Source organism: Panicum virgatum, chromosome 6N (assembly GCF_016808335.1).
Source record: "Panicum virgatum strain AP13 chromosome 6N, P.virgatum_v5, whole genome shotgun sequence".
NCBI lineage: Eukaryota > Viridiplantae > Streptophyta > Magnoliopsida > Poales > Poaceae > Panicum > Panicum virgatum.
The window spans coordinates 22546183-22618271 of NC_053150.1; the positions used below are offsets into that span (position 1 = coordinate 22546183).

General features: G+C 48.1%; 1 protein-coding gene and 1 long non-coding RNA gene across 6 annotated transcripts; one reads left to right on the top strand and one right to left on the bottom strand.

Annotated features, from left to right (window-relative positions):
• Positions 1-902: 902 nt before the first annotated feature.
• Positions 903-1748, bottom strand: LOC120680018. The gene is made up of 2 exons (XR_005677431.1): positions 1299-1748; positions 903-1201 (listed from the first exon to the last, which is right to left on the bottom strand). It is a non-coding gene; the product is annotated as an uncharacterized LOC120680018 (long non-coding RNA).
• Positions 1749-3073: 1325 nt separating this feature from the next.
• Positions 3074-32391, top strand: LOC120679262 (DNA damage-binding protein cmr1-like). Of its 5 annotated transcripts, none has more exons than XM_039960809.1 (6): positions 3074-3801; positions 4259-4665; positions 4902-4988; positions 20280-20383; positions 31755-31873; positions 32040-32391. In XM_039960809.1, the coding sequence occupies exons 1-5, from the start codon at positions 3127-3129 to the stop codon at positions 31829-31831; spliced, it is 1350 nt and encodes a 449-aa protein (XP_039816743.1). In that variant the 5' UTR covers positions 3074-3126; the 3' UTR covers positions 31832-31873; positions 32040-32391. The 5 variants fall into 5 exon arrangements, with proteins under 5 accessions (XP_039816743.1, XP_039816745.1, XP_039816742.1 ...); XM_039960811.1 differs by having other exon boundaries at positions 32045-32391; XM_039960808.1 differs by lacking the exon at positions 20280-20383.
• The last annotated feature ends 39698 nt before the right edge of the window (positions 32392-72089 follow it).

Consider the following 72089-nt stretch of genomic DNA (forward strand, 5'->3'; position numbering starts at 1 on the left):
CTTCTTTTTTTCAATGACATGATACTTGCTTAAACCTTCCATTTTCTCAATTCCGGAGATAAACATGCGACTCGCTCAAATCATTTAGATTATATGAAATCTGCTAAAAACTTGGAACTTTCTATTTGCTGAGTGCTGACCTCGAAGACTCGAAACGAAGTCTGCTAATTCACGAGCGCGAGTCGGTATGGAACCTAGCGGTTGATTTCCAACAAGCATTAACTCTTTCTTTTCATCGAATCACCCGCGCACGTACGGACCATTCGCGTTTTCTTTCGCTGATAGGGAAATGCACCTGTGCCATCATGGTTTCATTTGAGCACATCGGTGCTCGTGAACTAGCAGACCTCCCGGCTCGGCTCTGCTAATCAGTGCGGGCCGGCCTGCCTGGAGGGTTAGAGCAGGGCTAATGGTTTCACCAGTTGCCGGCTAAATGGAAGTGCCAAGCCCATAAAACAGCCCGCACATATAAGAGCAAGATTAATAGAGTCGCCGGCTCACGGGCGCCTCGCGCGCACGCGAGCGGTCTCGGGGGTGGTCGCGGGCCCCATAAGTTTTCAATGCTCTATGCAGGACAGCAGCAAACGTGGAAGCCTTGGAGCGGACCGACGTGGAAGCCTTGGAGCGGACCGACGTGGAAGCCGGCTGGGCATTGCGCCCGCTTTTCGTCAGCACTTGACGAGACGGCTGCACTCCTCTTTCCTATTCTTTCTCTCCCACGTCAAACGTTGCTGACATGTCTTTCCCATTCGACTGCTGATGTAGTGCTATAATACTTGCTCTAATAGGTTGGCTATTAGACTGGCTGAGAAGAGAGTAGTAATAATGATAGAGTATTAATACTTGCATATGCATACGATCAGCTGTGGTATACATCTTTGTAGCCATTCATCAAGCAACAAAATAAGATCATCCAGTCTCACACTAGCCATACCAAAAGCATAGTTCGTTAACTTCTTAATAACAGGTTATGTTGAAACAAACATTGCACACATAACCTGATGGCATATGGTACCATGACACCAATACTTAAGCATTACAGAAGTCTTATGAATAAAACATGAAGCCAAACAAGGTTTCTGGCATACAAGCCATTGATTAATGATCTAAACGACGACTAAACGACGACAAAGGCACAATAAAGGTTGGATCCTTGGTAGAGCAGAGCAGCCAACGCATTTCCATCCAGTCAGGAGCAGCACTGCAAGTTAAGAAGAACTAAAATATGAGTACAGGAATCCAGTATGGAGTGGAGGAGGGTGCCATGGATTGCTGTGGATATGAAGGGAACCAAGCACCAGAGGCAAACATGGAAGGGGTGGTGGGTGCCATGGATTGTTGTTTCGCCGTTGGGGAACCAAGCACCAGAGGCAACCAAGCACCCGTTGGGGAAGGAACGGACTGAACCCCTGGGGAAGGAACGGACTGAGCCCCAAGCGACGGGATCTCCATTGGCGCCGGTGCGGAGGTCCTCTTGGATGGCCAAGGCATCTCGCAGGGAAGAGGGCCGGCGGTGGTTCAGTTACCTAGGGTTTGGAGAGGCGATTGGGGATGAACCGGATTGGGGATTTGAGGATTAAATCGAAGGGAGATCGATTTGGCGCGCAGGAGACTGTTTTGGTGGGAGGATCAGTGTAGATTGGAGCAAGGGAGGCAGGGAGGAGCAGGGGATCGGGAGGAGGAAGAACTCGCCTGTTAAATCACCATCAGCAGGCGGAGAGCGGAAGACTGAGTCTCGGTTCCGGCGCCTGGGTCGAGCGACTCACGAAAGGCCAGCTTGTTTCTCTCTCTCGTTTTCTCTCCCCTCCACGTCGATTTTTTCTTACGTGGCATGCTGTTTCGCCGGCTGACTCGGCATCATTATACTTGCTCATACAGGTGCTCGATTTCAGACATGTACGTGCATAGCTTATTTCAGATAACTATAAAATAAACTTTTTAGCATAATTTGTTGGATGATAATTTCTCGGCACATCTTCTGTGATGTGCATAATTTTTACCGATAACTTTTATAGAATAATTTTTAGGGTCCCCAATTTTTAACATAACTTTCACGAGTTGTACAATTTTTACTCGTAACTCTTTCAGCCTACATGCTGAAGGAAAATTCTAAACATAACTTCCATGCAAATGTTATCAGAAAAATTTTCTCACACAATTTTGATGCATAAGTTCGGCATGCGTGTGTAAAGATTACAACTTCTCAATATAACTTTTAAGCATACTTTGTACAAAATATTTATCAGAAGAACATCTCGGAAACACAACGTAATGAAGGTAAAAAAGATCGAAAACAGAAAAAAGAGAATACTAGGTATCACAAAATGTAAAGGAAAAAATTAGAAAGGAATGAAAAAAAGAAAGTAATTGATACCGAGGTACATCACTTTGGTGTGTGCTGATATTAATTAACTCTATTAATAATAGAGTTTGAAATTAAATACATAGAAGTTTGTGTTGAGACCCTCACTTAAATATGCAATTGGTATAAGCATATAGATTCGAACGAAACGATATGGTTTCTTTATATCCTATACGCACACGAATCGCGATTACGTAGCTTGTTCCTTATAAAAATCTGTCAACACCCGATTGTAATTGGATTTGAGGGAAGATGCTTCATGCCGAAAAGAAAAGACAGAAGGGATAGAAAAGCAGTTGTACGGCCCTATTTAAATTCATAAAGTCAAAATACAAAATTTTTATAAATTGCTTGCATGGTGTATTAAATATAGTCGAAAAATAAATCGCATTACACAAATGGACTGTAAATCATAAGACGAATATAATGAGCCTAATTAGGACGTGATTAGACACTAAATTACTACAGTAATACTACAATAAACATGTTTTAATGATGGATTAATTAGACTCATTAGATTCGTCTCGTAGTTTACAGACGAGATCGGTAATTAGTTTTGTGATTAATCTACATTTAATATTTCAAATGTTAAAAATTTCCTTTCAAAAATCTAAAAATGCAAAATGCATCTAAACCAGCATCCGGATCGATCGCTGCAATGTTTGCTAACGCTAGCTTGATGGATTGGATTTGGTCGAAACCACCCACGGCCATTTGGCCTCCCTTTCAAACCCAGTTGTCTGCTTTCCCCTTCCCCACCCGAAATGGCGGAAACCCCCGCCGCCACGACGGAGTACGAGCGCCGGCGGCAGGAGAATATCGTCCGCAACAAGGCCATCCTCGCCCAGCTCCGCCGCGACGCTGCCGACGTCTCCGCCCTCTTCGCCACCCCCGCCCGCCCCAAGAAGCAGCCCCGGCCGACCCCGCCCGCCCCCGCCGGCCCCCCACGCCGCTCCGGCCGCACGCGCCTCCAGCCGCTGCTGCCGTCCTCCGCCGCTGCGCTCCCTTCCGCACGCCTCAAGCCCCGGCCCTCCCACTTCCCCATCGCCGACGTGTTCGTCGCCAAGGCCGTGACTGACGCCTCGGCGCCGCTCACCTCCTCCATCCTCGCCGCGTCCTGGCCGCCCGAGGGTGGGTTTCGCGCGGCGAGCGAGGGGTTCGACCCCGGCGAGGAGCTGGTGCTGAGACCGGGGAATGTGAGGAAGCTGGCGACGACCGTGATTGCAGTGGCGCGGGTGCTGCCGCTGGCGGACCGCACGGTGGTCGCCGCAGGGACAATGCAGGGGCATCTCGTGTTCTGGGACGCGGATGGCCCCGCGCTGGAGCCTCGACTGTGCCAACCATACGGTACCCGCGGTGCTTCCGACGGCGTGTTCATGTACCACCCGCACACAGGATCCGTTGCGGGGATTACGGCTCACCCCTCTGCTCCAAGGAAGGTGATGCCGACTTCCTCCATTCCACTAGCATGGTTGGTTATGTGTAGCGGCGCTTGCTCTGTCCATGTTTGTAGCATGACCACGCTATTACCTGAAATGTAGTGGCGCAGTGCTAACTGTGTGTTCTTTTGTGTTGTTTGTCTTAAGTAATCCTGATACAACGAAATAGTGAAGATGAAAGCATGTTGTGCTTATGTGATTTTAATGTCTGAAAGTGATGTCGCAATATTATAATCAGTAATTTTCCTGGTAATTTTGAAGTACATTTGAAATCCATATGCTACTTTATGTAGTCATATATTTAATGAGTTGAATTGGGAGGACTGCTGACCCACTTTTCATGTGTATATTGGGATGCTCTTCTTTAGCAGTAAAGATTAGTTTCTTTTCTTTTGGTTCTCATGTTATTCAGCATTGTTTGCCACTGTGCCTTCATATTGACTATTTTGTCTTCCAGATATACAGCTGTACCCATGATGGTGACGTTTGTCTCATGGACGTGGAGAAGGAGATTTTCAATGCAATATATCTGTGCGACTATCCTGCATTCTCCCTTTGCCAAGCACCAGATAATGCCACTTGTTTGTATTTTGGTGAAGGGAATGGGCAGCTTAAGGCTTTCGATGAGAGAGTGGGTAAAGTCTCAAGCAAGTGGCTAATGCATCATGATTGCATTGGCTCCATAGACTTTAATCCAGAGAACCCAAATATACTTGCAACTAGTTCATTGGACAGTACGGCTTGTTTATGGGATTTAAGAAACATGAAAGTGCTGAAACCAGAGAGCTTGAAGGTTGTCAAACATGAACATAGTGTGCGTTCAGCTTATTTCTCACCAAGCGGGAGCTTTCTTGCGACAACAAGGTTTTACTTTTCATAAAGTTCATTCAATCTCCATATAATGCATCTGTGGGATGTGATTTGTGATTCAATTATCTCCGGCTGGACGTATTTGTCCACCACATTACTGCTAGAATGTCATTCAAATGGTCATGTGGCATATGATTCATTTTTTGTGTGCTTCCTTTGATAGAATCGTGGTTTACCCATTGTCCTAGCATAACTACATACAGATATCTAACAAACTCTCATCTGTGCAGTCATTTTAATACTGTTGGAATTTTAAGTGTCCGCAACTTCAACAATTCATGCTTTCAACAGCATTCTTGTCCTTCAACAACATTCAGGTATGACATCGCAGTTTACTTGTTTCTTTATCTGGAAATACTCCATTCGTTCCAAATTATAATTCTTTTTTGGCTTTTCTAGATAAACAGTACTTCCTATGTATCTGGATATGGCATATATCTAGATGCATAGCAAATGTCATGTGTCTAAAAAAAAGCCAAAATGATCTATAATTTCATTAATTTGTGTTAGAGTGTGTTGATATGAGTCATTAGTGGGTCATTAGTATTGGCTGTTTGGGCCTAATGGGCTGCGCCGCTCAGGGCTATGCGCCCTGGTCCAGCGTGCGTCGGCACCCCTGGTGCCATAGGGTTTTGTGTTGATTGTGTTGTAATAGGCAAGGATCTCCTAGATTGGATGTTTCCCTTTAAACCCTAGCTGATCCTTGCCTATATAATGTAACCTTCTGTTCATTGGAATACAATCTACAATTTCCCATACCAATACTTTCCTTCATGGTATCATGAGTCCCGGTATCCATCCCGCCTCACCTTCCGCAACCCTAGGCGTGCGCCGCCCTGGCTGCACCCCTCCTTCCCTCTACGGCAGACCTTCAGCTCGCCATGGCCGGTATCACCGAGCTTCCCGGCGCGACCCCCGTCGCCGCCTCTCCCAGCGAGACCGATGCCGACGCCTCCAAACGCACTGCTGCAGAGCACGCCGCGGAGGCCGAGCGCCTGAAGGCTGAGCATGCCGCTGCCCTCGAGCGCGCCACGAAGGCTGAGGAGGAGGCCGCCGCTGCAGTACGCGACGCTGATCGCGCACGCGCCGCCCTTGACCGCGCAGCAAAGGAGCGCGCCGCCGCTGAGGAGTCGTCTCGCGGCGACGACCCCTCTGGAGATGACGCCAGCCACGCCTCCAAGCCCTATGCCGGCAGTCAGGATCTCCAGGACGCCCTCCTCCACGAGGCTGCGGCCATCATGAATTTGCACGTCCAAGCCGTCGGCATATAGAACATTCGCGGCCTCGTTCCCATCTTCCTCGACTTCTCGGCGGACAACTACTCGCGCTAGCGCGAGTCCTTCCTCCTCACCCTCGGCAAGTTCTCTTTGCAGGATCACATCCTGTATGATGTTCCTGCCCCTGCCATCCCTGACTGGATCCGCATGGACTGCGTGATGTTGTCATGGATCCATGGCACCGTCTCCACCGACATTGCTGATGCCCTAGATTGCGGCTGCACCGCGCGCGCCGCCTGGCTCGCCGTCCAGGACCAGTTCCTCGGGAACAAGGAGCATCGCGCACTCTACCTCGATGCTGACTTCCGCGACTTCAGTCAAGGCGACCTCACCATCAATGATTACTGCTCCCAGTTCAAGAAGGCCGAGAAGCTCTATGATCTTGGTGAGAACATCACGGATCGCACTCTCGTCCTCAACATTCTCAAGCGTGGTCGGCCCTTCCCCACCTACGTTGACGCCAAGGTCGAGCTGCTCATGGAGGAGCTCTCCCTCAAGCATCGCTCCGCCGCCCCCGCTACTGCCCTAGTGGCGGCTGCCGCGGCTGCTCCCGCCCCTGTTCCCTCGGCTCCCTCTACGGCGACATCTGGAGTCGGCGGCAAGCAGCAGCAGCGCCGCGGCAAGCGCAGCGGCCAGAAGAACAAGACCAGCGGTTCCAGTACCTCTTCAGCCGCCGGCCAGAAGACTTCTGGCGCTCCCCAGGGCTGGCCATCCTTCTACAATCCCTGGATGGGGACTATACAGATGTGGCCAGGCCCTCGTCCACCTCTGGCGCCCAACCCGTCAGCACCGCAGCAGCCACAACACCAGCAGCCCCATGCGCTGGACGCGCAGCAGCACTAGCAAGTGCCTGTGGTGCCCTACCAGCAGGCCGCCGGCACTGCACAGTGGGCTTCTCCCGCGCCCGGGTTCTACAACCCGCTGGTGGGGTCCCCCACCTGGGATCAGCGCTCCCTCGCCTCTGCCTTTAGCACTATGACGGTGAATCCGCCCTCCAGCGGCGAATGGTACTTCAACTCCGAGGCTTCTTCTCACATGGCTTCCGACGCCGGTATCCTCTCTCGCTCAACCACTCGGTCTTCCTTTCCTTCCTCAATTATTGTCGGTAACGGGTCCCTTGTTCCCGTCACTTCCACTGGTTATACTGCCCTGCCAGGTTCCATCCAGCTTCACAATGTTCTTGTTTCGCCTGGGCTCATTAAGAACATAATTTCTGTACGCCAGTTTACTACTGACAATAATTGTTCTGTTGAATTTGATCCCTCTGGTTGTTCTCTGAAGGATCTTTCGTCCAGGAACGAGATCATCAGGTGCAATAGCTCTGGCCCGCTATATCCCATGAGGTTCCCCCCAGCTACATCCTTCGTCGTCGGTACCCCGCAGTCGCTTTGGCATCGCCGTCTCGGTCACCCTGGTCATGAGGCTTTGGCTAAGCTTGCGCCCCACTTCTCGTCATCTACTCAAGATATTAGTTCCACAGTGTGTCATTTGTGTCAGCTTGGTCGTCATGTTCACCTTTCCCTGTATCAACATCTAGAGCTACTCATAATTTTGATCTTATTCATTGTGATATGTGGACCTCCCCTGTTGCGAGTATCACTGGTTACAAATATTACTTAGCAGTTCTTGATGATTGTCGCGGGCTTTCGGGGGTACCCACAGCCGGGTGGTGGAATGCACCCGCCTATCTCCCGAGGGGGAGTACTCGGGGAAGTGATAAGCTATTAGGCCGATCTAGCTTCGGGGCAAGAACGCAAGAACACACGGATTTTAGAGTGGTTCGGGCCGCCGGAGCGTAATACCCTACGTCCACTATGTGGTGTATTGCACTAGGTATGAATGAGTCTATCCTCTGCCCAGCCCGGGCTTCTCCTGGGCCTGAGTCCTTTTCTAACGGGCGTCTCCCTTTTATAGAGCAAAGGAGGACGCGTACACAGGCGTTGGACCCCGACAGGTGGGCCCAACAAGGATGTATATTTTACTATAAAAAAGACACTAATGGTGCTATAGTGGTTGAGAATCTCTTCCCGGATACGCTTCATTGCACTGTAGACTCTCTGACCGAAGGGAGTCTTCAATTGTCCCATCGGCGAGGCGCCTGTTGAGACAGTGTAGGTTGCGGCGTAGACTGTTGGGTCTACCGCGTAGGCGTTATGATACTCCGTTGCCGAGCTGTCGTGTCTGCCTGGCGTAGCAGACAGACGAGTGTGGCGTGGGTGACACCAGCGGCTGCACTGTGCGCCTTGGTAACGCGCGGTCAACAGTACAGCCTGGCAAAAGTCACCTCGGGCTCTACAGTAGAGCGCACTTTCGTTTACCGCGTTGAATGTGGTAGGTGGGCGAGCCTTCTCGGGGAAGCGTCGCGGCCGCGCGCGCGTGCCGCCTCCTGCGGACACGTGGCGGCTCCGGACCCCCCCCGGGTGGGGTGCCTGTTTCCTCCCCGCTGAGGGATCCGGATAGCATGTGGGGGTCCGGGACCCCGTGGGAGGTCCGGGGCCCCCGGCCGTTTTGCCCTGAGGGCTTCCTTCCTCGGGACACGTGGCGACACCGGACCTGCCCCGAACGGGAAGCGGGTTCGGTGCCGTTGGTCTGGTGAAATGGAGCCGGAGCCCAGGGGTCCAGCTGCTCAGCTCTTTAGGGCGTAGTTACTGATAACTACCCGAGTCTTGACACGGCAAGAGGGGGTATCCCAGTTCTGAGGTACCGACAATGATTGTTCTCATTATCTGTGGACGTTTCCTCTACGCCTTAAGTCTGACACTTATCCTACATTGACTAATTTCTTTGCCTACGTGTCTACTCAGTTTGGCGCCACCGTCAAGGGAGTCCAGTGCGATAACGACCGCGAGTTTGACAACTTTAGTGCCCGCACGTTCTTCCTCACCCGTGGCATGCACCTCCTCATGTCCTGCCTGTATACCTCGTCCCAGAATTGTAAGGCTGAGCGGATCATTCGTTGCCTTCTTCTCCAGGCCGGTTTGCCACCATCCTACCGGGTCGAGGGCCTTCATGCCGCCACCTACCTCCTCAACCGCCTACCCACCAAGACGCTCTAGCTCTCTATTCCACTTATGTCTTCTCGGCAAGCCTCCATCATATTAGCACTTACGCGTTTTTGGTTGCCGTAGCTATCCTAACCTGTCAGCCACAACACCTCATCAGCTAGCTCCTCGTTCCGTATCCTGTATCTTCCTCGGATATTCATAACACCATAAGGGGTACCGGTGTTTTGATCCTGTTACCAACTGTTGGCGGCCAAAATTGGCAACTACCGAGGACCGACCGGTCAGACCGGTCTGGTCCTGTGTAATCCGAATCAGGTTAGATTTGGTTTGTAGAGTCCGTTTGTAACCCGATTTGGAAGGGGTACGTCCTTCCCGGCCTATAAATATAAAGGCCACGGCCGATTGAGGTCCTTCTACCCAATCGAATCAATCAATTTACTATTTTCCTGCTTTTCTCAAATCCTAGCTTTTCTAAGGGCGTCTTGACGAAAGGAATCGGGTGCTCGTAGCCTAAAAGGGGGAGGGGGTGAATTAGGCAAACTAAAAACTTTAACCTCAAGCTCCAACTATTTGCACATAAATTAAACTAAAGCATACTATCTAGATGTGCAACTAGTGTTCTTCTAGTGTGAAAACCCTCATCCCAAAAGAGTTATGCAATCTATAGCCAATCCTATCAAGATTCTACTCTAGAAAGTAAAGGCACACAAAGATTGCAATAAGTAAATGCGGAAGCTAAAAGAGAGATGAGAGAAAGCAAACTTTTGTAACACGAGGATTTATCCTGTGGTTCGGTTAGCCACAAAGGCACACTTACATCCACGTTGTTGAAGCACTCAAAAAGAGTATTGCTTCTCGGCCACCAAGTCTCTTCCGTGAACACAATCACGGTCACCTTGGCCCCGGGTTCCACTAAGGAACTTCTCCACCAAGGAAGGGGGTCTCCACATCCCCCGTACAAAGCTTGTCGTCGGCACTCCACACCAAGCCGGAGAGTCGAAGACGTGCCGGCGAGTCACCAAGACTCTAAGGATGGCCGGCTCACCGAGTACATGTTGTGGTTCTCTCCTAGAACTAAGGCACAAGGCACACAACCTTGCTCACTCACTCACTCAAGAGCTAATCTAGCACTAACACTCACTAAGCATGTGCTAAACCTAAGAATGTGATCAATTTGCTCTTTGGATGGCTTGGAGTTGTTTTTCAATGTGTATGAGGTGTCTCTGGTCACCGGCAACTCCAAAATGGCCGGGGGAAGTTATATATATAGCCCACAAATTTGAGTTAGCCATTTGTAGCCGTTGGGGCTATTTCTGCGTAAGGGTCGGATAAACACACCGAAGGACTCGGATGATCCGGTCACTAATAGCCAGAATTATCCGTTACACCTTTCTGACAAGCACTGCAGCTCAAATAAGGTAAGGTCGGATGATCCGAAGGTAGTGTCGAATTATCCTATGCTAAAGAAACTTTCTGGAGTAAAAAACATGCTCTCTGAACAATACTCTGGTGCATTAGTCCGACGCTTTTTATACACGGGTCGGATTATCCGACCTCACACAAAATCAGCTCCATGGTGCTTCGTAGTTTGATCATTACTCTCAGCTCCGAACTCCGTTTTTGATGATCTTGTACTCTTTGGAAAGCTTATGAAATTCTCTACAAGAATATCCAGGAGTCCGTCTCATTTGATCAAGTTTTGGGCATCGGAATATCCGAATACCGTCGGATCATCCGGTCGCACACAGAAATCAGCTTCATGGTGCTTCGTATTTTGATCATTACTCTCAGCTCCGAATTCCGTTTTCGATGATCTTATACTCTTTGGAAAGCTTATGAAATTCTCTACAAGAATATCTAGGAGTCCATCTCATTTGATCAAGTTTTGGGCGTCGGAATTATTAGAGTATATTTGGGTCGGATCATCCGGTCGCACACAGAAATCAGGTTCATCATGTTTTGATCATAACTTTTTGCTCCGAACTCCGATTTTGATGATCTTGGACTCTATGGAAATCTTATGAAATTGTCTACAAGAATGTTCAGAAGTCCATATCATTAGATCAAGTTTTGGGCACTGATTCAATGCATCAGTTTAACCGGTGCTACTATTTCATGTGAAACTCAACCAATTCAGCATTTATTTGAATTCTTTCTTTGATCCTTGTTTTGCTAGGGCTTTGTATTCATCCTTGGGACCTAATATGATTCACTCGATAAACTTTGTTAGTCCCATGATTATGTTGTCAATCGATCACCAAAATCACTCGAAATGGCCTAAATGGGGCCATGTTCGTTACACTTGAGTGGCCTGCCGATCTCAAGACAACCCTAGATCTGCGAGCTCCGACGGGGTCCCTCCCGAGCTCGTGGCTTTAGGTCTTCGCGAAACTGCTCTACGCTTGACTGGTCTGACCGGTCGCCAGGGTTCTTCGTCAGGTTGCGATCGTTGCGATCTTGTGCATTCTAGCGCTTGTGTGTTGACCAATTTAGCGTCAACATACTTTTTGGCGACTCCGCTGAGGACAGATGTGCATCCATCAGTTACAATGACCGGTGACAAGGTTAACCCCTCCAAGATAGATTCCACTCCTCTCGAAGTCAAGTATGAGGACATACCTGAGAGCCGCAATCTATTCGAGGCCCAGCTCAAGGAGCAGGAGGCCACGAAGAGATTGCTTGCATATTATGGGAAGACTCGGCAAGACGTCCTCGAGAAGGTGAAGTTTGTCATGCCTACGTTCACCCCATCTACTACGGCTACAGCTGCTGCTTCATCTGCTTCTACTACAAGCGATGTAAGCTTTTCATTCAATTCCATTAAGCGGTTTGCGGAAGTCTTTTTGGGTAGATTCGAACAGTCGCAGAAACTCACACAAGATTTACTTATCGACTTGAATCTACAAAATAGGGGTAAGAAACCTACTAACGATTATCCTAGTCAAACCCCTGATCCTAGTTTTTCGGCCGCACCTTCAGAGAATTATCAGTATGGTATGCCACCGAATTTCTTCCTGGGACAGACGCCATAGCCGGGTACAGTTCGGCCGTCCAGGGCCGAACCGATCAGATCGGTCCAGCCGACCGGTCAGACCGGTGCCTCGGCGGCTGGACCGGTCAGACCGGTCACTCAGACCGGTGCCATGGTGCTCGGTTCCGCGTCACAGCCACAACTCGCGCCTCTTCCTACTTCGGCTGCCCCTAGCCTAGAAGAGGAATTGGCGGAGTTTGTGCCGCTGTATACTACCAAGTCATATGGTGAACCCCTGTTTGCTCCACCGTTGCCCAAAGATGTTTGGGATGATTGGCTCAAGTAAAATCCGCAATATGCCACACAAACGATGTCCACTACTGATCCGGTGACACATCGTTTAGGCCAAACATCTACTGGCAACTATGAGGCCGATCTTCTTAGGATGAGAGAGAATCTGGCCAGCATGTTCAAGTCTAAACTTGGTTTAGACGTGGGTAGAAGTCGGCTTTACCAAAGGTCGTATGTTGATGCTTTCGATTTGATTCCTTACCCCGTTGGTTGGCGTGTTCCCGATTTTGTTAAATTTAGCGGTGATGATAACCGATCCACTTGGGAGCATATCAGCCAATATATCACTCAACTTGGGGAAGCCCAGTTCTAGCAAGTCTTTGCGCGTTCGTCTGTTTTCTTTGTCTTTGACTGTAACGGTTTTCTCTTGGTTTTTGTCGTTAGCCCCTAATTAAATTCATTCGTGGGACGAATTAGAGCAAAAGTTTCATGATCATTTTTATAGCGGGGATAATACAACTAAGCTAATAGATTTGACATTGGTTAGACATGGTAGAGATGAGTCTATCCATGAGTACTTTAAGAGATTTAAAGATATTAAAAACCGATGCTTCAATTTGACTCTTTCTGAAAAAGACGTGGCCGATTTAGCTCTTGCGGGTTTGCGTTCTAACTATAGAGAGAAGCTTGATGGTTCAAGTTTTTACTCTTTAAATCAGTTTCAGGTAAGAGCTTTAAGCCAAGAGGCAAATATAAAAAAGAAAAAGATGTCTACAAGTCCCATCGTTCAAATACACATATTTGTTGGGGGAATGGCCCAATCGATGTTGTAAATGGGCCTCATGTGATGGCCCAAGAGCCTGTTTGTAAATATTGTATTCGTCAAGGGGCCGGGAAAAAATTGCCGCCTCCTCCCTTCTATATATACGGCTGACCCAAGGGGTCAAAGGGGGGGCTCTCTCGAGCACTTCACTCATTGGTTCCATTCGGATGTCTTCGGTACTCTCTCTGCTGCTTGGCGGACGCACATCCCCAACAGTTTGGCGCCCACCGTGTGTTTGGCACGAAGTCAAAACCCGCGAACACCACATACTTCGTGCTGAACTGACGGCAAGCCTTCGGCCAACAGGAGCGCCGCTTCGCCAAATTTTGCCCACGACACGTGGTCTTCGGCGGCTGCACTAGCTTCGGCAACTTGGCCTTCGGCCCACGCGCGAAGAAGACCGTGGCATGACAACCTTCGACGGCTCGACCCAGCAAGGCCGTAGCCCGTAGCTTCGGCACAGCTTCGGTGTGAAAAGAGGCGAACGGCGTCACAACTTCGCGCCCCGACATCCTCTTCAGACCACGAGGCGGAGAGAGCCTCCTTCGGCCATGTGCAGAACGCGCCTCCGCTCGGGCATCCTCTTCGGATCGGTGGCATCCTCTTCGACCAAGCTAAAGAGCGCAGAACACGCACCCCTTCAGCTCACGGAGCGAAGAGCCTCTTCTTTGGCCCACGACGCGGCAACTCTTTGGCCTGCCGCGCCCGCACACGACAGGAAGCTTCGGATTCGGCAGCAAGCCTTCGATTTGGCTTCGGTGCACGAGCTTCGGTGGAACAGCTTGCTTCCTCTTCGTCGAACTTGAACGAGGGCTTTCGGATGCCTGACGACGCACATGCTTTCGCCATAAAATGAACAACACTTTGTCTTCGCATTTTATTACTTGTGCGGATATTATTACTCTCGCTTCAACTGCAGCTGCAGCTCGGCCTGGCAACTTCGTCAGCCCGCGACTACTTTAGCATGATTACCACACCAAGCTAGCACGCCTTCGGCCTGACCTAGCGTATGGGGCTTCGGTGCACCAGAAGCCTCAACTTCGGCCCCGGGCGACACAAGCCAGGCTTCGGAACCTGGCGAAGGTGCCACATGCTCGGCCTTCGACCAGCTTCGGCGAGAGGCCCGCTCACGCCTTCGGCCCACACCTCGGCCCGCGGCCCAGTATCACCTTGGGGCATCACTTCGGCCGGCCTGCTTCGACACAGCCTGCTTCGACGTGTGGTCAGGTGTCACCTCTCGACCCGCAACATCGGCTTCGGGCCCAGGCGAAGAGCCCACCCGCTCGGCCTCTCAGCCACGGCGCCCAACCGGACCCCAGCTCCGGCACCACACGCCCGGTCCAGGTACACCAATTCTGCAAAAATGCTAAAGGCTGTTGGAATCGAACCTGGTACTGGAAGTTCCAGAGGTAGCTTCGCCAACCAACTCAACTACTTCGCTTTATTGGTGCACGTGGCTTCACCCTACCTTTTAAAAGCACTAGGTTGTCACCATAATTATACTTCTTTGCATATGCGAGAAGAGCTGCAAAGTCAAGGTGCGAGTTGATTTTTGCCGAGTAGCGAGGAGTGGCTTTTGCCTTTGATAATTTAATACCTTCGGCACAGGAAAAGTTGCTTCGGTGGGATTTTTGCCGTGGGCCTAACCAACTCATTTTCTCTCTATATCGATTCGTCGGTTTTATTTGTTTACAACTTCAGCTCCGAAACAGAATAAATACATGCTGCTTCAGCCCAGAGCGGAGCCTTCGGCTCAGCACCGCGCCACCGAGTTCAGAACGGAGACAGTGGCTTCGGCCCAAGGTGGCGCCTTTGGCCCAGCGCGGTGCGCCACAGGCCGAAGAGGCATGTGCCTAGCGTCGGGCCACACCGCGTGAGCAGGCGGGCAGGCGCCACCAGCAATGGCCTGAAGGTGCCGAGGCCACCTCGTCGTCCCAGCCCGAAGGGCAACAGGCTTCGGCCGCCGAAGCCACCTCTTCGGCCCAGCCCGAAGGAGCTGGCCCGTGGCGCGGCCACCTTCGGCCATGCGAAGACCAACTTCCTCGGTGTCGTGGTGCTGCAAACCACGGCCGGGTGGCGGAAGGCACCCGCCCTAGCCCAGAGGGTGTGTACTCAGGGGGTAGCTAGTCTTAGATCGATCTCCCTCCAGAACACAAGAAACACAGCAGGATTTAGAGTGGTTCGGGCCGCCGGAGCGTAATACCCTACATCCACTGTGTGCTGTATTGCCTTCCCACAAGCGTGAGGAGGTGCGAGAGCTTGAGTCTGTATGGATGTCCCTGTGCACAGCGAGCGCCTCCCTTTTATATCTCAAGGGGGCGCGTACACAGTCGTTGGATCCCCGACAGGTGGGTCCAACGATGTAGTATAACCTAACGCACTGTTCATGCATTATGGCGTCGCAGGCAAAGGAGATCTTTCTCTTGGATTCCCTCGCCTGCTCCCGGAGCCCTTCGTCCATCATGTCCTAGCGTCGTCTTGTCAGGTCAGGCCCGTCGCAGCTAGTGACACCGCCCGTCACATTGCTTAAGCGGGCGGTGTAGCTTGCGGCGTAGGCGGCATGATGGAAAAGTGCCGTGCTGTCGTATCCGTTTAATGCTACAGGCGGGCTCTGCGCGGGCGCGGCTCAGGCGGCTGCACTGTGCTCCTTGGTAATACGCGGCGCGCAGCGGGGCCTGACAAAAGGCTGTCTTGTGTACCACGGCGGCAGAGCACGCCTTGTCTATCGCATTAAATGCGGTAGGTGGGCGAGTCTTCCTCCGGAAGGCTCGCGCACGATCCCACGCCTCCGGGACACGTGGCGGCTTCGGACCCCTACACGGTGAGGGGAGTCCGGACGGGCGTAGGAGGTCCCGGACCCCTCTGGGGGTCCGAGGCTTCGGCGGTCAGCTTGGAGCTTCCCTTCCATGGAGACACGTGGCGCCACCGGACCCATCCTCAGGCGGGGAACGGTCCGGGGCCGTTGGCCTGGTGAGGGAAAAGCCTGGCCTGTGGGGCCTGGCTACTCCGTCTCTCCCGCGCAGCTACGGATAACTACGCGGGTCCTGCTTTGCTGCAGTAAGAGTGGGTATCCCTGTTGCAGGGTGCCGACACTCGGCTTTCGGCGGGCCAACCTCTTCGGCCCAGCCCTTGTCGTGGCCACCTTCTTCGGCCCATTTGAAGGACAACAGGTACGCTCTCCTCGGACATCAGCTCCGCTTTTAGCAAAAACACAGGTGCAGCCGTGCAGGCGCTGAACCAAAGCTCGAACCCTGGCCCCAAGCTTCGTAGGTATGGCATCAAGCCACCCCAGCTACACAATTTCCTTGTTGTACGAAGTTTCAGTCAGTTCTAAAGAACAGTCCAAAAGGGTGCATGTCCTTCACCATCAAAAAATGTTTAAACGCCAAGTTATGGCCCCTAGCACTGTTTATAAATCAGCTGGTTACCCTTCGCTCAAAGCGCCGAAGGGTCGTTTATCTCTTTGCAAAATAAATTATCATCTTTATTATCCCGATTCAGTTGAATTATCACTCCTGATACACACTCCTTCGTTGAAGTTTAGTTGAAAGGCCTTAATTATATGCTTATAATAATTCTTCGTTTGCAAGAATATCACATATCTTTTCTACAGGCTCTTCGTCAAAAATATCATCTTCGGGCTATTTCTTCTATGAGTGAGCTCAACCCATGACGCAAGTGGTCTTCGCCGAAATGGCCTTCGTCAAGTCCAAAAATTGTCATCGTCTAGTTCAAAAATGGTCTTCGTCGAAATCATCTTCGACGAAATGGCCTTCGCCAAGTCCAAAAATGATCTTCGTCGAAATTATCTTCGCCGAAATGGCCTACGTCCAGTGTAAGGTTGGTCTTCGTCAACTCCAGAAATGGTCTTCGTCAACTTCAGAAATGGTCTTCGTCCAAGATCACACTGGTCTTCGTCGGAATCCTCTTCGTCGAACTTATCGTCGTCAAAATGGTCTCCGTCGAAATAGTTTTGGGGCTTTTGGGTTCACCAAAAAAAAAAAGTCCTTCGGCGCAAAATGCCGAGGGCAAGAAAAGTCCTGTCGTGCGAAAAGCCGAAGGCAGAGAAATCCTTCGGCGCAAAATGCCGAGGGCAAGGAAAGTCCTGTCGTGCGAAAAGCCGAAGGCAGAGAAGTCCTTCGGCACAAAATGCCGAGGGCAAGGAAAGTCCTGTCGTGCGAAAAGGCGAAGGCAGAGAAGTCATTCGGCGCAAAATGCCTAGGGCAAGGAAAGTCCTGTCGCGCGAAAAGCCGAAGGCTAGGTGTGGTCCTCTCTCGCTAAAGAACCGAAGGCACCCTAAGGAAAGTCCTGTCGCGCGAAAGCCGAAGGCTAGGTGTGGTCCTCTCGCGCTAAAGAGCCGAAGGCACCCTAAGGAAAGTCATGTCGTGCGAAACGCCGAAGGCAAGAAAAGCCCTCTCAGACGAGAGGCCAAAAGGCGTATGAAAACGATGGAACCCTTCTCGAACAAAAGGCCGAAGTGTTGAAGACATTGACCTCTTCGGTCAGAAATTGGCGTCCTCGGTCAAAGGCCTTCGTCAGAAATTGAGATCTTCGGTCAGGGTCTTCCTCACAATTGACCTCTTCGGTCAGAAATTGGCGTCTTCGGTCAAGGGTCTTCGTCATAAATTGACCTCTTTGGTGAAATGTCTTCGTCATAAATTGACCTGTTCGGTCAAGGGTCTTCGTCGAATGGGCTTCGCCAAAACGGCCTTCGTCGAAATTACCTTCGCCAAAGTGGTCTTCGTCAAAGTTCAAAATGGTCTTCGTCGAATTGGCTTCGCCGAAATTGGCTTCGTCCAGATTATCTTCGCCGAAATGGCCCTCTTCCAGTCCAACAATAGTCTTCGTCGAGATTATCTTCGCCGAAATTCCTGGTCAAGTCCAGAAATGGTCTTCGTCGAGATTATCTTCGCCGAAGTGGTCTTCGTCCAGTCTAAAAATGGTCTTCATCGAGAGACAAAACGGTCTTCGTCAGAGTTTCTCTTCGACAAAATTGTCTTCGTCAGAATTTCTCTTCGACAAAATTATCTTCGTTGAAGTTCTCTTCGTCGAAAGACAAAATGGTCTTCGTCAAACTGGTCTTCGTCGCATTAGTTTCCGACGAAACCATCTTCGTCGCACTGGTCTTCGTCGAAAGACAAAAATGGTCTTCGTCACATTTGACGAAACCATCTTCGTCGCAATGGTCTTCGTCGAAAGACAAAATGGTCTTCATCGAACTGGTCTTCGTCGCATTAGTCTCCGACGAAACCATCTTCGTCGCACTAGTCTTCGTCGAACGACAAAATGGTCTTCGTCGAAATGGTCTTCGTCGCATTAGTCTCCGACGAAACCATCTTCATCGCACTGGTCTTCGTCGAAAGACAAAATGGTCTTCGTCGAAGTAGTCTTCGTCGCAATAGTCTCCGACAAAATCATCTTCGTCGCAATGGTCTTCGTCGAAAGACAAAATGGTCTTCGTCGAAATGGTCTTCGTCGCATTAGTCTCTGACGAAACCATCTTCTTCGCATGTTCTTCGTCGAAAGACCAAATGGTCTTCGTCGAAGTGGTCTTCGTCGCAACAGTCTCCGACGTTATCTTCTTCGTCGAAGTTTTCTTCGACAATATGGTCTTCGTCGAAGTGGACTTCGTCCAAATGGCCTTCGTCGAAATTATCTTCGTCGAAGTGGGCTTCATCAATTTGACCTTCGTTGAAAATATCTTCGTCAAAATGGCAATGGCTACGTCAGGGTTTTACAGAATTCTACGTTAGGGTTGAAAATATCTTCGTCGAAGAAAGAGTATCTTGTCAAATATGCACCGAAGCTCTATCCCTCTTCGTCGAGCGAAAAGGGGAGTCATCGGCGCGTAACAAGTGAAGACGCTTGAAAGAAGTAAGCACGGATCGCACGTCCTGAATGGGTCCTGCTCCCCTTAGCTTCACTTCCAGTATATTAAAGTCCTCCCATGCACAACGCCGAAGGCAGGAAGGACCTGTTGCGCGAAACTATAGAGGTTTGGGCTGACACCTTTCTGAGTTCTCGGGGTGTCCGAACAATTACGCTGGCTCTGCGCCTGTGTCGCCATGTTGAACTCAGATCTTCGTTTAAAATGGGCTTCGTCACTTCCATGCGACCACGAACTCCGGACAAGAGGGGCTATAGGAGGGCCAGGGGACCAGCACCTTCTGGCGAATAAGTTTTGTCCGGTGCTCGTCGTTTCGGCTTCGACGACGACTTCGGCTTCGCCTCCGTCGACAGAGTTCGGCTCGAGGGGCTCGCCTTCTACTTCGGCGACCGCGACTTCGCCCTTGTCGACCGAGTTCGGCTCGAAGGGCTCGCCTTCTACTTCGGCGATCGCGACTTCGGCTTCGCCCTCGACGATAGAGTTCGGCTCGAGTGGCTCGCCTTCTACTTCGGCGACCGCGACTTCGGCTTCACCCTCGTCGACAGAGTTCGGCTCGAGGGGCTCGCCTTCTACTTCGGCGACCACGACTTCGGCTTCGTCCTCGTCGACACAATTTAACTGGGCTCGCCTTTCTCCTTCTGCGACAACGAAGAGTGATCCGAAGATGCGACGAGACTCATCCGGCGCGAAGGGTGAAAGCGCCCGGGAACCAAGGCTCTGAAGTCACTGACGGATTTGGGCCACTCCTTGTATATTCAACTACTATGCTCTGTTGTACCCATCAAACCAAAGTAGCTGAGGGGCTACTGTTGGGGGAATGGCCCAATCGATGTTGTAAATGGGCCTCATGTGATGGTCCAAGAGCCTGTTTGTAAATATTGTATTCGTCAAGGGGTCGGGAACAAATTGCCGCCTCCTCCCTTCTATATATACGGCTGACCCAAGGGGTCAAAGGGGGGGCTCTCTGGAGCACTTCACTCCTCATTGGTTCCATTCGGATGTCTTCGGTACTCTCTCTGCTGCCTGGCGGATGCACATCCCCGACAATATTATTGAATATGATTCCGATTCTTCGGACGATGAGGATAAAGAGTTGTATGCTACTGAATTTGTTTGGCCCGCCTCGGCCAAACCATGTTCTTGTGCATCTCTTAAGCCGACTCAAAGGAATCGGCACGAAGAGATGAAGTTTACTTTTGATGTGTCCAAGTGCGATCGTATTTTTGATGAATTGTTAAGACTTGGGCATTTAAAAATTACTCATGTTATACCGCCGCTTGAGGAGCTAAAGCGGCGCTTATTGCAAATTTCATAATTCTTCATCTCATGCAACATGACGGTGGGCTTGATGCAGCGTTGGAGGAGGTGATCCCATTGGTGCCAAGGGGGTTGCTTCGATGGAGCTGACCATTGGAAGCAAGACGATTGCAACAACTTTCTTCGTTTTCGAGGTGCAAGATAATTTCAACCTTATACTTGGATGTGATTGGATTCACGCCAATCAATGTGTACCATCTTCCTTACATCAAGGCTGATGTGAAGGGCTCGGTGCACTGCGCCGAACGGCTCTACGAGGCAGTGGCGACCATGTCCTCTGACGACATGGAACGCCTCGAGTCGTCTGCTCATCTGTAGGCGAAGCAATGCCTTTCTCCCGACAGCTCGGCCCTCACCAAAGCGGCCCGCCTCGGTGACGATCCTGAGAAAAATCGTGACCATAGGGGCCGAGCTGGTGGAGAAATAGGAAGACGTGGTCATTGCCTTCCTCCGTGCGAACGCTGATGTGTTTGCGTGGAAACCGTAATATATGCCCGGGGTCCCAGGGAAGTGATCGAGCACCATCTCGCCGTGCACCCTGGTGCATAGCCCGTTCAACAGAAGATCCGGCGATAGGCCCCGGAGAGGCAAGACTTCAACCGCGACCAGGTGCGGAAGATGCTGGAGGCCGGCTTCATCCGGGAGGTCATCCACCCCGAGTGGTTGGCCAACCCGGTCATCGTCCCCAAGGCCAACGGCAAACTCCGCATGTGTCAACTACACCGACCTCAACAAGGCCTGCCCAAATGATCCTTTTCCGCTACCTCGCGTCGACCAGGTAGTTGACTCAACGGCGGGATGTGACCTCCTTTGCTTACTGGACGCGTACTACGGGTACCACCAGATCAGCATAGCGAAGGAGGACGAGGAGAAAACATTGTTCACCACTCCGGTGGGAACGTACTGCTACGTCTGCATGCCCTTCGGGCTCCAGAACGCTGGTCCGACTTTCCAGCGGACCATGCGCATCACTTTACAGGACTTGCTGTCCCGCAATGTCGAGGCATACGTCGATGACATTGTGGTCAAGACCTAGCAGCAGAAACCTTCCTGCAGGATCTGTCGGAAGCTTTCGATAGCCTATGCACCACCCGGCTCAAGCTGAACTCCGAAAATGTGTTTTTGAGGTACCTGCAGGGAAGCTCCTGGGCTTCTTGGTGTCGAGCCGAGGCATCGAAGTGAATCCAGCAAAGGTGGAGGCGATCGACCGCATGCGACCCCCGACGCACCTGAAGGAGGCACAACGCCTCACGGGGTGCATGGCGGCGCTAGGGAGGTTCATCTCCAAGCTCGGGGAGCGTGGCCTCCCTCTCTTCAAGCTGATCAAGAAAACCGGACGCTTCAGCTAGACAGAAGAAGCTGACGTCGCGTTCCGGGAACTCTAGAGGTACCTCACCTCCCCTCCAGTCCTGGTGGCATCCCGGGACGAAGAGGATCTCCTCCTGTACATTTTTGCCACCTGGCAAGTCGTCAGCGTGGTGTTGGTGGCGGAAAGAGAAGAAGCGCGGGATGACACCGAGGAGGCCCCACCTGGGGAGCTCCCCGGGCCCGCTACGCCCCATCCCGGCGCCGACGCCACGAAGCCGGGCACGACCAACCCGGGTCCAAGCGAGGTTGCCCCGGATCCCGGTGCAATCGCCCCGGACCCCAGAGCGGCTACCTCGAACCACGGTGCGGTCGCCCAGGACCCTGGCGCAGTCACCCCGGACCCCCGGGTGACATCGTGGGCTACACCAACAAAAATCCGCCGGGTTCAGCGCCCAGTCTACTTTGTCAGCGAGGTACTCCGGGATGCTAAGGAGCACTACCCACAAGTGCAGAAGATGTTGTACGCCGTCCTCATGGCGTCCCGCAAGCTGCGCCATTACTTCCAAGTGCACAAGATCATCGTCGTCACGTCGTACCCCCTGGGCCAGATCCTTTAGAACAGGGAAGGTATCGGGCACAAGGTCAGGTGGGCCACTGAGCTGGCCGAATTCGGGCTGCGGTTCGCTCCGCGGCACGCCATCAAGAGCCGGGCACTCGCCGACTTCGTCGCAGAATGGACTCCCGTCCCGGACATAGAGTCGATGGAGGAGACTGCCGTCCCGACGTCCGACGGCGACAAGCTCTAGACCATGGAGTACTAGTGCATGAACTTCGACAGATCGCTAACCTTCCAGGGGGCCGGCGCCAGGGTGGTCCTGACCTCCCCGGACGGTCACACCCTCAAGTACGCTGTTCAGTTGGACTCCCGAGCCACGAACAGCATGCCGAATACGAGGGTCTCCTTGCCGGGTTGTGAGCCGCCGTTGGGTTGGGGGTCCGCCGCTTGCTCGTGCAGGGCGACTCCCAGCTTGTCATAAACCAGGTCTCCAAGGAGTATCAGTGCGTCGACCCTCAGATGGCTGCATAAGTAGCCGAGGTCTAGCGCATGGAACGACACTTTGACAGACTGGAGCTGCAATACGTTCCTAGAAAAGAGAACATTGAGGCTGATGAGATGTCCCGGCTCGCTTCCTCACGAGCTCCATTGCCCCCCGGGGTGTTCAAAGAGAAGTTACGCCGAACCTATCGTCACCACTGCCGAGCGTGACGAAGGGGAAGCCCGCCGTCGAGCGGAGGGACCCAGGCCTTGCCACCCGCCGAAGCCAACCACTTGGCATCGGCATCTCCTCAGGTCCGGTCATGGATGGACGACATCCGCGACTACCTGAAAGAAAAGTTCCTTCCCGACGACGATGCCACTGCGGAACGGATCGCGCGACAGTCCAAACGCTACGCCATGGTAGATGGGGATCTATATCGGCGCGGCACAGACGAGGTCTACCTCCGGTGCATCTCTCGGGAAGAAGGCGGCGGGCTACTCGCCGACATCCACGAGGGCGAGTGTGGGAGTCACTCATCCTCCCGCACGCTGGTTGGGAAGGTCTTTCGGCACGGCTTCTACTGGCCAACAGCTCTCCATGTTGCAGCCGAACTGGTTAGGCACTGCAGGGCGTCCCAGTTCCATGCAAAGCATATACATCAACTAGCACAGGCACTCCATTCCCTTGTCATGGTCGTTCGCGGTCTGGGGGCTCGATATCTTGGGACCTTTCCCAAGAGCCATTGGGGATTATGAATGGTTGTATGTGGCGATCGACAAGTTCACGAAATGGCCCGAGGCAACTGCAGTCGCGAAAGCCAACAAGAACTCGGCGCTCAAGTTCATCAAAGATCTGGTGGCCCGCTTCGGCGTTCCAAATCGGATCATCACCGATAACGGAACTCAGTTCACCAACAACCTCTTTGGGGATTACTGTGACGACATGGGTATCAAGTTGTGCTTTGCCTCCGTTGCTCATCCTCGTATCAATGGACAAGCGGAGCGTGCCAACGCAGAAATCCTCAGAGGGTTAAAGACCCGGACCTACAATGAGCTCAAGAAACATGGGTCCGGATGGATAAATGAACTCCCCGCGGTGGTCTGGGCAAATCATACCACCCCGAACCTGTAGGAGAATAGAGAGATGCGTATAATGTTGTGTATGTATTGCATTGAAGCCTTGGCCGGTGTCGGTACCCCAGGACTGGGGTACCCCCTCTTGCTGTGTCTAGGCAAGAAGTGCTTTGTAGTTATCCTTAACTACGTCCAGCAGCCGAACCCCTGCAGTCCGGAAGCCCTGTTCACCCGACAACGGTCCCGGACCCGTCCTCTGGTTGGGAAAGGCTCGGGAGCACCACGTGTTCCAGAAGAAGCAGGCGCTCAGCCCGAACAGCCGGAGGCTGCGGACCTCCCGTGGAGGTCTAGATCCCCGCGGAATCCCGGACCCCCCTTTGGGGTCTCGGACCCCCGGTATAGTAACCGGACCCCTCGCCAAGGGAAGGAATCGACACTCCGCCTCGGGGTGGTCCGGAGCCGCCACGTGTCTGCAAGCACAGACACGTATATAAAGCCGCTTGGTCTCCATATTAAGGTTCACCTACCGCTGTATTCATTGCGGTAGGAGGACGTCCGCATTGATGTAGCAGAAGCCGAGGCGATTCTTTAACCAGGGGGCACTATTGATCGCGTATTACCAAGATGCATAGTGGGGCTGCTGGCGCCGCCCACGCCGCGCCTGTCAATCTGCCATAACAGATGGATACGACGGCTCGGCTTCACCCATTATGACGCCTACATAATAGCCTCAACAGGTCACGCCGCAAGCTACGTTCCCCCAACGGCCACCTTGCTGACGGGACAAGAGAAGACCACCCTTCGTCAAAGGGTCAGCAGGGTATGGAAGCCTATCGGAGGAAAGATTCGTAACCACTGTAGCCATTTAAATACTCTGCGCAGTATGCTGCACAGTCACGTTGGGCCCACTTGTCGTGGCCCCAACGTCCTATGTATCCGCACCCCTTGGTCTATAAAAGGGGGCGCCCGCTAGAAGAAAAACACAGGCTGGGTAAAAGCCAAGGCCCGGCAGAGGATAGATTCATACACAACTAAGATCAATACCACTCCCAGTGGATGTTGGGTATTACGCTCCGGCGGCCCGAACCACTCTAGATCGTGTGTTCTTGTGTGCTTGTCTCAGAGCTAGATCAGCCCAATCGCCTAGTACCTTCCCGAGTACTCCCTCTCTGGGAATAGGCGGGTGCGCTCCGCCACCCGGCAGTGGGTCCCCTAGAAATCCCACGACATTTGGCGCCGTCCGTGGGGAAATCGTCAGGCGCTGGCTGGATCTTCAGGCTTCTGGGGCTGTGTTCATCCTCTACAACGGCGAATGAGAAGATGAAGGAAGGCAGGGCGTCACCCACGCCACATGCCGTGGCACTAGGGCGCCAACGCCCACGGTGCGGCGGCGCACGGCAGCGGCGTTTGTTGTGCGTCGCCACTGCGACACCTCAGAGCCGGCGCAGCAACACACAGCGGAGGTGCCGCTGGGCGCTGCCGCCCCTACGTCGGCTCAAGGTTTTCTCTCAAGTAACGGCCATGCTTCCTCTACGGCGGCATGGCGTCGGCTCAAGGCTTTCTCTCAACATGGAGCCTGGAGCCGACGGCCATCCCGGAGGAAGTTGGCCGTGTCGTCGTATCGTCTCCGGCACCACCCGGGGTGCTTGGTGCTGCTGCAGACAGGACCCCGCCAGGCGCGGGGGCCCCTGGCGCGAGCACCAAGGACAAACTGGCGAACGACCGCCCTTCTCCACACTCCGTGCTCGTCCATACGAGCACACATTCTCCCGCTGTGCCAGGCCGGAAAGCCAGTTCCTGCCGCAGCGAGTGGCGGGCGGGATGGCTCCCGGTGGCGGACGGCGGCGGCAGGGGGCCTCTTCCATTCAAAGCCAAAGAATTTGTCTCATGCTACCTAAGCATATGACAGCTCTTAGGCAAGGAGTAGCCCCCCGAGCTCCCGAGGTGATGCTGGATGATGCAGTTCAGGCACATTCAGGGTGCCTTCACCTCCGACGACCATGAAGAACCCAGGAGTAGTGGTACCACTTCCAATCAGAGAAGGACATGCTATATAGAATGCAGCCGAAGGTTACTCCTAAAATAGGACTGAGAAAATTCTTCCTTTGTAATAACGTGGCGTCTACGTGTGAGTCCAGAGCGGTCAAGGCCCGACCTTGTAAACCCGACCTCTGGCCCTATCGCACAAACAGGCAAGCAACGGTCCGGAGCGGTAGAGGTCCGATCTCGTAATCCGACCTCTGATGTATACCGTGACAACCACAATAATAAAGGAGATTTTCTTTCTCAGTTTTATCTAGGCTCCACCTTGATTACATTTATTCGCCTTGGTTTAACTATTCTTTCCTCTTAAGCGGAATCTTCCTTTTATTGCTAACAATCCAAGTTAAGTTGCTGGCTTGTGGCCAGGTGGAGACAACCCTTCAAGCTGGAAGGCAGTTCGGACCCCTAAGGACCTGCTCCGGAGAAGTAGTACTCGTATCCTGGGGTAGAGAAGCTCCGCGTAGCTTAGCCTGGTAATGTACCCTAAGTTTACGTACTTCACTACCCTGTTACAAGTACTCTAGTATCCGAGACTGCTGTCTTTAGATGTCCCGAGCTCCCTTCTAGTATAAGGCTTGGTTTCTCGCACCTTACTCTCAGATCCGGTGATATATTTCATCGGATCGTCAGCAACGACTCAAGTCCACTCCGGTGGCCCGCTCCGGCGGAGACCGCTCGCCACGGTCGACTCAAGTCCACTCCGGTGGCCCGCTCCGGCGGAGACCGCTCGCCACGGTCAACTGAGCCGGTTCCGGGAAGTGGTGCTTGCTCCCTGAGCGATCCGAGGTCCGTGTAGCCGCTTAGCTTGGTTCCGCACCCTAAGCCTACACCTTCATCGCCCTGCGGAGAGCGCTCTAGAACCTGAACCAGGCAACCGGTGTACCGGCCTCAGGGGTCCGGGGCACCCGCTCTTTGCATGAGCACACCGACGCAATCAAATTTGCGTGGAAACACATCACGATAGTAGGCCTCACCCGCGGGTTCGTAACTCTCCCGAGGTGGGCCCGGGGGCCACTGTCGGTACCCCAGGACTGGGGTACCCCCTCTTGCTGTGTCTAGGCAAGAAGAGGTTTGTAGTTATCCTTAACTACGTCCAGCAGCCGAACCCCTGCAGTCCGGAAGCCCTGTTCACCCGACAACGGTCCCGGACCCGTCCTCTGGTTGGGAAAGGCTCGGGAGCACCACGTGTTCCAGAAGAAGCAGGCGCTCAGCCCGAACAGCCGGAGGCTGCGGACCTCTCGTGGAGGTCTGGATCCCCGCGGAATCCCGGACCCCCCTTTGGGGTCTCGGACCCCCGGTATAGTAACCGGACCCCTCGCCAAGGGAAGGAATCGACACTCCGCCTCGGGGTGGTCCGGAGCCGCCACGTGTCTGCAAGCACAGACACGTATATAAAGCCGCTTGGTCTCCATATTAAGGTTCACCTACCGCTGTATTCATTGCGGTAGGAGGACGTCCGCATTGATGTAGCAGAAGCCGAGGCGATTCTTTAACCAGGGGGCACTATTGATCGCGTATTACCAAGATGCATAGTGGGGCTGCTGGCGCCGCCCACGCCGCGCCTGTCAGTCTGCCATAACAGATGGATACGATGACTCGGCTTCACCCATTATGACGCCTACATAATAGCCTCAACATGTCACGCCGCAAGCTACGTTCCCCCAACGGGCACCTTGCTGACGGGACAAGAGAAGACCACCCTTCGTCAGAGGGTCAGCAGGGTCCCAACGTCCTATGTATCCGCACCCCTTTGTCTATAAAAGGGGGCGCCCGCTAGAAGAAAAACTCAGACTGTTTAAAAGCCAAGGCCCCGCAGAGGATAGATTCATACACAACCAAGATCAATACCACTCCCAGTGGATGTAGGGTATTACGCTCCGGCGGTCCGAACCACTCTAGATCGTGTGTTCTTGTGTGCTTGTCTCAGAGCTAGATCAGCCCAATCGCCTAGTACCTTCCCGAGTACTCCCTCTCTGGGAATAGGCGGGTGCGCTCCGCCACCCGGCAGTGGGTCCCCTAGAAATCCCACGACAGCCGGTATATATTGGAGTACAAGATTTGAGGGGCAAGGTTCCTCGGGATACATATGGCAGTCTACGATACATATATCTACAACTACCAAATACACTCTAATACTCCTCCGCAGTCACAGCGAGAGCACCGCAGACGGTGAGACTGGAGAAGAAGCCGAAAGCAGGAGCCAACGAACTAACATCCCCCCGCAATCATATCATCGGTGTGGTGCGGATGCTGCGACTGGAGAGAAAACCGGCGAGTAACTCATGCAGATGGTAGCCCTTTGTGTCGATGTCGAGGTAGCCGAGCTGGAGGGCGAGGAGTCATGGTCGAATATGTCGTGCGTCGAGTAGCCGAGGTCGACGTCGAGCTGTTCAGGCTGCCGAAGATGAGGTAGCCGCACATAAGTTGCGGGTGCACAAGGAGGCACCATGGTGGTGGCGTAATGGAGAAGACGCCGGAGACGAAGATGGCGACGTGTCGAGGCAGTCGTAGAGGGAGTGATGCCGAAGTCGATACAGTCAGGCCATCGGGTGACACATGCCCGGGTTTGCCAGGCTCGGGAAAGCGCTAGGGACGATGGGCACGCACCGGTGTTGTCAGTACCGGACGTGCAATGGAGGATACACATCCAGACGCCGTCGCCAGGGTGACCGCCAGAGAAGGCTCCATGGCGGCCGCAGGCGCAGAAGAACGGTAGGGTAGAAGATGCCAACACCTGTTGTTACTGGAGTAGACGAAGTAGTCGGGGGACGAGATGGCGATGCTGGACGAGGCGAGAAGGGGAATCTAGACTATCCAGCACAAGGCCGAATGATTCGGATGGTGCGGAGGCGGTGCTCGAAAGAGACGGCGAAGAATTCGTACAGGTTGACGAAGGCCATGTGCGAAGCGCGCAGCGACGAGTCGACGATGAGGTCGTGGACGTGGTCAGCGGCGGTTAGGAAGCAACGGCGGAGAAGACAACGGGGTGACGCCACTGCTGCTCGAAGAGGCAATGCAGCGGCAGCCCTCCGTACTCGGTGGAGGGGCGCACACGACAAGGACGGACGTCACGGGAGCCGGGTGGATCACGCACGTCAGTTGATCAGACCGAGTAGCGTGAGGCGAAACGACAGTGGGCGAAGTCGGTGAAGGCGTCCCAATCGGTGAAGGCGACGACGAGCCGGCGAAGGTCTATGTGCGGACGAGGTGGCGATGTAGACGGCGGCGCAAACGAGCGCCCCCTAGGGTGCCGGCCGTCTCGCCATGCTGCAAGGTCGGAGAGGAAGAAGAGGCCGGTGAAGTCGATGCCAACGTCAAGGTAGTGGCGTAGGGTCAACGGGTGGTGGGCGACGCAATCCCGATCTCTGATCGGGCAGAAGAAAAATTGATGCAGCACCAGCTCGTGTAGTACCTCCGGGTGCGCGTAGCACAGGAAGCCCTCACCCTTATATTTTGTTTTCTGCGCATTACGATCAGTGACCGCAAGCGAGGTACAGAAAGAACTCACAGGGGCAGAGGCTGTCCGACCGACGGCGGTAGAGTGGACACGCGGGGCGAATCACGCCGAGGCGAAGGCTATCCGCCGGGAGGGGTGGAACCCACCAAAGCGGGCGGCAGATCCCGCCGGATCGGGCGGCTCCCCGCCTGGAGCCGTGGCGGATCTTGCGGGTCAGGTGGTTCCCCGCCTGGAGCGGTGGAGGATCCCGCCCGGAGGCGGATCCCGCCAGGGCGGGCGGCGAGCCGAAGCTCGAGGGGTTGGGGGGGGGGGGATCCCGCCGGGAGGGGGCGGCGCCCGGCGGCGTATCCCGCCAGGGCGGGCGGCGAGTCGCGGCCTGAAGGGGCCTGGGCGGTGGATCGGGCGGCGATCCAACCGTGGAGGAGAGGCGACGGGGTGGAGTGGCGGTGTCGCCAGGTAATCCGCCGGCACGATTGGGCGCACCATGCGAAGGACCTTGTCGCCGCCATGGCAGCACGAGGAAGATCCCAGGGTGGCCGCGGCTGCCACCACGACAGCACGGGATGGGTCATCATCGATGGGTTCCGTGGCGGATGGCGAGGTATGCTCGATCTGCTGCTGCTTGACGCAGTACGGCGGCGGACTAGATGGGTTCGCCGCGGAGGAGGGCACTGCCCCCGGCGGAGGTCATGGACGTCCTCCCCGAGGGCGCGCTAGGAGGCCGTCGAGGGGACGCCCTGGATGAGTGCCGTGGGAGACGTCCGGCGGCGCAGGCGGCAGGGGCGCGACGAGAGGCAGTGGAAGGTTTAGGTTAGGATCTTGTAATCCTAATCTCGTGAAACTATGTAGGAGAATAGATAGATGCGTATAATGTTGTGTATGTATTGCATTGAAGCTTCGACTGGTATATATGAGAGTACAAGATTTGGGGGGGCAAGGCTCCCCGGGATACATATGGCAGTCTACGATATGTATTTCTACGACTACCAAATATACTCTAATAGAACCGAGCAACCGGGGAAGCACCGTTCTTTCTTGTGTATGGCTCTGAAGCAGCCGAACATACCTTGGTGAGCTTTATCATTTTTTGGGGATGCATGTTCAGAAGGTTGCAGATGGTCTCTTATTGTCTCAGCGGTAGTATATCTTGGATATTCTTGCTCGGGCTGGAATGGCTGATTGCAAGCCATGTGCTACTTCTGTGGACACTAATCCAAAGGTCTAGGCTGCCTCAGGCACCCCTGTTGCTGATCCTACGGATTTTCGGAGCTTTGCTGGTGCTCTTCAGTATCTCACTTTCACTCGGCCGGATATTTCATATGCAGTTCAGCAGATTTGCCTTTATATGCACAACCCTCGAGAGCCTCACCTCGCTGCTCTGAAGCGCATCCTGCGCTATCTGCGCGGTATACCTTCTCTGGGACTTTTGCTTCGACCATCTGCTAGTTCTGAGTTGACTGTCTACTCCGATGCTGATTGGGCAGGCTGTCCGGACACCCGGAAGTCCACTTCTGGGTATGCTGTTTTTCTTGGAGATAATCCTGTGTCTTGGTCCTCCAAATGACAAAACACTGTCTCTTGCTCTAGCGCTGAAGGTGAATATCGCGCCGTTGCCAATGCTGTGGCAGAGGTCTCTTGGCTGCGTCAGCTTCTTGGTGAAACTCTAGGCTCCACTTCGCCGTACTTCATTGGTCTATTGTGACAATATCAGTGCCGTCTACATGTCCTCCAATTCTGTGCAGCACCAGCATACGAAACACATTGAGATTGATCTTCATTTTTTTTGAGACAAGGCTGTTGTTGGTGATGTCAAATTTCAGCATGTTCCGACTTCATCTAAGTTTGTGGACATCTTCACCAAGGGGCTTCCGTCTTCTATCTTCACAGAGTTCAGGTCCAGTTTGAACATCTGCTGTGTCGCCGATTAGACTGCCGGGGGGGGGGGTTACAATGTGTTGATATGAGTCGTTAGTATTGGCTGCTTGGGCCTAATGGGCTGCGCCGCTCAGGGCTATGCACCTTGGTCCAGCGTGCGCCGGCACCCCTGGTGCCATAGGTTTTTTGTGTTGATTGTGTTGTATTAGGCAAGGATCTTCTAGATTGGATGTTTCCCTTTAAACCCTAGCTGATCCTTGCCTATATAATGTAACCCTCTGTTCATTGGAATACAATCTACAATTTCCCGTGCCAATACTTTCCTTCAATTTGGAACAGAGGTAGTACCATTTACATGTGTGGAGTAGCTGTTTATTCATTAATAGCACTTTGCTACTTGCCCTTCTGTAAAGGTCTTCATTACACATCTTTGGTCAGAACATATGTAAATGTGTTGTACTAATGATCATAAAACTACTTTTATAACAAATCTACTAATACTGTTTGTGTGAGATAAATTTACAGCACTTTGGGTATGTTAGCAATTGAACATTTATCCTTTGACTGCACATACTAAAGAAGGATAGCTATTTGAGACTGAAGATAGTAAAAAAATGTAAATCAGATCTGTTTCTGTTTCCATTTTTTTCCCTAATGCATAGTTTATGTGATCAACTTATAATGTCATCTGTCTATGCTTAATCCCATGGTTGCAGGGCAAGCTGGGGATTTAATGACTCCGAACTTCTCCTTGGAACCGAAAGGGACTTACAAATCACCTCTATTGATCTAATAAATGATAGTATCTCCACTTCCTGCAAAGCACGCCTTGAAAGTGAGTACATGAACGAGGCTCCAGGCCTGTTTTCTGTGCATCCATACCGAGTTGGCCATCTTGCCTGTGTGGGACGCAATAAGGTGTTCCTCTGGACACCGGAGCAGGATACAGAGGAGGACATGCCTTGTCTTACCCACTAAGTAGTGATATTTGGTTGTGCCAGTTCAGGCGTTGATGCATTGGTCTACTCCAGAGTCCAGACTGAGGATCAGAGGGCTCTTGATGAGTTGATGATTGGAAGACCTGATGATCATTTGATGTGCTAGCTATCATCAAAATTTTAGTACATGTACAATGGTTAGCGCTAGGTATGTAGACTTGAATCCACGCACCTTGATTTAGGCTAGCCGGCTAGGTAGCCACCTAAGGGAACAGGACATGATCCTGGTGGCGGGAACTGATACTTCTAAACAAGCTCTTAAGTGCACATTTTGTTTAAGTGGACTGGAAGAAATGCTCTAAAATGTTTACCTTAGTGCCAATCAATTCTAGACTTGACGATCCTTGACTTATTATGTTTTGGTTGGTACTCTTACTCATTGTTCGGATTGGAATCGGGGCGATGGTTCCACACTTCCACTTGCACCGATGCTGGGCTTGTACTGACTGTTTCTTATTTTCCTTACATCTATTTTCTTCATTTTTGTTTTAACGCTGATGCTGCCAGGAGTATTTGGAGCTCCAAGCCAGCTGATGTGATTTTGTTCGTAATTCAGAGTGGCCCAAAGTACCTAATCTGCTTGTAAGCTTTAGAGGTTATACCTGAGACCAAATGATGTCAGTCATTCTGTAAGGCTCTCTCTAGATATACCATACCTCCTACCTCAAAATTATTTTTAACTCTGGATCTCATCGCTGGAAATGAAACGAAGCTATTAGCTAGCTGCACAGCATCTATTGGTTACTGTCCCTTGCTGCTTCAACTTGAGTTGAACGTTGGTGACAGTGAGAACTTGCCATCAACGTCATTGCTGTTCGGCACATCAAAGTACCAGCAATAACGTTGATTGTCCATGCCCCCCATGTTTATGCACGAGAGCTGTTCGATCGAATACTTTACAACCTTATTCATTCCCATATGGATCAAATAAATTGAATCCATATATAAAATCATCTTCAATTCTTGATTTTTTTCCTAAAATGTTGTAGCTTACATAATTTTTTTATTTCACATCTCAATGTTTGTCTACCTTATTTTTGGATATCAATTTTTTTAAAGTTCATAATAAACTGATATCTACCACTTTGGTGGTTCCTTTTTATTTCTGTGATACTCCGCTGAAACATAGAGCTTCCATCCTGGAGTATTGTCACAGAAAATCATCTTGTTCCCCCTTTAATGCCTCCTCTATCCTTTGCTTAACATTGCAAGGTTTGTAGCTCAGGATCACTTTTGTGGATTATTGATTTACAAATTAACAGTTAATTTCCATCCTCCTTTCCTCTGGGTCTCGCAAATCTGGCTAGGCATACAAGTTGTCTGAATAAAATTTGTTATAATATTTCTCTTCTTCTTGGTTTCATATTTCTTATCTTTTTTTTCAATTGTATTTTTCGTAAAAAGCTGCTAAACTCACCATTACTATAACAACTTTGAGGTCAAAGAATTTCAACTTTACACAGAATCTAAAATGTTTCAAAATCCACGTGCGCATGTGTGTGGGGTGGGTGGGTGGGTGTGTGTGGGGGGGGGGGGGGGGGGCGGGGGGGGGGGTGAATTTTGTTCAAACCATGACTGAAGTGCAAGGTGGGCTTGGGATGACTCTGAACTGTTTGGTGGAATTGATGGGACAGACATTCTCTCATTTGACCTCATTGGCACTAGTATTTTTTGCGAGGAAAGGTTGAGCTTTAATAATGCACTAGGGGAGATGCACGTGCCATAGACACGTTTTGAAAATAATTTGATTGCATCAATATTACTAAACATTTAATTTATTTATTAGTATATTATATGAATCCAATCTATTTTAAAATAGTCTAAGCGACGAACTCGTACGAGGTTGCAGATAATATTTCGGGAAGATTCGAGCTGTCTCTCATATAGTGATACAAGCACTTCACTGTAGACTGCTGGTCTCCTTTAGAATCCAAGCGTAGTACATCATAAAACTTCTTTGCTCCTCAGCTCGAGCGACAACCACAAATTTAATTTCATCACGCAACTCAAGGTCCGTACCTATACCAATTCTAACATCTGCAACAAAAATTATATATATGGATACTTTATAAACGAGGAGCAATAAAACCATTAATAACATTATTAAAATCACCTTTTAGTGCTCATGATTTATTGCTTAGAAAGATTGAACTGTATTTAGATGACACGAAACATCTTATATGGAACAACCCTATGTTGTTAACGAGTTAAACATGGCATCATGTGCATCATTAAGCTTTAAACATAATTAGCTCACACTTAAGGAGAGAATTAAACCTTGGACTAGTCCACTGTTTTTGGTAGTGGCGGACAGTCCGCCCTATACGGCGGACGGTTCGCAGTTATGCCACGTGGCCGACCACAGTTAACCTCGGACACATCGACATCACTGCCACGTCACCCATCCGCGGACGGTCCTGTGACACCCTAGGTGTCTGCACAGTAGAATTGTATTTATTTTATGCATCATGTGCTTAATTTGCTTGAAAAATGATCTTATTGTAAAAATAAAAGGGTAGTTGTGTAAATATGATTTATTGCAGGGTCCTTTCTATAGTTTAATTTGAATAGGGAGAGCTAATATTGCTTTTGTGGAGGGTTTATGTGTAAAATTCAGTGTAATCATTACATGACAGAAAATTTTGCTTTTTAGTTTGAAATTAAACTGAATTTGCAATGGAAAAGACAAAAGTCTATTAAATTCAAAATCATTCCTATGTTTTCAAAATAACTCTTTAACCTTTGGTCAAATCAATTTTTGCACAACATAAAAGTTGTAGATCTTAAAAAGTTGAACAACTTTCATGTTGGGCACTTTTTCAATTGAGCCCTAGTTTAAAAGTTATTGTTGATTTACAGTAGGGTCCTTGGAATTTTCTGAATTTGCAAATAGATCCACCCTTCATCTTCCGCCTCCCTCCCTTCCTACTTCTCTGCCGCCGGCACAGTTCATCGCCACCCGCCGCCGAGGAGGCCGCAGGCCACCTCCTGCTTCGCCCACCGCCCCACGCGGTACCCAGCGACCTCCTGGACCCACTTCCCCTCGCGCTGGAGCTCCGCGCGCCACACCACCCCGACGAGCTTCGCGGCCGCCACCTCGCCGTCGCCGTGGCCAGCTCAATGCAGTGCCCCGGACCCCCATTTCGCGCGCGCCCCAGCACCAGGAGAACCCCCGTTTCACTTTCCCCTCTTTGCCTCGCCCGCTCCCTGCCCAGAAACCCCAGAACATCGCGGCAGGCCGCCCGAACGCCGGCGAGCTCGAAGCTCACCATCGCCCCGCACCTCCAGACCACCTCCGCCCACGCAGACCTCACCAATAGCTCCGCCTTGTCCTCGCGTAGCTCACCGACCCCTCCTCGTCACCTATTCTCCACCGGAGCACCCTCGCCGCCGTTTCCCGAGCTCCGACCGCCGCTGCTCGCCATCGACGACCCACCTCCGGCCACCTCCTCCTCGACCTGACCCCACCAACAGGTAGCGCTTGGCGCCCTGAAGCTACCACGCCCCTCCACCCTCGCCGCCGGCGACCAGAGCCGTCGGAATCGGCCGGTCAAACCCCTCCCCTGCTCAGACTCCGGCCAGGGGCTTCCCTGCAAATACTTTTAGAATTCTAGGGGCCTGGATGCAAGTCTTCGGTTCTTTTCCTTTTTTTTTTAGGTTGAATTTTGAAAATTCCTAGAAATTCGTAGAAAAATCAAAAAAATACAAAACCAAATGTTTTGGAATCCTTGTTAAAAGAACTACAATTTTTGTTACATGCACATCTTCATTTTTGGTCTGTATTTTAAGCAAAGAAAAAGAATTCAATAATTAGTCTTTAATTGTTCTAGGAGTTCTACTCAATAATTTCATGTGATCTTTGGTTAGCTTACGTCTTGCAGTGTTGCTAGTACCTGGTAAAATTTTGAAACCTTTTTGACATCATTAACTAGGTCAAAGTTTCAAGATTCCTAAATCTACTAGTTTTGCTAATTTATTTTTTCTGGTAGAAATATTTAAGTTTTGAGTGTGAAACTTTTTCCATGCTTACATGTCACTACAACCTTGCTTTTACCCAAGTTTGGGAAATTTTAGATCTGTCTAACTATATATTTTATTTAATGCTTGTTAAGTAGGATTTAATTGTGATAAATAGTTTCCTTGCTTTGAAATCTCTAATACTAATTGTGAAACCATTTTTTGGACATATGTTCTTGTCTGCAAAATTTGAGTATCAGTTAATGTCTATAACAGAAACTAATAATGAATCTTGTTATATGGCTGTCTGTTTTGTTTATTTTCTCAAGATAAATTATTTGCAGATAAAATTATGAACAATTTACAGTAGCTAAGTTAGCTCTGTTTTGATCTCTTGTAAAAGTTCTAGCTTCTGATTTGCTCCGGTTAAATCTGAAGAATTCAATCTTGTTCTAGCTATTGTCTGAGTAAATGAATTGTTCTGAATAATTGGTTGAATGAATTGATATGAAATTTTCAGGATTAATTACTCTGTTTACCTTCTGTTTAAAGTATTTTTTTCTGAATTTCTTGCTATTTGAGTACTGAGTTGTTGATTTATTCGCAAACCATGTTTTATTTGCTATAGGAAACAACTACCACTTGCTTTATAAAGATAGTGTAGTTCTTTTGTGAAGTTGATCATGTTGTTCTGTAGAGTAAGAGATGTTAATTAACTACTCCATAAATGACTGCCTATGTGTTAAGTTTGTTTGCTAATTGTTAGACTGCAGTTTCTTCGCCTCGTGTGTATGTTTATAATACTGTTCTTGCATCACATATAGATACGACTGATCTAGTTGACGGGACGTACGAGTTGATCCCGGAGTCTGAAGGAGGTGATCCAGAAGTCCAGGTGAATGCTGCTGTACTAACTGAAGACCCGGACCAAAGTTCGAAAGAGCCCAAGGCTGTTTTAGCTAGCGACTACCGAGAAGGCAAGCCCCGGACATAACCCAGTATTTCAAATTATTACAATTTATCGTTATTATTTACTTGTGCATTTACAGTTCTTAGGATTTGAATTGAAACCCTAGATGCATGATCCTAGGAACCTATGTACTGAACACTAGACCTGAGTTCGAATAATTGCTAAGCTTATAGGACCGGTAAAAGTCGAGTGATTGCCTGTCACTCGCGAGCTCTATAGGAATTGCTTGTTTACTTTCTGCTCTCAATATAAGGACGACGGATGGGGTCGTGTTCGATATCATGACCTTGGGTGAGACCCCGTCTGTGTTGATAAATTCTGCTAAAGTCGCGGTGTGTGGCAGCGGTGGTTAAGTTTTTGAACGTACTAGCCACATGTCGTAAATATGGTACGCGGTAAGCCTAGTAGCCGATCGGACCGGGGAGTGGATATACCTTTCACTCTCTCTTAGAGATAGGTTTTATTTATGTTTATGTTGTGCAACACCACGGGTGCAGGGAGGAAGTTGGTGCCCTGTAGTCGAGGAGAGTGACCCTATCCAAAAGCCGGAATGAAAGGTCAACGGTTGTTTGGGAACGACCCGACGGTGTTCCAAACGTGTGTGTTAGGTCTGTCTGGCCAGGTCAACAAATTTCGATTCGAATCGTCCGCTTCTCACGGTTTGGGACTGCTTGATCCCTTTGCCACATAGAGTAATAAGAGTAACATTATTATGATCAATCTTGATATTTGACTAAAGTTCTACCATGGTTGAGTAGAGTTAGTTGCTTACATAGAATGGTTAATCAACTAGAATCTTGGAAGCTAAAATTTGAAAGTAAGGACCTACTCTTTATTGCTTTTCAACAAAAGAAAAACCAGAGCCTACAAAACCCTGCATAGTCTAGCTAGGTGGACTAAGTATATCCGTTGACGGTTAAGTCTTGCTGAGTATTAGAATACTCAGCCTTGCTGTTGAAACCTTTTTCAGGTATGAGTTTTGAGGACCAGATCGCTAGTCTGTCTTGGCCCTGCTCGTTGCCTCCTGGCTGGTCCATAGAGTGGGATCCGTCTTCGACCGGCAATGACCCCGATGAGTGATACCTTGCTTGGGCAAGCTTGGTATACTTTTGCGACGTGTTGTAGCCATCAAGTTTTCTTTCTGCTGCTTAAACTCTGAACATGAAACTTATGTCTTGTATAATATTTTACTAAGTTTGGATCTGTCTTAAGTACTTTGAACATGTTGTAATAAATTCTATGCCTGTGTTGTAAAATATGTATGGTTGTAATATCTCTGGACTCGCCTTCGTGCGGGGTATGCTTGTTCAATCCAAGAACCGGTGGTTGTATTGGGACGTTACCCGACAGACCAAGAATTGTTCCGTTTGAAATGCATTTGAGTTGATATTGCCTTTATGGTGATGGCCAGCGCACTTGAGCCGGGATAATTCAGGTGGTTCTGCCACAGGTCCGCTCCTCACTCGCGGACGGTCCGCCAGTGCATCTCTGGTGCATGTCATGCGCACAGAGTCTGGGCACCACGTCCCACCCTCGGGCCCCACTCATCAGCCCGACCCCTCTTCACCTGGGAACCATCTCCCAGCCCTCTCTCTCTCTCCCTCCCACTCTCCCCAAACACTTCTCTCTCTAGCTAAGCCATGGAGGAGCTCCCCTTCCTCCTCTCTTGCCATTGAAGCCCTACCTCGCCGGAGCATCGCCGGAGAACGCCAAGAAATGATGCCGACGAGCTACACTGCCCCGATCTCCACTTCTTCCTTGGGGAGGAGCTTTCCCCAACAAGTTCTTCTTCTACTCCATCTCCTCCTTCAAGCCCCAAGCAAGGAAGACGACTCCGAGCTACCCCAAGCCTTCCCCGTCGTCTTGAAGCCCTTGCCGGTATCCTACTCGACGCCAGTGAGTGTTTCCCCTCCCCGATCCATCCCCCATTGCCCTAGGATTTGAGGCCAAGAACTCACCTAGAGCCCAATCACCATTGTTGACCTAGAGCTTCGAAACCCTAATGCATGTAAAGTTTAGTTGCCAAAGTGAACTCCCTAAACTCCCAGGAACCTCTAGGAACAAACCCCACCTCGAACCGTGGCTGGAATCACCGGCGGCGAACTCGCCGGTGAGCCTCGGCCGTGTCACGGACGGTCCGCCCGACAAGGCCGGACGGTCCTCCAGCTCCTGACAAAAACCAACAGAGACTCTGCATGATTCTTAGCCTTTCACAAATTGAGAGGCGGACGGTTCGCTTAACCTACGCGGACGGTCCGCGATTTAGTCAGAGAGCATTTTTTCACCCAACACGGTCCGCACCTGACCGGCGGACGGTCCGCCAAATGGTCCGCCGTTTAGAGCCGGACGGTCCACTTCTTCCAAGTCGGACGGTCCGCATTTAGTGGTTCTTTACCCTTACACTTAGCTATGATTAATCTACATATGTACTACATATCTAGTCTATTTTGTTATAGTTTTGCAATGTTAAATCATACCTTCTCATACCATTTGCATACCATGTCAATCATTCATGGCATATTTATTTATCACGCATCATTGCACTCGTGTAGAGGCCGTGACGCCAGAGCAAGAGAAGCTTGAACCGGAGATCGTTGGAGACTCTACTCCCGTCGAGACTCAAGGTAGGCCCCTAAGCATTTCTTACACCCTATTTTGGATCAATGAAGTATATGTGTCTTGTTTGCGCATGAGTTGCTATATATATATCATTGATTGCGTAGAACCTATTTGATGCATTATCAACCTTGATTAGGATATCATCCTTAGATGAGTATGCTTGAATAGGTGTCACGAACTATATGCTTAGCCATGCTTAGCTACGGTACAAGACGAGAGGTGGCAAGGTCACCACCACTCGCGAGCTATAGGATGTTTGATTAATTTACATGATTGGTCAAGAATGGATAAAAGTTGAGCAAATATGAAAGATGATTCGGACTTGGGCAAGTGTGATAGGGCCATGTTGGGATGGAGCTCACATGGTTAGTCTTGCTTGAGTTGATTGAGGACCGATGCGTAATCACTTTGATACTTGAGCACCTTTCCGTACAAACCACATACTTTATAATGGGACGGTAAGCCAATTAGCATGAGTCACACCTTGCCATGATCAGATTCGGTGCGAGTTGTGATGGAGTGTGATCGGCGGGTCCGATGCACTTGTCCTTCTCAACCGTTCGCTCATAGCCGGTTGTGTTTGTGTGAAAGGTTGAGGCATGAATCAACACTTATCCTTGGCCATGGGTATGGTCGTTGGTCTTGTTCTCGTGTGGGAAAAGTTGTACACCCCTGCAGGGTTTTCGATCTATTGCAATAGCCGCGCTCTTGGACATTGAGCACGCTCTTGTACTTTGACTTTAACGTAGAGTTACCGAGGAAGTTCATGGAAGATTGAACTTATGATTTATGAACACTTTACTTATGTAATTGTTTGATGCATGCTTTAGGGATCATAGATGCTCTGTCTTTTGCTTATTATAACTTGATCAAAGTTAGATAGTTTTTTGCAAAAGTTAAATAACATACCCTATCCTTGCTACTAACCAAATGCATTCTCCTTAAGGTCGGGATAGTATATATACCCATATTGGATAAGCCCTGCGAGTACCTTTTGTACTCATGGTGCTATCGTTAAAGTTGTTGCAGGTGATCTGCAGTGGGAGGCCGTCTTTGGGTACTTCTACCCCGTGGACGGAGGTGCGGGTGAGGAGTAGATGGCCGGTGGCTATGAGAAGGGCACTATCGGCATATAGTGTTAACCTTCTATTTTGTACTATGTATGGAATGAGCGCGACGTAGAACTTTCCGTTGCAAAAACTCTGAAACTTGATGTCCTTGTACTTGAACCTCTTTTATGTAATCTAAACTCTATGTACGGTTGTGCTTGTGTGACGATGTCTACATGTTGTGCAAGTGGAGTGTGTTTAAATCCTGGGCGTTGCTCATGACATATTCCAAGGACTACCGGGGTTGGCCCTTTTTAATCTAGTTGATCAATGGACGATAACTTGATTAAACGGGATCAACTTGGGCTGGTTCCTCACAGCGTGGCATCAGAGCTATGGTTGCATTCCATGCATGGTTATTACTAAAATTTTGTTGTGAGGCACGTTTAGGAACAAAATGGTGATCACTAATAATCAATTGTTTGTAAAATTTTGCTTTTCTTAAGGCTATATGCTTCTATTGTATATATATCTCTTATCTTCCATAGAGCTACTTTTCTTACCTTGAGGGCTGCACATTAGTTATTATAAATATGTTCACTAACTCATCTTGTCTTACTCATGATAGATGAACGGGAACTTGGGCCAATTGGTCATGGTGACTCGGGCCGAGGAGGCGGAAGGCTTTCCTCCACTCATTGCCGAGATGCTTTGGAGAGGCAACTTCTCGCGGAGGCCGGAGTATTCGGTCTTTGCGAGGGGACTTGGGCCGGGTATGGTGGACTAAGTTGCCACCGTGTTCATCCCAAGACGCTTTGTTGAAGGGGTCACAGAAGCTCACAATATTTCAGCTCATGGAACTTCAATTGAGATGGCAATCCAAGAAGTGGCGTACAAGGCTATGGCAATTCTCCGCCAAGAAGTGATCGAGTTGGAGTGTCACCCATTCACTCACTTCCCAATTCAAGGACCATTGCAAGGTGTGAATGTGTTTGAGATGGGAATGGGAGGTGCTAGCTTGTATGAAAGGCGTATGTCCGAGTTGGTGGCGGCACACAAGACCGAAGCCTCCGTTGCATCCGAGCGGAGTTAAGGGAGACAAGACATCGCTTCAACGAATTGCAACACACTGTGGATATGTATGTTCGCATGGGCTGTGTGCCTCAAGATGTGTTGTATGGACCCAATGATTACACCCCACATGAGGCGGCTCCATTGGAGCTTTGCTTTCCTCTAGTCCAAGGCATATATCTTCCTCAACATGTGGTGGGGCAAGCACGTATGTCCAATGGGCTGCGTGTGCGCTGCTTTGCCCCCACAACCTTGACTAGAGAAATCATCTTTGGTGGTGAACATGCACCCCTCACTCACCCGGAGAACCCCAAAGACACCGGATCCCCTCAATATCACCTTCTTGATGACTTCCCACCATACTTCGCGAGAGGTCCCTATGGTCCCTTCAAAATATTTATGTAATCCTATGGCGGTTATGAGACTCCTCGAGTTATATAACTCGTTGTAATGTACCGCCTATTTTATGTAATCGAATAGTTAATTGGTGAGACTGTGTGAGACACTAGTTAGCTATATGCCTATGTAATGTACTACTATATATTATCTATGTGGACCTCCGTTATGTTAGTTGTATGCTGTGTTATTTGTGCGTATGGCTGTGACATGTCATCATTTATCATCATTCATGCATGTTTCTTTTAAGAATATGGGGGGTACTAGATATATGATTATGGTTACTTCCTATGGGTGATTCTTAGTGCTGTCCAAAATTCTTTAGTCTCATTGTTCCTTGATCCATCCTATCTATGATGTCAAATTTTATTCTCACACATTTGTGGTTGATATCTTACATAGTTGTGCAATTTTCTTTGTGCAATTGTACTATATCAATTTTCCTTTCTCCCGGTCGCTAACTTCCTTTGTGGTTGGCGGCAGGATGGTCGAAAACTCTGGTGCCGGTGGTGATAATGGCGAACCGCCTCTCCCTCCTCCTCCTCCTCCTCCTTTGCACCCAACCCTTGTGGAGATCCTTAGAAGGTCGGAGGAGAGCCGACAAACGCAAAATCAGATTATGCAAGCCATTGTGCAGCACTTAGGTGGGCAGGGACATGGTGGACAACGCCATGGTCATTCCGCTTTCATGGCCACCGACCCTCCTATCTTTTGTGGATCAAAGGAGCCTTTGGATGCCGATTTTTGGCTGCGTGCCATAGAGCAAAAATTTGGTCTTATTCAATGCAATGATCAAGAGAAGGTCAATTATGCGGCTCATCAACTTCATGATGCTGCAGGAGCTTGGTGGCATGGATACATGGCACAAGTTGGAGAAGGTCACCAAGTGACTTGGGCTGAATTTCATGAGGCTTTTCGAGCATATCACATTCCCAAGACTGTGCTCAACATCAAGAGGGATGAGTTCCGCAGATTGCGCCAAGGTAACAAGCCTGTGATGGAGTATGTCAACACCTTCAATTATCTTGCCCAATATGCCTTGGAAGATGTCAACACGGATGAGAAGAAGCAAGATCATTTCATGAATGGGCTATCTTTGAAGCTACAATCTCATCTTTCCACCACGGATTTTCGGGATTTCAATGACATGGTTAGCAAGGCGATCAAGGCCGAGTACAAGATGAATGCATTTGAGAATAAGAACCGTAAGATTGATATGGAGAACCGCAAGCGGGCTGCCTCTTTCTTCAACCGGTGGTAACTCGCAACGCCCCCGCACGGGACTTCCTCCTCCACCCCGTGCGCCGGGTTTTGGTGCTCCTCAACCCATGTGGATGGCACGCCGTCCTCCGACTCCCCAAGGCCAACCTCCTCGTGCTCCGGGGCAGCCTGGAGGCGGTGGTGGAAATACCTCTCGTGGGCCATGCTTCAATTGTGGCGGGCAAGGCCACATCTCTCGTGAGTGTCCCTCTCCAAGAAAGGGTGGAGCCGGCAATACTCCAAATCCACCAACTCCTCCTCCTCGCCATGATGGGAGGAATGGTCAAAATTTCAAGCGTGGCAAGTTGAATCATATCACGGCGGAAGAAGCTAGTGAGGACATGCAAGTTCTTGTTGGTATGGTTTCTATCAATTCTAAACCCACTCGAGCATTATTTGATTCCGGTGCATCTCATTCCTTCATGAGTAGAAAGTTTGCCATAGAACACAATTTTCCTATCCGGGTAGTACCTACTCCATTTATCATTGATGCTCCCGGAGCAACATTAGTTTCTAAGGAAGTGGTCAATTTAGCTCAACTTGAAGTTTTGGGACTGAAATTCATAGTAAGCCTTGTGGTCATTGATCTAGAAGAATTGGATGTCATTATTGGGATGAATTGGATCACTAAACATGATAGGGTTATTCGGTGCGATCCTCGCTCTATTGAACTTAGGCACCCTTCCGGAGTGCGAGTTAATCTTAATCTCCATGAGAAACTTGGTTCTCAACTTCATGCTCTTAATGCCACTATTTTGCCGGAGTTAGAGGCAATTCCGGTAGTGTGTGAATTTCCGGATGTATTTCCCGAGGAATTACCGGGGATGCCTCCCGACCGGGAAGTTGAGTTTGTTATTGAGCTACACCCTGGAACGGCCCTGGTATCTAAAAGACCATATCGTATGCCTCCCAATGAGCTAGCTGAATTGAAGAAGCAATTGCAAATTCTTCTTGACAAGGGATTTATTCGTCCGAGCTCCTCACCTTGGGGATGCCCGGTTCTATTTGTCAACAAGAAAGATGGTAGCCTAAGGATGTGTGTGAACTATCGACCGTTGAATGAAGTGACCGTGAAGAACAAATATCCTCTTCCTAGGATCGACATCTTATTTGATCAATTAGTGGGTGCTAAATTCTTTTCCAAGATTGATCTTCGCTTGGGATATCATCAAATTAAAATTCGAGTGGAGAATATTCCCAAGACGGCTTTCTCTACTCGATATGGGCTTTATGAGTACACGGTTATGTCATTTGAGTTAACCAATGCCCCGGCATATTTCATGTATCTCATGAATTCTATCTTTTTCGAAGAGGTTGATGTCTTTGTGGTGATTTTTATTGATGACATTCTTATCTTCTCCAAGACCGAGGAAGAGCATGCCGAGCATATTTGCATTGTTCTTCAAAAGCTTCGTGATCATCGTCTCTATGTCAAGTTTAGCAAGTGTGAATTTTGGCTCAAGGAAGTGGCTTTTCTTGGGCATATTCTTTCGGAAAATGGTGTAGCTGTGGATCCAAGCAAGGCGAAGGATGTGCTCGATTGGAAGCAACCTCAAAATGTTAGTGAAGTCCGGAGTTTTCTTGGACTTGCGGGCTATTACCGTAGGTTTATTGAAAATTTCTCCAAAATTTCTAAGCCTATGACCGAATTGACAAAGAAAGGCGTAGAGTTCAAGTGGACCGATGCTTGTGAGAATGCTTTTCAAACCCTCAAGACCAAACTCACTACCGCTCCGGTTCTTGCTCAACCGGACATCACTAAGGGATTCGATGTGTATTGTGATGCATCTAGGATTGGACTTGGTTGTGTTCTTATACAAGAAGGCTGAGTCATTGCTTATGCTTCACGTCAATTGAAGTGTCATGAATAAAATTATCCTACCCATGATCTTGAGCTAGCAGCGGTTGTTCATGCTCTCAAGGTATGGCGTCATTATCTTCTAGGAAATTCTTGCAATATCTACACCGATCATCAAAGTCTTAAGTATATTTTTACTCAAGCGGAACTCAATATGAGGCAAAGAAGGTGGTTGGAATTGATCAAAGATTACAAACTAGAGGTTCACTATCATCCCAGCAAGGCCAACTTGGTTGCCGATGCTTTGAGCCGAAAGGTCCAATGCCATTGCTTGCGCACTCGATCCATAGTGAACACTCTTTGTGAAGATTTCCGGAGGGTAAATCTCTCTATGGTGGAGCATGGGTCGCTTGCTTCTTTAGTTATCACCTCCAATCTCATTGATGAAATCAAGAAAGCTCAACATGAAGACAAAGGCATGATGAAGCTTAGAGCTAGAATCAATGAAGACAAGCTCAAGTGTTTTAAGCTCGATGATCAAGGAATTCTTTGGTTTGGAAAACGATTGGTGGTTCCAAAGAATTTTGAGCTTAGAAAGAAGATTCATGATGAAGCTCATGAATCTCAATTTTCTATCCATCCCGGTAGCAACAAGATGTACCAAGACTTGAAGAAGAAATTTTGGTGGACTCGCATGAAGAGGGAGATTGCAAGATATGTAGCTGAATGTGACGTTTACCAAAGAGTGAAGGCCGAACATCTCAAGCCGGCCGGAACTCTCCAACCTCTTCCTATTCCTTCTTGGAAGTGGGAGAATATATCCATGGATTTTATTACCGGGCTTCCTCGTACTCTCCATGGGTACAATTCTATTTGGGTCATTGTGGATCGACTCACAAAATCTGCTCACTTCCTTCCGGTCAAAGCCAACTACTCCGTTGAGAAATATGCCGAGTTTTACCTCACCAAGATCATTTGTCTTCATGGAGTTCCTAAATCCATAGTGTCCGATAGAGGTCCCCAATTCACCGCTCAATTTTGGAAAAGTCTCCATGATGCTATGGGCACCGATCTCACCTTTAGCACTGCTTATCATCCTCAAACTGGTGGACAAACCGAGCGAGTCAATCAAATTCTTGAAGATATGCTCAGATCTTGTGCAATCATTTATGGAAAGAATTGGGATGAATGTTTACCATTTGAATAGTTACCAAGCAAGCATTGGGATGTCTCCATTTGAAGCTTTGTATGGGCAGAGTTGTAGAACTCCTCTCAATTGGTTGGAATCCGGAGAGCGAGTGTACTTTGGCCCGGATATTGTTATGGAGGCCGAAGAGAAGGTGAAGACCATTCAAGAACGGCTACGAGCGGCTCAATCTCGCCAAAAGCAATATGCCGACTGTGGAAGGCGGGAGCTACGTTTTAAAGTTGGTGATCATGTCTATCTCAAGGTTACCCCTTTCAAAGGCACACAACGATTTTAAGAAAAAGGCAAGCTTGCTCCTCGCTATGTTGGTCCATTCCGGATTTTGGCAAAACGTGGGGCTGTCGCCTACCGATTGGAATTGCCACAATCTCTATCAACTATTCATGATGTGTCTCATGTCTCTCAATTGAGGAAATGCCTAAGAGTTCCTATAGAAGCCACCAATTATGAAGATCTTGATATCCAACCGAATCTTTCCTACAAAGAGCATCCTATTCAAATTCTCGATCGAGCTGAGCGCAAAACTAGGAACAAGGTCACTAAATTTGTGAAAGTCCAATGGAGTCGCCATTCCGAGCGAGAAGCGACATGGGAGCAAGAAGATCAATTTCGGCAATCCTATCCCGATTTATTCGAAAATGAGTATGTGCATTCGCAATCCTCCCATTTATCTTACTCAATATCTTCTTATTGGTTCTAAGTTGATTGTCACCAAATCTGAGAAATTTCTGTTGTTGGATGCTTCATGTCTTGAGAAAACCCACTTCTAGTTGTGCTGTTTCTAGGCATTTTTCATGTCTCGCAGACAGTCCGGCCTTCTGACGCGGACAGTCCGCAGTACAAAACTCCAAATCCACCAGAGAGCCTGTAGTCTGTGTCTTCCAGCTGAAATCACCTGTGGACGGTCCGGTTTTTACCAGTGGACGGTCCGCCGTAGTTTCAAAAATTATACCAAAACCCTCCCAGAAACTTGTTGTCCCGCTAGTTTAGCCGGTGGACAGTCCGCCTATATGTCGCGGACGGTCCACAGTAGACTTGCCCAGATTTACACAGAACCAACCCGAAACTTAGAGTTTCCAGCCTTTTTACTGCGGACGGTCCGCATTTCTGAACCGGACAGTCCGCCGTAGACAAAATCCAGGACCTCACCGAGCACAACCCTCTCTGGTAATTTTTTCCTCACTGACCACCGGACAGTCCGCCCCACCTAGCAGACAGTCCACCCTCTTTTTAGGTCCTTACCCAAATCTCGGGATGAGATTTTTCCAACGGGGGGAGAATTTGTAACAGCCCTATGTTGTTAACAAGTTAAACATGGCATCATTTGCATCATTAAGCTTTAAACATAATTAGCTCACACTTAAGGAGAGAATTAAACCTTGGGCTAGTCCACTGTTTTTGGTAGTGGTGGACAGTCCGCCCCTATACGGCGGACGGTCCGCAGTTATGACACGTGGCCGACCACAGTTAACCTCGGACACATCGACATCACTACCACGTCACTCATCCGCGGACGGTCCGCTCCTCACTTGCGGACGGTCCGCCAGTGCATCTCTGGTGCGTGTCATGCGCGTAGAGTCTGGGCTTCACGTCCCACCCTCGGGCCCACTCGTCAGCCCGACCCCTCTTCACCTGGGAACCATCTCCCAGCCCTCTCTCCCTCCCACTCTCCCCAAACACTTCTCTCTCTAGCTAAGCCGTGGAGGAGCTCCCCTTCCTCCTCTCTTGCCATTGAAGCCCTACCTCGCCGGAGCATCGCCGGAGAACGCCAAGAAACGACGCCGACGATCTACACCGCCCCGATCTCCTCTTCTTCCTTGGGAAGGAGCTTTCCCCAACAAGTTCTTCTTCTACTCCATCTCCTCCTTCAAGCCCCAAGCAAGGAAGACGACTCCGAGCTCCCCCAAGCCTTCCCCGTCGCCTTGAAGCCCTTGCCGGTATCCAACTCGATGCCGGTGAGTGTTTCCCCTCCCCGATCCATCCCCCATTGCCCTAGGATTTGAGGCCAAGAACACACCTAGAGCCCAATCACTATTGTTGACCTAGAGCTTCGAAACCCTAATGCATGTGAAGTTTAGTTGCCAAAGTGAACTCCCTAAACTCCCAGGAACCTCTAGGAACAAACCCCACCTCGAACCGTGGCCGGAATCACCGGCGGCGAACTCGCCGGTGAGCCTCAGCCGTGTCGCGGACAGTCCGCCCGACAAGGCCGGACGGTCCGCAGCTCCTGACAAAAACCAACAGAGACTCTGCATGATTCTTAGCCTTTCAGAAATTGAGAGGCGGACGGTCCGCTTAACCTACGCTGACGGTCCGCGATTTAGTCAGAGAGCATGTTTTCACCCAACACGGTCCGCACCTGACCGGCGGACGGTCCGCCAAATGGTCCGCCGTTTAGAGCCGGACGGTCCGCTTCTCCCAAGCCGGACGGTCCGCATTTAGTGGTTCTTTACCCTTACATAATCTACATATGTACTACATATCTAGTCTATTTTGTCATAGTTTTGCAATGTTAAATCATACCTTCTCATACCATTTGCATACCATATCAATCATTCATGGCATATTTATTTATCACGCATCATTGCACTCGTGTAGAGGCCGTGATGCCAGAGCAAGAGGAGCTTGAACCGGAGATCGTTGGAGACTCTAATCCCGTCGAGACTCAAGGCAGGCCCCTAAGCATTTCTTACACCCTATTTTGGATCAATGAAGTATATGTGTCTTGTTTGCGCATGAGTTACTATATATATATCATTGATTGCGTAGAACCTATTTGATGTATTATCAACCTTGATTAGGATATCATCCTTAGATGAGTATGCTTGAATAGGTGTCACGAACTATATGCTTAGCTACAGTACAAGACGAGAGGTGGCAAGGTCACCGCCACTCATGACCATGCATGGAATAAAATGTCATTTTACATTGGAATTCAGTTGAAACTGAGTACAGGTAATTGCAAAGATTGTACATACATGAGCAAAGAAATTTACAAATCATATGATTAGCACCATATATCTTAGATAACTGACTCTAACAATCATGTATTTGCCTCTTGTTTTAAGCTATGACCAGGTCTAATTTATTTATAGGTAGATAAACACGGATCGGGATGGGCGGATCATATAATTACCCAAAGGTTCTCGTGTGTAATAATTGATGAGTGACTCCAACTGATAATCTTTGCTTCCCTTCTCTATGCTGTCGCCGGAGCAGGCCTGCAGGAAGTCCGGCCGGCCGCGATGAAGGCGGCAGCGGGCTGTCTCCATCTCCGTCTCCTTCCTCCAGCATCCCCCCCTCTTTTTTTCCCTCCTTGGGCGTGGGCGTCGATCTCGGACTCCAACTGCCAGATCCGGCGCCCAGCCACATATTCCTCCCTCCCCACGGCCGGATCCGGCGTCTGCGCCACCGCTGGCTGTGATTCCCCTCGCGTCGCGGGGTCACCGGCTGCTGGACGCGTTTCTACAGATCTGCGCAGCGAGCGGGCCTCGCGGTGGCCGTGGCGACGGCGGCGGAGGCTGTTGTCACCGCGGCGCAGTCAGCCACCACCGTCATGCGGCTGACAAGCCATGGGCGCTGCGTGCCGGCCGCCGCCGCCAAGCGGGGGGAGTGGGCGGCGGTTCGGATCCAGGCCGCTTTCCGTGGCTACTTGGCGGCACCTAGGTGGCTGCGTGGGTTCCTCGGCGGCGGCAGGAAGGCCGCCGGCCCGAAGCGCAGCGCCCAGTGATGCCCCTCCGGGAGTACACGGCGGCGCCAGGAGTGGCGGACAATGAGCAGGACCGCGTCAGCGTTGCAGGTGTGGCCTGGGCTCTCATGCCTCGCCATCCCAGCATAGTTGTGCTCCCACAGTTCCTCGTCGTGAGGGCCTCCGGCTTCGACGACGGAGAGGCTAGCTCCGGGCTTCGCGACTATTTCTGGCAACGACATCTTCATTGTTTTGCGCCTGTGTCTTCCACGCAGTTCCAGAGGCTAGTGTTATCTTGGCTTCAATCTACGGATTCTCTTACTCCGAAGATGGGTTCGATCTGCACTTCGTTCCGGTGGACTATGCACATGCACGTACCCATATTGGCCACTTTGTAGCATGGTATTCGCGGTAGATGAGGCTACATATGGTTTGCTAGACTTGGAGTTTGTGGCTGTTTGAAGTGGGCCAAGTCTGCTCTGTTTGATAGCATTGGCTTGGCAAGAAGGGGGAGCAGCACCAGGTGACTTTGTCTATGTGGTACTTGTTTGGTACTGATTCTTCGGTGCCAGGAAGAAATTCCAAGGTCTGACCTTAACTGGTTGTACCTAGCAATGGCCTTGCTGAAGGTATTGTTTGGATTCCGAAGAATTGCTCTCTAGGGTATAAACCTATGATCTAGTCTTAATTGATTGGGTCACTGCAATGGCGGTGTGCGCGTGTACCGTTTCCACATTGGTGGCGTTGTCTTGGGAGCCTTTTTCAAAGTCCAAGTGTTGCTATGGTAATGAAGGAGCCAAGAAGCTGAAGATGAAGTTGTATGTTGTAGTTTGCTACGGCATGATTTTTTTATCATGTCGCTCTTTTGTTCCTTTTACTCTTTAGGCTATGTGCATCCTAGTTATGTAGAGGTCGGATTGGATCTTAGTATGATTGTTTTATCTTGATGTAATTGTCTAAGATCAATAAAGGTTCTTTTTTCCAAAAAAAATTGGTGTGGATGCCTGTTACATAGCTCTCCTGAACGCTAGAACCGGCCGATTGAAGCCCCTATCTACAGATGTTGCCGCTCCATATATGGGAGGAGGCAAATCATACTTGGGACACCGCCGCCGCTCACAAGCGCACGTCGAGCCGCTGCTGATGGTTGCGAGAATTCTTCGCTCCGTGTCCTCCAATAGTTGTTCCACCATTGGCTCAAAATTCACAAGCTTGAAGTCATTTCCAAATCATGGTCGAGGAGATGGGCACAAGGAAACAGTCGATACGACGAACTGAAAAACAGCGCGTCGCAACCCAAATCAGGGGATACCTAACATTCTCACTCTGCTGTGATGCCTCCTCCGCTTAGGGATGTGGGTCGACCGAGTACAGTTTCCTTAGCCGGCCCATTGGGCCCTATCGCCATTAGGCTTTTACTTTCCTCAGTCAGCCCATGAAACGGGCGGCCGCAGAGCGTGGCCTGTACTTAAGGAGACCGCCTAAACCTGTGTTGAATCATCGATGAACAGACCTCGCGAACCTAATCCCCTGTCTTCTCCCTCCCTTCGTCTCGCTAATCCCTGAAATTCTCTCCTAATTCTTCCCTAATTTCCCCGAATACGAGCGAGTTCGTCACAATTGGTATCAAAGCCGTAACCCAAATTTTTTCCGCAATCCATGAATCAGCTGCGGGTGCGCCACCGCATTCCAATCCTGATCCGGAGCTCAAATCGGTGCTCTGGGTCTGCGCCGCCGATTCCCTCCGGACTCTGGCATGCACGGGGCCCAGCAACTCCCAGTCGACGGCGGCCACTGCAAACCGCCGGTTAGCCGTTCCAGCGCCATCGTCCACCTCCCATTCGTGAGTCGCTTAGGTTCTAGTCAAGGAACGTGCAACTACAAGATTTTCGCCCTAATGCAAGGGAACTTTGGGTTGCAATATGCCCTATTTGGATGCAATAGGTGATATTGCAACCAAAAAATTTGGTAAAAAACCCTTGAATAAAGCTCCGTAGTCTAAAGTTTGGACCACGAATCATTTTTTTCCTTGCAACAATTTACCTAAGCCTGCAAGACATAGATAATGCAACGGTTGCGTTGGTGGTAGTAAACTCAATTGCAAGGCATTTTGTGTTGCCTTAGATAGGTTTAGTTGCAACGAAATAGGTGTTGCAAAAAACTATATTGCCATGCTCGTAGTTTGGGTGCTATAGGTAGAACTCTATTGCAATGCAAATTATTTTATTGTTATAGGTGGATCCATCTATTGCCACTCTAAATGTTTGGAAGCGATAGGGGAGTATCTCTATTGCAACCCTAAATGTGTGGTTGCTATAAGTTGGCACCTCTATTGCCACCGTAAAAGTTTGGATGCAATAGAGTAGTACTTCTATTGCCAATGTTTGGTTGCTATAAGTGGGCAACTCTGTTTCCACACTAAAAGTTTGGATGCGATAGGTGGGCACCTATATTGCCACCCAAAATGTTTTGGGGTGCTACATGTGAACCTCTACATTGCAACGCTACTTGGTTGGTTGGTATAGGTGGTAAGCATGGCTTGAGTTTTCCTTGTTGAGATGATGAATAGTTGCTCTGTTAATTTTCTTCATATGCTTAGTTACGACTTTGTGCTCTACCTAGTTTTGAGTTCATTGGCTAAAGTTCAAATCTTAAGCTTGAAACTTGTGGGTAGCGAAAGCATGATCCGAATCTAAGTTGTCGTGGGCTATGATTTGGTTAAGTAGAGTTGCTATAATCTTCTCCTACGTGATGCTTGATATCCTGAGTATTTAAATTTGAAAATCAAAAAATAAAGTTCTTCGATGAAATGAAATTCCTATCCAAAGTCATATGTTGTTTTCATTACAAAACTTTTGACATATGCAACTTGTTATCTCATTGAGCTTTGTCAAATTGTTGTGACCCTCAGTGAGATTTATTTCATACTCCCATGATCAAGATCATGTACACATTTCCACCACATGCTATGCTTCTATACTAGAAGTAAGCAAGCACCCATCCTTCCACAAAATAAAAACCCCCTGTTACTTTATGACACCTCTCTCATCAAAAGTTTACGTCAAGGAAATGTGGCTATACAAAAAGAAATAAAAAGATGCATACCCAAAGAAGGTATGCCACATACTTCGGCATGTCAAAAAAAAGAGAAATAAAAGATGCATACCCAAAAAAAGGTATGGCACATGCTTTGGCATGTAAAAAAAAGAGAAAAAAGATAGCCCCTATCCAAAAAGAAAGAAAAAGAGAGATGGTTCATACAAAAGGAGTCCATATACCATCCACCAAAAACATCCACACTTGCACATCTTGATCAAGGTTTATGTCTTGTTTCTCTTTTGGATCTGGTCTTCGACTTAGCAAAATATGAGAAGCAAGTATGCCTTAAAAATCCTCCATACCTATAACTCCACAAAACAAAGCCATTAGAGATAGAGTGAGGAAGAAAGACACAATAAAAAGTCTTGGTAAGGAATTATACACATTGAGCGATCCGAGGATCATCCGAGGAACTTTATAAATTTCTTCTGAAAAACTTTACAAAACCTCCGGATTGACGGTTGAACTAAGAAAAAAGAAATATGAGCACTCTATGATACTGTTCTGACTCTCAAACGCCAAAGATGAGGTGAAGCTATAAGCCCCACAGGAGTAAAGTAAGAGGTAAGATCAAAAGCCATCTTATTCAAAATCAAGGTAAGAAGCATTCGGTTGTGCCTAAAGTATAAGTTGGGAATTCAACATTGTAGCAACTCCTGATCAACAAACATGAGCCATGCTTTGCTTGGAACGAGCAAAAGGCTAGCTTGGGGGTGTTGTTGACGGTCCTTAAGTGCAAAATTTAACCGTCAACTATACTCACAAAAGAAGGAAACCATACCTCTTACTCACATATTTGTATCACTAACTTAGCTCCATAGTTGTTTTAGAGAATTTATCATTTAAGGAGTCCAAGTCCGGAATAAGAAGAAAACACGAAGAATACGCTGGAGAAAACCGCATAAGATTGCTTCCTACGTTACTGTTGATGCCGTTTTTTGACGCGTCAAAAAGAATGTTAGAAGAAAAGAAAATTGCTGGTTTGAAGAGCAACGGTGGATTTGGCAAGGAGGATCTGCCGATGGTTCGTTGCCGATTGAAAGTTCTGTTGACCGACAGGGACATAAGATTGACCAAATCTTAACAAACTCCGGTTTGGGAGGCGATAATTTGTTTAGAAAGTATTTTTCTTTTGTGCCAAGTATGTATTTGCCGTGATCGGCTAGGACTCGATTAGTGCAGGGTATAAATATGTGTCCCTGATCATGGTAGAAAGTTTTATACACATCCAATACAACAAACCTTTACAATTTCGTGCACTTTTTACTTTTTTTTACCAACTTCGTCAACCCTTTTTCTGCGACTTCTTTCGAGCCGATCAAGGACATCTCAAATTCGAGTGACTTGGTTTGCTGGTAAGCTTTCATTTTTATCGAATTTATCTAAGCTTGAGTTTAACCGGCGCATTGTTGTTGCTTCGTTTAGATTTATTCGCAAATTATCGATATTTGCTAGATCTATAAGTTTTTTTCTGTAGTTTTACCTTTTATCAAACCTATCTTGCTCTGAATACTTTTGATCGGCTGTTATACCTTTTGCTTATGCGTTCAATCTTGTAAAGCCAATTAGATCTGTTTTGAGTCTAGCTTTGCTTAAACCCACACATTCGTGGCTTTTTGCATTGTCTTTTGGCACGTGTCGGTTGGATCTAGCCGGCTGCTGCTACCCATATCGACAGCTCTTGTCGATTCCCTGTAGATCGCTTTAATACTAGTTTACCCCATTTGATCTGTCATTTTTTGTATCGACAACGCCTTGCTGGTACGCCGCGTGAGAGTTATTCAATAATCCAACCGATACGCTCTCGAATTTGATGGTTTGCCGATTCCTTGTCAATTTATAGGTCAAATTGACTGTCACGCCTTGGTTTGAAGCAGTTGCAGTCTGAGCTTGGCGAATGGTGCTCTCAGGCTTAGTGTGTCGATCTTTCGCATCAACACATTTTTTGGCATGCCTAGTGGGACAAAGAAGATTTCAACATGTCCAAGGCTGGTGTCTGTGAAGAGAACTACATCCCGATAGACAAGGATAAACTGAAGGAGGTACACAAGGTAGAGCTCTAGAAGGCCCTAGATGCATGTGAACAAGAATGCCTCAAGTCCTTCAGGGCAACCAGGGCTGGTGAGGTGGTCAAAATTTTGATTTCCCCACTCTCCAGCCAATGACTGAGGTGCATGGTGAGAACAGAATGCTAGAGATGGTGCATCAGGCAGTCGGGCATGCTTTGTTAATCATTCGCCTGTCATGACCAACACTGTTCATAATGCTGTGATCAAGACACTTCATGATGGGTGGCTCCAAGGCTACATAGGGCCAGCTTATCAACAGGCTAGCCAGATGAATTTTGCCCCTATCGGATTGGCTACAACAATACCTCCAGTTGTTCCCCAGGGCCAGCCAGAAGGGGCATTGGGGTTACACAGCCGATTGGTATGACAGTGCCACCTCATTCACCCCATTTTTTACAAATTCTATACCCTTGACCACGTCCATGCAAGAGGGATATGCCACAGGATATCCTTTGGGTTGGGACCCGACTACTGGTCTTGGTATGCCTTTAGAATTCTTCATCCCATCAACAGTGGGGAAAATAAGTCCATCGGCTTCACAGCCGACAGCCCAGCAAGCAAGTGCATCGGCTTCACAGCCGATTTCGTAGCAAGAGAATGCATCGGCTTCACAGCCGTTGATGCAGAATGTGTCAGCGCATCAACCAACAGGCCAGACCAACACATCGGCTTTCCAGCCGACGCCTCATCAGCAAAGTTTGGCTACACTGATACAACCAATGACTCCTACGGAAATCCTTGTTTCAAGGTTACCCCACCGTCACAAAGTTAATTGGGTGTTTCATGACCCGGTGACTGGTTCTGTGCACCACATGAACATGCCATATCCGCATCCCATGGCGCAACCATAGGTCAATTAGAGCTCACAACAGGCAGGCACTGGCAAAGAGATGGTTTTGTATCAGCAACCATCCAATCAGATCACTCAGCACGCGTTGCAAATAGCATTGGCTGCCAAGCCGATGGCTCAGAACAGTCCAGGACTAGCATCGGATGCCTTGCCGATGGCTCCACCACCATCGCAGTCAGCGCCAGCAGCTGGTCAATAGGTTGACTGGACGTCCAAGATTACTGAAGTGATAAGAGATCAGTTTGGATTAAGGCCAAAGCAGCAAACACTCATGTACAAGATGCCATATCCACCTGCGTATGATCAAATCCCACTTCCCTACAGATCAAGAGCTCAAGAACATGAAGTACTGCAAGTGGCACAATGCAACTTCTCATGACACCAATGAGTGCAAAGTATTTTGTCAGCAGATACAATCGGCTATCGAACAGGGGAGACTCAAGTTTGAAACCCCCATGAAGCTGATGAAGATTGACCAGCACCTGTTTCCCATGAACATGGTGGATGTCGGAGGAAAGAAGAATACGCTGCAAACAAAGGTGCTGACATCACAATCAGCCAAAGAGTCAGGAGCTGTTGACCCTAAAGCTCAGATCTCGGCCAATGAAGTCAAGGGCAAGAAGCCGCAGGAAGAAGCCGAGTGCTCTGCGGCACCACAAAAGAAGGTCACGTCCCAAATGCTGTTGGATAAATTCCAACGTGACCGTGAGAGACAACAGTATAGAGAAGAAGCAGCACGCCGCAATGAGGGGCATTGGAGATGTCCTTTCTTTGTGTACTGTTGGGAAGAAAGGTTGACTCTACCGACAGTAGATAACTGTCCTGAGTGCAATAGTTTCTATCGTGATGGTCAATCGTATAAGAAGCCACATGTCAATCAGAGGCCTTGAGGGCTGATCATTAGGGAGAGAGGTGACTATAAAGTCGTGCTCCTGTACATGATTGGCTGGGGGGCAGGGTCTCCGTTCCTGTACCATGTTACGGGATCCCGCGGGAGGACGGATTCCTGCAGATGATCGGTTGGAGCAAATGGCTAATGATAGAGTTCAAGATGATCAACCGTTGCGCAGAGATCTAGAAAGAGAGCCGGTTCATGATCGTGTTGATTGGCCTCGATGGTGTCCAGCAGGCCGACTAGGTCACAGAAGAGACGTGTTGAAAGGCTTCGTCAGACAGAATTGCTGGAAGAGGAAAGAGAGGAGGCTCTCAGGAAAAAGGGAGTCAAGTCACAAATTTGGCGCGTCAAGCCAAGAGCCGATGATTGGCAAGATCCTGGGTCATTGTCTACACCTGTCAACATGGTCTTCATGTCGCCTATGGAGTTTATGGTGCCAGACAGTGATGGAGAGGAACCAGATTTGGAGGAAGTTGTGGCTCAATTGACTTTGGAGCCTGTCCCGGCTACTTTTGAGAAGCCGAAGGATGAAAAATGCAAGCATCTTAAAGCTTTGTTCCTGAAGGGGTTTGTTGATGGAAAACCCGTTGCAAAGATGCTGGTTGATGGAGGTGCAACAGTGAATATAATGTCGTATGCCATGTTATGCAAGCTTGGGAAGAGCAATGAAGACTTGACCGAGATGGACATGATGCTCAAGGATTTCGAGGGTGTTGTATCTCTAGCTGTGGGAGCTTTATGCGTTGACTTGACAATCGGCAGTAAGACCCTTCCTACCACTTTCTTTGTTATTAATGGCAAAGGGTCTTATAGTTTGCTGCTGGGGAGAGACTGGATTCATGCGAACTGTTGCATACCATGTACTATGCATCAGTGTCTTATACAGTGGATTCGCGATGTTATGGAAGTCGTTTATGCCGATTCATCATTCAGCATTGCATCGGCAGAGGCTCATGTATGGAGCTACGAAAGAGTGAGCTGTTTTTCTGGTCAAGCATGTGAGACAGAGTTCCTAAAGATTGCCGATTATGAGCTGCCACCGATCCAAGCAGTCGGTTCTCCAGATATTCTTAATGGATCAGTTCCTGGAAGATGAAGGCAAGCTGGGGCATGGATTTATGTCGGCCGATGCATTAGAGGAAGTGGATATTGGAGATGGTGATATACCTAGGCCGATGTTTTTTAGTGCCAAGTTAGATCCTGAGTATAGACATGAATTGGTGGATTTGTTGAAAGAATATAAAGATTCTTTTGCTTGGAAGTATTATGAGATGACTGGTTTGGATCGGTCTATTGTTGAGCATCAGTTACCTATTAAACATGGGTATCGGCCATTTCAGCAAAGTGCAAGATGGTGTAATCCTAAAGTTTTACCAAATATTAAGGCCGAAATCATAAGCTTAATAGAAGCAAAGTTCATCAGGCAGTGTAGATATGCCGAGTGGATATCTAATGTGGTGCTTGTGTACAAGTAAAATGGGAAGTTGCGTGTATGCATTGATTTCAGGGATCTTAACAAGGCTACACCGATAGATAGTTACCCGATGCCTGTGGCCGATATGCTGGTAGATGCTGCTGCAGGGCACAAGGTTATTAGTTTTATGGATGGTAATGCTGGATACAATCAGATATTTATGGCAGAAGAAGACATTCATAAAACTGCATTTAGATGCCCAGGGCATGTTGGTTTATTTGAGTAGATTGTCATGACCTTTGGATTGAAGAATGCTGGTGCTACATATCAAAGGGCCATGAATTATATTTTCATGAGCTCATCGGCAAGATTGTGGAAATCTACATTGATGACGTCGTGGTAAAATCCAAGGGGCATCATGAACATCTAGCTGACTTGCGCAAGACCTTAGAATGCACCAGAAAGTATGGGTTGAAGATGAATCCTAACAAGTGTGCTTTTGGTGTATTAGCTGGTCAGTTTCTTAGATTTATGGTTCATGAGCGTGGAATTGAAATTAGCCATAAGACCATTGTAGCAATTAGTAAAGTGGTGGCTCCAGAAACAATGGTTGAACTTCAATCATTGATTGTCAAGATTCATTTTATCTGGAGGTTTATTTCTAATTTATCTAGAAAGATACAACCGTTTAGTTCATTATTGAAGTTGAAGGCCGGTCAGGAATTTATATGTGGGGAGACACAACAAAAGGCGTTAGAAGAAATTAAGCAGTATTTAACATCGCCTCCTATGCTAGTCCCACCCCAGAAGCACAAGCCATTTAAATTATATTTATCGGCTTATGAGCGTGCTATTGGATCGGCCCTTATTCCAGAATTTGAAGGGAAGGAGCATGTGATATATTTTGTAAGCAGAAGGCTTCTGGATGCTGAAACCAGGTGTTCTCCCATCGAAAGATTATGTCTTTGTTTGTACTTTTCTTGCACTAAGCTCAGACATTATTTATTATCGGCTGAGTGTGTTGTGCTAAGCAAAGATGATGTGATTAAGTACATGCTTTCATTGTCGATTTTGAATGGGAAAATTGGAAAGTGGATTTTGGCCTTTATCTGAATTTGATTTTAGATATGAATCGGCTAAAGCAGTTAAGGGGCAAGTCATGGCTGATTTCGTTGTTCAGCATTGTGGGTTGGAGTTGGGAATTGTAGATCTTGTTCCATGGACATTGTTCTTTGATGGTTCATCATGTGGAGTTGGATCTGGTATCGACATAGTTCTGGTGTCGCCTTGGGGGGCAACTTTTGAGTTTTCCTTTCCGATAGAAGCATCTGCTACTAACAATCAAGCTGAATACCAAGCCATTCTTAAAGAGATTCGATTGTTATGGGAATTTGGAGCTGATGCAGTAGAATTATTTGGGGATTCCACGTTGGTGATTAATCAGCTAATCGGCACATATGAATGCAAGGATGATATTCTGTGAGTTTATCATGTAGAGTGTTGCCGATTGCTGAAGGAATTCAAGATAGTTACTATAGAGCACGTCCCCAAGTTCTACAATGGTGATGCAAATCGGCTGGCACAACATGCTTCTGGTTATCGGCCGATGGAGGGTGTGATGACTCTGGAGTTGGCAGCCGATGATTGGAGAAAAGAGATTGTCGATTACTTAAAAGATCCCTCCAAGAAGGTGGATAGAAAGGTAAGATTTCAAGCAACCAAATACGTATTGCTTGAAGGAGAATTGTATTATCGTACAATTGATGGGGTATTTCTCAGATGCCTTGATAAAGAAGAAGCCAAGGTTCTGATGGGGGAAGTGCATGAAGGTGTTTGTGGATCCCATCAATCAGCTTACAAAATGAAGTAGGTAATCAGAAGAAATGGATATTTTTGGCCATCAATGTTGGAAGATTGTTTCACATATTACAAAGGGTGCCAAGAGTGCAAAAAATTTGGCAATGTGCAGAGAGCTCCGGCATCGGCTATGAATCCTATCATTAAGCCGTGGCCATTCAGAGGATGGGGAATTGATTTGATTGGCCGGATTTGCCCACCATCCAGCAAAAATCATAAGTTTATACTGGTGGCAACAGACTATTTCATCAAGTGGGTTGAGACAATTCCTCTGAAGTATATGACATCCAGAGATATGATTGAGTTTGTTAAGGAGCATATTATCTATCGGTTTGGTATTCCACAGACCATCACAGCCGATCAAGGCACTATGTTCACTTCTGGGGAATTTGAAGAATTTGCCAAAAACATGGGGATCAAATTGCTGAATTCTTCTCCGTATTATGCTCAAGCCAATGGCCAGGTAGAGGCATCAAATAAAGGGATCATCAAATTAATTAAGAGAAAGATTGATGAGCAACCTAGGCGTTGGCACACCACGCTTAATGAAGCTTTGTGGGCATACAGGATGGCTTGTCATGGGGCTACTAAAGTATCTCCGTATCAGTTGGTATATGGAACTGAAGCTGTTCTTCCATGAGAATTTAAACTTGGTTCTAGGCGTGTAACGTTCCAAGATCAGTTAACAACAGATGAGTATTCGACACTGATGAAGGATGAATTCGAAGATTTGGCTAGTTATCGGCTGAATGATCTTATAAATGTTGAAGCGAACAAAGCTAGGGTGGGCCAATGATATGATAAGAAAGTTAAGATCAAAACATTTGCCCAAGGGGACTTGGTGTGGAAATTGATTCTGCCGATAAGAACCAAGGATTCTAAATTCGGCAAGTGGTCACCAACGTGGGAGGGACCTTATAAGATTAATTAGTGTGTTACTGGTGCTTATATCATGGAGACATTAGAAGGAGAAGAATTTTCCAGAGCCCTTAATGGAAAATATTTGAAGAAATACTATCCTAGCATGTGGGTAGATGCAGAGCCGATGAATCAAGCATCATTTGAGTTTTAGAATATGACCAATGCAATAAATGTTGCCTTCAGTGAAAAAAATACAGAAAGGCTGATTGTAATTTGAAAGTATCGGGTGTTCTCATGGCTGATATGATATGTATCGCCCTTAGTGCAAAAAACGCCCAACATAAATTGGTTCCGTTCGAATCATATGATGTTTTGTTTGGTTATCGATGTTTTGGTGAATGCTATTTGACTTGAATTATGGAAGCACCTGGATTCAGTTAGTGTGTTAGATATGATTATGCAAGAGGAATTCATGTGCAGAGAAAAGATAGAGCCAAAAGAAAAAGAGGAGCCGATTCATTAATTGATAATTACAAAAAGCCAATTAGGCTGTTACATCGGCAGCTACTCCTAATCGGACTCCTCGCCGAAGACGTTGTTGATCACCGCGTCCAAGCTGACGTTCTCCGAAATGGCGTCGGCGACCATGCTGAGGTCGTCGACGAGCTCGTCGAACTCTTCCCGTTCCTCGCCTTTAGGGAATACTGGATGGAAGGTCCGGTAGTCGCTCCGGGACATGGTTTGCACCACGGCAATGGCGATAGCGGCCCCTTGGTGGAGTTGGTTGTGAGAGATACATTACCCATGGCGACAACGAAGAGCTGGAGGATGATTGGAGGGGCCTTCGACAACGTGCTTGGTGAGTTTACTGTGCCGATAAGTATTATTTATAGGCCAGAGTGGAGGAGATGAATCAGCTGTGGAATGCAGAGCGTTTTTCACCCAAGATTTAAATTAAGGGTACGGAGGGGTGAAAGGACGGAAGATGAATCGTTGTATTCTGTTTGTGTGGATAGAAGGGCAATAGATGAAGGGCAAAGAAGAGTTTTCGACTTGCCGCCCGCACGGAATATGAGGACTGGCTGCGCTGAAGCATCCGTTCAGAGAAGTAATCATGACATGAGTTAATTTCAAAGTAAAAGGGCATTTTACTCCGAAATTCGGGGAGCATGTGTTGACGCTATTTTTGGACACGCGTCAAAAGGAATATTAGAAGAAAAGAAAATTGCTGGTTTGAAGAGCAACGGTGGATTTGGCAAGAAGGATCGACTGATGGTTCGTTGCCGATTGGAAATTCTGTTGACCGGTGGGGAGACAAGATTGACCAAATCTTAATGGGCTCCGGTTTGGGAGGCAATATTTTGTTTGGAAAGTATTTTTGTTTTGCGCAAGTATGTATTTGTCGTGATCGGCTAGGACTCGGTTAGTGCAGGGTACAAATATGTGTCCCTGGTCACTGTAGAAAGTTTGATACACATCCAATACAACAAACCTTTACAATTTCCTGCACTTTTTACTTTCTTTTTGGTGACTTCGCCAACCCTTTTTCTGCGACTTCTTTCGAGCTGATCAAGGACGTCTCACATTCGAGCGACTTAGTTTGCCGGTAAGCTTTCATTTTTACCGAACTTATCTAAGCTTTAGTTCAACCGGCGCATCGTTGTTGCTTCATTTAGATTTATTCACAATTTACTGATATTTGCTAGATCTATAGGTTTTTTTCTGTAGTTTTAGCTTTTATCAAACCTATCTTGCTCAGAATACGTTTGATCGGCTATTAATTCTTTTGCTTTTGTGTTAATCTTGTAAAGACGATTAGATCTGTTTTGAGTTTAGCTTTGCTTAAACCCACACATTCGTGGCTTTTTGCATTGTCTTTTGGCACATGTCGGTTAGATCTAGCCGGCTGCTGGTACCCGTATCAGCAGCTCTTGTCGATTCCCCACAAATCATTTTAATACCAGTTTACCCTATTTCATCTGTCGTTTTTTGTATCGGCAGTGCCTTGCCAGTACGTCGCATGAGAGTTATTCAGAAATCCAGCTGATAGGGCCTCAAATATGACATTTTGCTGATTTCTTGTCAATTTACAGGTCAAATTGACTGGCACGCCTCAGTTTGAAGCAATTGTAACTTGAGCTTGGCGAACAATGCTCTCGGGCTTGGTGTATCGATCTTTCGCGTCAATAGTTACATATCCAAAAAAGGCCCACATGATAGAGCAAACCGACCAACCAAGCCCCAGCACCGACGTACCTGACAGAGGGACCCACCTAGTAGTGACCCACGCGAAGGCGGTGGCGAGAGGCAGTAGGGTGGGGCTGGCCAAACCAGGGGTTTAGCCGAACCTCCCCTAGATCCCATCCAGGTGCATTTTGGTGGGAAAATATCTCTGATCCTCTAGACGTCGGTTTGGCACATTTCCATGTATAGAGATGGTAGGGACTGACCTCAAACACTATATAAGGGGCCTCCCACTACTCTCTCACACACACCACTTGGAAGCCTCTCCCTCACACTCTCTTGTGAATTGTACTCCTTACTGTAGTGGAGCTAGGCTAGTTCCTCATTCCTTAGCGAATCCAGTCGTCTCGAGGTCGGCGAGCAATTCTCAGCCTCCGGTATGGCTTTGTATTCTGACTATCATTATGCGATTCATTTAGAGTTCGTTCTTGGTTATCTGTTTATGTTATTAGCTTGCTTTGCCATGATCAATTCTTCATCTAGTTATATTAGTTGCTTGCTTAGACTAGATGATCTGGGTAATGATATCAGTTCATTGTGCTTTCGGGCTTGCCATAGCGTCTTACCTATCCATTCGAAGGGTGGGGGACCCAGGGGCGCTAGGATAGTGACCTCATATGTGGGCATGGTGCCTGGGTATGTGGGATCCCTCGGATATGACGATGCTCCACGGTTTGACTGGGTTAGACCGCGGGTGGTGACTATTGGTATTTCTTAACTCTCATAGAGAAGTTCGCAAGCGCACGGAAATACCGTTGTAGCACTTCATCCGGAAGTATTTAGGATATCGTATTTTTCACAAGGAATGGAGGTGTAATGATTCTCTAACTAGTTTACCCGGAGGAAGAGAGAAGGGTGGCCTTTGGGTAGTGTGGTTGTCTATGAGAAGAGATAGTTAACAGAGATAAACCAGCTCTCGCTTGCTTCGGGCACCGGCTTACTCCTGGTCTGCCAAGAGTATCCGGCTATTACATCTACACCCAACCCTCACGTGAGGGACTACGAAGAATGGACAGGGCTGTCACCACCTGTTGCCTACCCCGAGAGACCGTGGAGAAATTATGCAAACAACGATAACCTCTAGCCTCACCATGTCTATGCTATTACTACTCTAGCCCCGACTCCGTCTACGACTCAAGCCTTTAGACTAGAGAAACCGCCACAAGAACGGATTGGCGTGAGGAAGTCTAGACACAAGGACCTCTGTAGGAGACTTGGGTTGTATCAGCATCGCCAGATTTTGCTGATGAGATGTCGGCCCAGAAGCCGACACGTTGGTAGGACCCATTGGCGATGGTGCTGATGCATTTGGAGCCGCTGGCTGTGGAGCCGATACGGTGTCTTGAGGTTGAGTCGGCTTTGGAGCCGACACATTACCTTGTTGATTCGCCGGCTGTGAAGCCAACGAGCTTGCTTGCCCCGCTACAGATGAAACCATGTAATCTAGGGCATGCCAAAACCAGTAGCAGGATCCCATCCAATAGGGAATCCTGTCATGACGCCTCCATATGCATGCGTAGCCATTGGCATGGAGCTCGTAAGGTCAGGGGCAAACTGAGGCGGCACTATCGTACCAATCGGCTGTGAAACTCCAGTATTCCCCTCTGTTTGAGTCTGAGGGTTAATCGGAGGTGTTGCAGTAGCCGATCCAGTAGGGGCAAAGATCATCTGACTAGCCTGTTGGTAAGCTGGTCCCACAAAACCTTGCAATCCCCCCTCTTGTAGCGTCTTCAGCACAACGTTGTGAACAGAATTGGTCAAGATCGAGGAGTGGCTTATGAAAGCCTGCCCGACCGCTTGATTCACCATGTGCGTCATCCTGTCCTCTTTCTGTGCTTCATCATAGGGTGGAAGAGTAGGAAAATCAAACTTCTTGAATACCTCTCCACTCCAGTTTGTGTTGAAGGATAACATGCATCGTTGTTCATAAGCATCTATAGCTTGACTTCGGCCAGTATGCAGTTGTCGTGTGGCGGAACCACCCAAAACTATTGGGCCCGGGTGCACTGATCTTTGTTACTAAGCAACTCTGACCCAAATTGGCACTCACCGGTAGTTCCTCGAGTGAAGCCTCGATAAAAGCCACGCTATTCCAGGATCAGCAGACAACACTCACACGATGGTGAGCCCAGAGATTACAACACAGAACATTTCATACATCTCAGAGTGATTGTAGAGGAAAGGAAATTTATTACAAACCATATTCAGAGTAGCAAAGTACTACAGAATTCCAAACTACACAAATTATTCAAGTGTCATAGTCTCAGCGGAAGCAATAAAATATCTAACGAAAGGAAGTGACGTATCGATAAAGCCCATACGAAACACGTCACTCAGCGGGAGGGTGGTCAGCACCAGCTAAAGGGCCATCCCACTCAACAGACCAGCCCGGAGGCAAGGTACACGGCCAAGTAAGACTCGCAAACAGATCTTCGAAGTTATTACTTGAAGAAAAAAATAGTGCCACAAGCAAGGCTGAGTATACTAATACTCAGCAAGACTTACCCGTCACTGGATATAACATAGTCCGATAACTAGACATGCAAGGCTTTTTGGTTGGTGGGGTTTGTTTTGCCAAAAATGCCACTAAGAGTTGGTCCTTATTTTCAGATTTTATCTAGTCATCTTCTAGTTAGATTAACCGTTCTAAGTTTGCATCTAACTCTACACAAACATGGTAGAGCAACCATTTAATCAACCAGCAGTATTATCATCATCATGTTCCACTTGTTACTCTGTGTGACCGAAAACATTAAGCAATCTCATGCCGTGAGAGGCGGACGATTCTGAATCGAATTTCAACCTAGCCAGGGGAACCTAGACCACATGCATGGGGATCGACTTCACTCCCGCCCACGCTACTTTTCCCCTTTCTTTCCAGTCCGTGGATCCGGAACACCCTCCCCGACTACAGAGTCCGACGACTTTGCACCCTTATGTCCAGACAAAAATAAAACCTACTTCTACCAAGAGGGTGCGAGATCGTTCCACTCGCTGGTCCAATCAGGTACTTAAGCTTACCGATTACCATATTTCTCGGTATGTGGCTAGTACTTTCAAACGCTTAACGAAATGAGCCACACACCGCGACCTTAACCATTTTTGACTACACCAGCGGGGTATCACAACTACACAACCCCGCCCGTTGTCCTTATATTTCAGTAGGAATTAAAGTTAGTCAACTCCTATAATCTCGCGAAAGGCAGGAAATCTCTCGACTTCTACCGTACCTAGTTAGCGGGGCAACTAGTCGAGAAAAAGATCTGGATAACAAACATAGGTACCTAGGGATCATGCACCTAAGGTTTTCGATCAACTCCTAGAAAACGTAAATGCGCAATAAAATTATTACAACATATACAAATAGTTAGATGAATATAACTCAGAAAATAGTGGGATTATGCACCGGGGCTTGCCTTCTTGGGCACTGTCAGGTAGAAAAACCTCTGGGGCTTGGCCCAGGTCTTGAGATAAGTTAGCACAGTTCAAATTAACTTCCTGGTCCACACGAGAGTCTACGGGCACCAGCTCGTATTCTCCGTCAGCAAGATTAACCGCTTCTATATGCAATGCAAGATTATGAGTTACTCAAGGATAACGATTTCTTTCCTTCACGATAAAGTTGTAGTTCAACAAAAGTTAATTCAGTGATGATTTCAACATTTCATTTCATGGGCAGTCATTTATGGAGCAGTAAACACAACTATGTTTCTTCATGAATGAGTGTGGGGTTTGGTTTTTATTTTATCATTAAAACATAGCTTGCCTTCACTATTTCATAACAACAAATCTACTCAGGTGCTAGTGAAAAAAAAATTAAAGTAGCACAGATCCCAAACTTTGGCATCTATGGTATAAATTTCAGCATCTAATCATAAAGCAATTTACCATAACTATTCATGTAAGTAGATTACTCTAGTTGCTTTACCTTTTTTCATAGAATGTATGACATGGGTTCTGGTGCTACAAATTTTACAGGAGCATCTACAAAGAATCTATTCAGTACTGTAATTTTCCAGATTTTATTCACTTATACAGCAGAGGTGACAAAATGATCAAATTTAGCAATCCATTAACTAAGATTAATTCTACAGAGAGTTATACTAAGGATATGGTCCTCAAATTTTTACCAGAGCCTATTCATAAGCTAAGAATATTCCACAAAAATTATCAAGCTTTATATCATCAAGATAAATTAGTTATGCAGCTAACTTATCATGAGTTAGCATGAATTTTTCAAAGTTTATTTGATCAGTACTGCATGTGAACTTTTTATTATAGTGATGATAAACTCTAACTAAGAACATGTCCAAAAATATTGATCAGATACGGCCTAGTTTACTCAGAACAAAAATGGTAAATCTAACTATGAGATGCTAAGCATGATTTTTAACTAAAGCAAAACTCAGTAACTGTAGCTCAAAATTTTTAGGCTGGATCACAGAACTAAACTTAGACTTAAGAAAAAAATATAGATTTTTTTGAGCATAAAAACTATATATTATAAATTAAGTTGATTAAACAAGCATAAATCATGGTATATAGAAAATGAACTCTAATAAATCTGAAATTTATGGATTAACAAGGTTTTAGTTACACATACATGCAGTAGAAATTTCAGAGCAAGTTCGCGTATCTATTTTCCAGTATTAAATCGTGAAAGTTAACAATAGATTAGAGAATCTTGATTATTCCAACATGGTAACAGTTTTAGTTGGGTGCCATATTTTTACTGTGAGCTTAGAATTCCATCAGAGATAACTTATTCAAAAATTAGAGTCATTTGTTGAGTAGAAGTTCCTGAACATGCATTAATGTCTTTTCTTATTCTTTTCCATAGATAAATATCGGTTGAGTTTCTGCAGATTTGGTTGTTACAAAACTTGTAGATCTTGTTACAAGGATTCCAGATCAGTTGTATTTGAATTTTTACGATTTTTCTATGATTTGTTATGCATTTTAGAAGTTCACTGTTTTGAAGTTCATGTACATTTTGCACTTTAGACCCTGGAAGTTTTGTCTCTTTTAACTGTAGGTCCCTGGCGGAAGTACAGAACAGGGGAGGTTTGGCGTGGCGGTTCCCGGCGAGGAGAGTCGCCGGAGGTAGGGGGAAAGTGGGGGAAAAGTATGAGGAGCTCGAGAGCTACCTTTTGGGTGGTCGTGGCTCTTCGGGAGAGGGTCGGAGGAGGCGGGTCCGCAGAGAGGGCCGGCTGGCAGTGGCTCTGGGCCATTGCGGCAGCGCTCTGGCGACGATGGGGTAGGGGATTTGGATCGAGGAGGGTCAGTGGACGTCTGGGAAGGTGATGGCGAGGCTCGCTCGGGCAATGAGGGTCGGAAGCGGCCGGTCCGCGGCGAGCTCGAGCTCGCCGGCGGCAATGGCGGGCAGAGGGCGGGTTCCAGGCGCGAGGGGAGGGTTCTGCTCCTTTTATAGGCGCGCTAGGCTTCGTGGAGAAGAAAACAACATCTGGGGGAGGTCGATTTGGCCGGGCAGGGGGCGGAGGTAGGCGATGGAGAGCGGCGACGCCGGCGGTCGTGCTGGCGCATGGCGGGGGCGCGTGGCAAGTAGAGGACGAGCCAGGGCGACGCGGTTCCGAGCAAAACTAGGGGCGCGCAGGCCCATACGGCCGTTCCCGGGGTAGTTTGCCGTCGCCGGGTACGGACGGCGTGAGAGAGGGGAGAGAGATGGTCAGTGGCAGTTTCGTAATTAGACCAAAGTTTAAAATCAGTTCTGTAAACTCAAGTTTTCTCCCTCTTCTTTGTCTCAAATGAAAATGTGTTGAATACTATTTTTGTTCAGTTTTTCGAGGTCTACAACTTTTGTGTTATGCACCTTTTCTTTTGAGCAATGGTTTGAGAGTTATTTAATTATTTCCAAAATAGCTAGGTAAAGTACTTATCATTCCATGTGAATTTTGGCACTTTTATTCCTTGGCTTCAACTAGACTTTTGTTTAACATGACATGGTGAATATGCCTATTTATTTTCATATGCGTGTTTGCATTGGTTTGAAAGTTATTTGAATTTCCTTACCACTAAAAATTGAACTCTTGTTTATTTGATTCGTTTAAATTTTGAGTTTGCAAAAAGTCTTTTTAAATTAAACTGTGTGCCCCAAAAATATGAGTGTGTCTTTATACTAAATTTTTGTGACAAATTGAGCATGAGAGTTCTACAATTATTAAAGGAACAAGTTTATATCCACACATACTCCTATACAAGGATGCATTCTTATTTCCTATAAATATTTATTGTTATTATGTGCTAAAGGAATGTTTATGGTCCCTTATTTGAATTATTGTTTTGTTTCAACTACTCCAAGTTGTGATTTGAGAAAGAAATAAATAACTAAATATTTTCTTATTGGACCTCCGAGGTAAGTATGGTTTTATGTCTTCTTTTCCTTAAAGAAATTTCAAGATTTCAAACTACTTGTGCGTTGAATATTTGTGGCCTTATTTTATTATTTTGTTTGTACTAGTGGCTCTTCACCAATCAAAGAATGGTTCCATTAATCATTTCAACTAATGATTTTCCAGTTTAAATTTGATTTGCATAGAAAGTTTATAGATCATTATGAAAGATGTATTTTAGTGTCTTATTACCACACATGTCAAGTCAAGTTTAAAAGGGTACCAATTATTGTTTTTCAAACACATTGCACTCAAACACATACACACATACATTTACACACAGATTTGCAAAATCAATTTGATGAGGTTTTATTTAAGCTTTCTTGGCTCATTTAAGTGTGAGGTTATGCTAATTGACTGGCTTTGGTTAAACTGACACCAGAGGTGTCACATGTCGTTCTTCTGTTCATCTTTCAACTTGTCCTTGTCGACCGGGATGCAGTTGTCGTCCTTGACTTTGGCCGTGTTGATTCTTCGGTCCCACCGGGCGTGCCAAAAGATGTGTTGAAGCGAAACGATCACACACCAAAGCCCGAGAGCCCCGTATGCCAAGCTCGGACTGCACTTGATTCAAACCAAGGCATGCAGTAAATTTGACCTGTAAATTGACAAGGAAACAACAAACCGTCAAATTCAAGAGTGTACCGGCTGGATTTCCGAATAACTCTTACGCCTCGTATCGGCAAGGCTCTGCTGATACAGAAAAAGACAACAGATCGGTGTAAAGAGTGTATATTAGAAGCGATCTGAAAGGAATCGGCAAGGATCTGCCGATACCGGTATGCAGCTAGACGGCTAGATCTAAAACCGACACGTGCCAGGAAACAATGTGCAGACCCATGAATGTATGGATCTGAACAAAGCTAAGCTTACAACCAATCTAATTAGCTTTTTAAGGTCTAACGTTACAACAAGGAAACTGATAGCCGATTAAATAGATTGCTAAGTCGGGTAAATTGTGAATAGATCTAAACGAGAAAACAACGATGCGCCCGAGATCAAAGTTTAGATAAATTCGATAACTTTTGAATAGATCTGAACGAAGCCACAACGATGCTCCCGGAAGCTAAAGCTCAGATTTACTCGGTAAACAAAAACTTACCAGCAAACCAAGTTGCTCGAATGTGAGGTGTCCTTGATCAGCTTGAAAGAACTCGCGAAAAAGAAAACATGGCGAAGCTGCCGACGAAAAAGTACTTTGCAAGTAGAGTAAAGTTTTGTTTGGTGGATGTGTATCAATCTTTTACAATGACCGGGGGCTCATATTTATACCCCACGCTAACAAAGTTCTAGCCGATCACGGCAAAACATGATTCTAACTTAGAAAATAAAAACTACTCCTAAACAGAATGTCTCCTGCCAAACCAAAGCCAAAATATCCAGTCAACTCTGCCTTCCTTCGGTCAACAAGATTTCCATCGGCAACATACGACCGTACGACCACCCTGCCAAATCCACCATTCACTCCTAAACATAATCTTTACTCTATCGCAACACTCTACCTTAACACGTGTTAAAATCTGGTGTTAACACCTGGAGGCAGGGGATGGGTAGGCCACAGTCGCCATGGTCCCAATGGAACGACAGCCATGGATCTAGGTCCGCAGAGGCCAGACATAGGCCCACCATGGCCGGATCTTGCGTCGGGCGCCGCAGTGGCTTCAGGACAGAGAAGGCGAGGAGGGGGTAGGGGGGAGAGGTGATGAGGGGCGACCGAGGCGAGGAGGGGCGCAGTTCGGGAGGAGGAAGGATAGTGTCGAGGGGGCGGGGGAGGCAAGGAGGGGCGCAGCCAGAGGTGGAGGTGGAGGAGCTGGGGGAAGGAGAGGAGCGGCGGCCGTGAGAGAGGTGTGCGGGAGCAGGGAGGAGGAGGATGAGGAAGAGTTAGGGTTTGGAGTGGATGCAGTAGATTATATATCATGGGATTGCGATTGGAGCCATCCGATCGATGATGGACGGCCACAAATAGTTGGACTATTTGGGCCGAAACAGGCCATGTGGATTCCTTCTCTGCATAACGTTTTTCTTTTTCTTTTTTCGTTTTATTGCACATTGTAAAGTAACATATAAAATTAGACTTATTATCAATCAACTCAATTGACACATTTATTCACCTCATCCTCCAAAATAACTCACTGCCACTTTATCCTCAAAAGATAGAATTTATGGCTACACAAACCGTTGAAGATAGTTCTAGACCTAAGCCAAAACGGACTGGCGCAGGTAGAAATTTTGATAATTTTTGAACTTATTTACCATTTTCAATGGTTTAAATTATTTTCTATAAATTTAGTGAAAGTAGTTAAATTTGAACTAAAAGTATCTCCAATAGTATCTAAAAA

Excerpts from the sequence above, each read along its gene's own strand:
- LOC120679262 (XM_039960806.1), top strand. The coding sequence starts at position 3,127 with ATGGCGGAAACCCCCGCCGCCACGACGGAGTACGAGCGCCGGCGGCAG. Across the intron at positions 3,802-4,258 it reads ACCCCTCTGCTCCAAGGAAG|ATATACAGCTGTACCCATGA; the intron begins GTGATGCCGACT and ends TTTGTCTTCCAG. Across the intron at positions 4,989-31,754 it reads TGTCCTTCAACAACATTCAG|GGCAAGCTGGGGATTTAATG; the intron begins GTATGACATCGC and ends CCATGGTTGCAG.